The sequence below is a fragment of the Triticum urartu genome, chromosome 2A (genome assembly GCF_056163025.1).
Source record: "Triticum urartu cultivar PI428250 chromosome 2A, HENAU_Tu73, whole genome shotgun sequence".
NCBI classification, from domain to species: Eukaryota; Viridiplantae; Streptophyta; class Magnoliopsida; order Poales; family Poaceae; genus Triticum; species Triticum urartu.
The window spans coordinates 509,205,128-509,277,216 of NC_141874.1; the positions used below are offsets into that span (position 1 = coordinate 509,205,128).

The 72,089-nt window shown below is 43.4% G+C and overlaps 1 protein-coding gene and 1 non-coding gene across 3 annotated transcripts; both read left to right on the forward strand.

Annotated features, from left to right (window-relative positions):
• Positions 1-42,620: 42,620 nt before the first annotated feature.
• Positions 42,621-47,775, forward strand: LOC125538304 (DNA-directed RNA polymerases II, IV and V subunit 12). Of its 2 annotated transcripts, XR_007296287.2 has the most exons (4): positions 42,621-42,814; positions 44,562-44,654; positions 47,367-47,481; positions 47,620-47,775. XR_007296287.2 is itself a non-coding variant. In XM_048701566.2 (3 exons), the coding sequence occupies exons 1-3, from the start codon at positions 42,772-42,774 to the stop codon at positions 47,387-47,389; spliced, it is 159 nt and encodes a 52-aa protein (XP_048557523.1). In that variant the 5' UTR covers positions 42,621-42,771; the 3' UTR covers positions 47,390-47,775. The 2 variants fall into 2 exon arrangements, 1 of the variants encoding a protein (XP_048557523.1); XM_048701566.2 differs by having other exon boundaries at positions 47,367-47,775.
• A 1,461-nt stretch (positions 47,776-49,236) lies between these two features.
• Positions 49,237-49,309, forward strand: TRNAR-ACG (transfer RNA arginine (anticodon ACG)). Its single transcript has one exon. It is a non-coding gene; the product is annotated as a tRNA-Arg (tRNA).
• Positions 49,310-72,089: the final 22,780 nt, after the last annotated feature.

Consider the following 72,089-nt stretch of genomic DNA (forward strand, 5'->3'; position numbering starts at 1 on the left):
TTCATAATTTTTCATACATGTCACTCTTGATTCATTGCCCTTCCCGGTACACCGCCGGAGGCATTCATATAGAGTCATACTTTGTTCTAGTATCGAATTGTAATCATTGAGTTGTAAATAAATAGAAGTGTGATGATCATCATTAATAGAGCATTTTCCCAAATAAAAAAATAAAAAGGAAGAAAGGCAAAAAAAGAAGGCCCCAAAAAAGAAATAAAAAGGGGCAATGCTACGATCTTTTTTTTCACACTTGTGCTTCAAAGTAGCACCATGATCTTTATGATAGAGAGTGTCTTGTTTTGTCACTTTCATATACTAGTGGGAATTTTTCATTATAGAACTTGGCTTGTATATTCCAACAATGGGCTTCCTCAAATGCCCTAGGTCTTTGTGAGCAAGCAAGTGGGATGCACACCCACTTAGTTTCTTTTGTTGAGCTTTCATACATTTATAGCTCTAGCGCATCCGTTGCATGGCAATCCCTACTCCTTGCATTGACATCAATTGATGGGCATCTCCCTAGCCCATTGATTAGCCGCGTCGATGTGAGACTTTCTCCTTTTTTGTCTTCTCCACATAACCCCCATCATCATATTCTATTCCACCCATAGTGATATATCCATGTCTCACGCTCATGTATTGTGTGAAAGTTGAAAAAAGTTTGAGATTACTAAAGTGTGAAACAATTGCTTGGCTTGTCATCGGGGTTGTGCATGATGAGAGCATTCTTGTGTGACGAAAATGGAGCATGACCAAACTATATGATTTTGTAGGGATGAACATTCTTTTGCCATGTTATTTTGAGAAGACATAATTGCTTAGTTAGTATGCTTGAAGTATTATTATTTTTATGTCAATATTAGACTTTTGTCTTGAATCTTTCGGATCTGAATATTCATGCCACAATAAAAATAATTACATTGAAAATTATGTTAGGTAGCATTCCACATAAAAAATCTGTTTTTATCATTTACCTACTTGAGGACGAGCAGTAATTAAGCTTGGGGATGCTTGATACGTCTCCAACGTATCTATAATTTTTGATTGTTCCATGCTATTATATTATCTGTTTTGGATGTTAATGGGCTTTATTTTACACTTTTATATTATTTTTGGGACTAACCTACTAACCCAAGGCCTAGTGCAAATTGCTGTTTTTTTGCATATTTCACTATTTCGCAGAAAAGGAATATCAAATGGAATCCAAATGGAATAAAACCTCTCGGAGAGTTATTTTTGGAACAAACGTGATCCAGGGGACTTGGAGTGGAGGCCACGAGGCAGGGGGCGCACTTACCCCCCCTGGGCGCGCCCTCCCCTTGTGGGCCCCTCATGGCTCCACCGACCTACTTCTTCCTCCTATATATATATTCATATAACCCGAAAACATCCAGGAGCACCACGAAACCCTATTTCCACCGTCGCAACCTTCTGTACCCAAGAGATCCCATCTTGGGGCCTTTTCCGGCGCTCCGCCGGAGGGGGCATCGATCACGGAGGGCCTCTACATCAACTCCATGGCCCCTCTGATGATGTGTGAGTAATTTCCTTTAGACCTTCAGGTCAATAGCTATTAGCTAGATGGCTTCTTCTCTCTCTTTGAATCTCAATACAAAGTTCTCGATTGTGACGCCCCGAGACCGATGCGCTAGGTGTCTCCCAGTTATTCGCCGTCGTTGCCATGTCATTCGCTTGCGTGTGCATCTTGTCATTGCATCATGTGTATTGCATCATCATGTTTTTGAAACATGCATCTGTCCCGGTTTCTCAGTTCTTTCCGTTACCCGTTCTGAGCCCAGACACACTTGCACACGCCCGCGGCACGTCCGAAATATTATTTTATAGGTGGCCAGAAAATGTTCTCAGAATGGGATGGAAGTTGGTGTGTGGTCTTATTATAGTGTAGATAGACCGCCTGTCAAGTTTCATCGCATTTGGAGTCTGTTTGATGCCCCAACGGATAACTATAGCGGCAGTATAGCCGGTCTTTTCGTCGGACGTTTCCGGTATCCGGAAACATGTGCCGGGCTTTCCTATTTTTCCTCCCTAGACCATCTACACAGTCCGCTACCAACCGCCAGGCCCCGAAACCCCTCCTTGAACAGTGCATCGAACCCCTCGAGTGCGCGTCCGAAAGCTATCCCGGACTCGACCTGGGCAGTCGTCACCGTTGGATTCGGATCATCTCCAAACATCTATAAAATGTCTCTGTTTTCTTATTTGAACTTCCCAAGCCTATTTTATCTCGACCGTCTGATTTCGATCGGATGATCCAAACTCCACTTTTTCCTATATATACAAACCTTCTTGTCTATTTTTTTAGACCAATCCCTAGCACTAGCCCCTACCCAATCCCTATCTGTGATATATAAAGCAGATGAAACCCTAGACCACTAGGTTGTCCCGTCCATTCCATCCATCCCGCCGCCACCTCCTAGTTCCATCGGGATCTCACCCAGTTGACCTCCTCTTTTTCACCAACCGGACAACCACCTTCTTCCTCAGATCCAATCCAGCAATCTCCCAATTCATCTCCACCGACCTGTCCCGATACAAGCATCGAGCCCCACCTGTGTAGCGCGCGCCCGAGCGAGGAACCTGAACCCCTGGAGCTCCTGCGCCGCCCTCTGCCTTCCTCTCATGCTCGCGCCCAAGTGGGAGGGCTCTGTCCATGAGCTCCCGCTGCTCCAGCATCGGCCCGAGCGACCTCTCTCCCCTACCGTCTCTGGCACCGCGCCGGCAAGCGCCACCGCCGGAGCTTCTCCGTCCGCTGCCCGCACCTGCAAGGACCCCACCGCCTGCGACCAAGACCAGCACCCAGGCCGTCCTTCTCCTTCCTCTAGCGCATCTTCGCTTCCTTGATGCTCTTTCTCATCTCTCTCTCCCTGTACTTGCCGTAGCAGGGGACCGCCGTCGCCTTCCTCCGCCGCCATTGCCCGTCCTCGGCCGGATCCCGCCGTCAGGGCCCCGTCCCCGCCGCCGGCACCCCCAAGTCCCGCTGTCGCTGTCGTTCCCCTACCATGGCGCCTCGGCCTCCTCTGCTTCCCGCTCACCCGCTCGTTGACCGCAGCCGTGTGCTCGTGCAGCGCGTCACTTGACCGCTGCCAAGGCCCATCCTACTTCCCCATGATCCGGCCTCCTCCAGTCCTACATCGACTGGGCCTCAGCCCACTAGGTGAGGCCACACCCCAGCGCCCCTTTTGTTTTCCTCCTGTTGGGACAGATATCAGTTGCGGCCCGATTCATGTTTTTTTGCGTGGAACGAATTTAGTTATTATTCCAGGGTTTTACCGTTTTACAGTGTGGTCCCTAAACTTCTTACATATCTTAACTCACAAACTAAGCATCACATGTAAAAACTTAATATATAAAAAGTGCTTCGAATTTTGTGTAGTTTAATAATATGCAACTTTCAACAATTTTTAAAATTTTTAAATTGCTGTTTGTTTAAATTTGCTCAAATAATATGCTAAAATGCTTTAATTCATAACTAAATAACCATAGCTCCAAACTTAGCAAACTTTATATGTAAATGGGGTAGAAAAATGCCTTGTTTAACATGGTGCACTCATCTTGCATGTTTAATAACTCTAAAATTGTGTTTAGGGCAGAAAAGTACCATAACCAAAAATATGCACATGAGGATTTTCTGGACGTGTTGCTTGTTGTTCCAGCCACATTTAAACTTGCCTAGATAGGTAGTTTTGTTGTGCTTCACCCCTTGCCATGTTAATCAACATTTAATATTGTTGAGTACATAAACGAGAGAGAACTAAATAAGTCACGTGGTGTTTCATCAATATGCAACGGAGTTGCATATTGAGCTCCACTTAATTTGTAGTGTTGTTTGTGCACTTTGCCATGCCATGCCTCATTAAACCGGACATGCATCATACTTGGTTGTGCATCATGCCATGCTTATGTGATGGTTGCTTACTATGTTGTGTGCTTCTTTCTGGTGTTGCTTCTTCGGGTTGGTTCCGATAACATCGCATTTGTGAGGATTCGTTCAACTACGTCCATTTGCCTTCTTCATGGACTCGTTCTTCTTCCTTGCGGGATCTCAGGCAAGATGACCATACCCTCGAAATCACTTCTATATTTGCTTGCTAGTTGCTCGCTCTATTTGCTATGCTGCGATACCTAACACTTGCTATATTATGCCTCCCGTATTGCCATGTCAAGCCTCTAGCCCACCTTTCCTAGCAAACTGTTGTTTGGCTATGTTACCGCTTTGCTCAGCCCCTCTTATAGCGTTGCTAGTTGCAGGTGAAGATGGAGTTTGTTCCTTGTTGGAACATGATTATTGTTGGGATATCACAATATCTCTTCTTTAATTAATGCACCTATATACTTGGTAAAGGGTGGAAGGCTTGGCCTTATGCCTGGTGTTTTGTTCCACTCCTGCCGCCCTAGTTTCCGTCATACCGGTGTTATGTTCCTTGATTTTGCGTTCCTTACGCGGTTGGGTTATAATGGGAACCCCTTGACAGTTCGCCTTGAATAAAACACCTCCAGCAAGGCCCAACATTGGTTTTACCATTTGCCACCTAAGCCTTTTTCCCTTGGGTTCTGCAGACTCAAGGGTCATCTTTATTTTAAACCCCCGGGCCAGTGCTCCTCTGAGTGTTGGTCCAAAACAGAGCCACTTGCAGCGCCACCTCGGGGAAACTTGAGGGTTGGTTTTAGTTGTACATAGTGTTCATCCGGTGTGCCCTGAGAATGAGATATGTGCAGCTCCTATCGGGATTTGTCGGCACATCGGGCGGCTTTGTTGGTCTTGTTTTACCATTATCGAAATGTCTTGTAACCGGGATTCCGAGTCGGATCGGGTCTTCCTGGGAGAAGGAATATCCTTCGTTGACCGTGAGAGCTTGTGATGGGCTAAGTTGGGACACCCCTGCAGGGTTTTGAACTTTTGAAAGCCGTGCCCGCGGTTATGGGCAGATGGGAATTTGTTAATGTCCGGTTGTAGAGAACTTGACACTTAACTTAACTAAAATGCATCAACCGCGTGTGTAGCCGTGATGGTCCCTTCTCGGCGGAGTCCGGGAAGTGAACACGGTTCTTGTGTTATGCTTGAATGTAAGTAGTTTCAGGATCACTTCTTGATCACTTCTAGTTCTCGACCGTGCTTTGCTTCTCTTCTCGCTCTCATTTGCGTATGTTAGCCACCATATATGCTAGTGCTTGCTGCAGCTCCACCTCATTACCCCTTTCCTACCCATAAGCTTAAATAGTCTTGATCTCGCGGGTGTGAGATTGCTGAGTCCCCATGACTCACAGATTACTTCCAAAACCAGTTGCAGGTGCCGATGATACCAGTGCAGATGATGCAACCAAGCTCAAGTGGGGGCTCTATGAAGATCGTGTTCGTTGTGTTGTTTCGTTTCCAGTTGATCAGTAGTGGAGCCCAGTCGGGGCGATCGGGGATCTATTGCATCAGGGGTTGTCTTTCTTTATTTGGTTCCGTAGTCAGACCTTGATTGTATTATGGATGATGTAATGCTATATTTATGTATTGTGTGAAGTGGCGATTGTAAGCCAACTCTTTATCCCTTTCTTATTCAGTACATGGGATGTGTAAAGATTACCCCTCATGTGACATGCCTACAATGAGGTTATGCCTCTAAGTCGTGCTCCGACACGTGGGAGATATAGCCGCATCATGGGTGTTACATCGATCTTCTTGGAGATCTATTAGATGTAACTCTTGTTGTGGTGTGTTTGTCGAGATCCGATGAATTGTGGGTTTATGATCAAGTCTATCTATGAACAATATTTGATTCTTCTTTGAAATCTTTTATGTATGATTGGTTATCTTTGCAAGTCTCTTCGAATTATCAGTTTGGTTTGGCCTACTAGATTGATCTTTCTTGCAATGGGAGAAGTGCTTAGCTTTGGGTTCAATCTTGCGGTGCTCGATCCGAGTGACAAAAAGGGAAACGACATGTATTGTATTGTTGCCATCGAGGATAAACAGATGGGGTTTATATCATATTGCTTGAGTTTATCCCTCTACATCATGTCATCTTACCTAATGCATTACTCTGTTCTTATGAACTTAATACTCTAGATGCATGCTGGATAGCGGTCGATGTGTGGAGTAATAGTAGTAGATGCAGGCAGGAGTCGGTCTACTTGTCACGGACGTGATGCCTATATACAGGATCATGCATAGATATTCTCATAATTATTCGCTTTTCTATCAATTGCTTGACAGTAATTCGTTCACCCTCCGTAATACTTATGTTATCTTGAGAGAAGCCACTAGTGAAACCTATGGCCCCTGGGTCTATTCTCTATTATATTAATCTTCCGCCAACAAGTTATTTCTGGCACCGTTTATTTTGCAATCTTTACTTTCAATCTATGTCATAAAAATACCAAAAATATTTATCTTATCATTATTATCTCTATCAGATCTCACTCTCGTAAGTGACCGTGAAGGGATTGACAACCCCTTTATCGCGTTGGTTGCGAGGTTCTTATTTGTTTGTGTAGGTACGACGGACTTGCGTGTAGTCTCCTACTAGATTGATACCTTGGTTCTCAAAAACTGAGGGAAATACTTACGCTACTTTGCCGCATCACCCTTTCCTCTTCAAGGGAAAACCAATGCAGTGCTCAAGAGGTAGCAGATACCTCTCCAATACACGGAGTGACAAACCCTAATCTCGATCTATGCCAACTCAACAAACACCATCGGAGACACCTGTAGAGCATCTTTATAATCACCCAGTTACGTTGCGACGTCTGATAGCACACAAGGTGTTCTTCCGGTATTGGGGAGTTGCATAATCTCATAGTCTGAGGAACATGTATAAGTCATGAAGAAAGCAATAGCCGAAAAACTAAACGATCATTATGCTAAGCTAACGGATGGGTCTTGTCCATCACATCATTGTCTAATGATGTGATCCCGTTCATCAAATGACAACACATGTCTATGGCTAGAAAACTTAACCATCTTTGATTAACGAGCTAGTCAAGTAGAGGCATACTAGGGACACTCTGTTTGTCTATGTATCCACACATGTACTAAGTTTCCGGTTAATACAATTCTAGCATGAATAATAAACATTTATCATGATATAAGGAAATATAAATAACTACTTTATTGTTGCCTCTAGGGCATATTTCCTTCACTGACACCTTTGGAACACCCTATATATGTTGCATCTATTTTAGCTTTTTATATGATGTGTTCCAAATTGAGGAAAACCGAGGACGACTTTGTTTTCAAGAATGGGAGGATGATGTGAACATAGCTACCATGAATACATCTACAAATATTACACAAGACATCGTTGACACAGTTACACCTGGACATATGACTAGAATGTATACGAGATAAATAAATGGCCAGGTACTTTCGTTCATTTAACTGATGAGAATACGATGTTACACTCATGTTTTGGTTTATTTATACTCATGAATAAAGAAATCAAGTAATTAATTAAAGAGGAGCAACCCTCTTTGCTTGCATGCCCTCCATCGTCGTTGCATGCATGGCCTCCACCAGTGAACCATCTATCCTATCTAACATGCACAAGTCAAGAAGCCAACACCACAAGAGTCAAACAATTTTTGTTTTGCCTACATGGACCAGGAGTAACGTGTTGGGTTCGAAGACTTACACCACTACGGGCCAGCCGAAGCAAACTCCATCATCGTATAGTGTCCGGCCTTCGTACGGCCCGGCCACAACGGACTGACTCGGCCACATCGCTCTAATAAATAGCTAGTCTAGATTAGGTTTTATACTCGGGTTTTGTTTAGAGAAGTGTGACGCCCCGAGACCGTTGTGCCAGGTGTCGTCCAGTTATTCGCTGTTGTTGCCTTTTCATTGCTTGCGTGTCTTGCATTGCATATCATGTCATCATGTGCATTTCATTTGCATACATGTTCGTCTCATGCATCCGAGCTTTTTCCCCGTTGTCCGTTTTGCAATCCGGCGCTCCTATGTCACCCGGTGTCCCTTTCTACCTTCTTTTCATGTGTGGGCATTAAACATTTCCCGATTGGACCGAGACTTGTCATGCGGCCTTGGTTTACTACCGGTAGACCGCCTGTCAAGTTTCGTACCATTTGGACTTCGTTTGATACTCCAACGGTTAACCGAGGGACCAAGAAGGCCTCGTGTGTGTTGCAGCCCAACACCCTTCCAAAGTGGCCCAAAACCCACCTAAACCTGCTCCATCATCTCGGTCGTTCGATCACGATCGCGTGGTCGAAAACCGCACCTCATTTGGACTCTCCTAGCTCCCTCTACCTATAAATATGTGGCTCTCCCTGATTTTTCGCGCAGTCCAAAACCCTAGCGTCTTCCCACTCCGCCGCCGGACATGTCCGCGCTCGCCGGACACGTCCAGCCTCCACCTTACTCCGACCAACCAGAGGCCGCCACGTCGCCCTCCCCGCCGCCGCAGCCAACCGGCCGTCGCCACCTCAGCGCCCCACCCTCTCTCTCCTCTCCCTTCATCGCGCCGGCCCTGCAGGCCCATCGCAGGCCCGCGGGGCCCAACCGCCGCCGCCGCCACCCACGGAGGACCCCGCGTGCACCACCAGCCGTCTTCTCGGCTTCTGGCCGCCGGAGCTGCGCCGGCCACCGCAGCGCACCGCCACCGCGCCGAACTTCGCTCGCCGCGCCGCCGCGCCATCCCACCAGCGCCCGCACCTTTCCTCGCCGCCATTGCCCCGCCGCCATGTTCCCTCGTCGCCGGCGCCGCCCATCGCCGTCGCCGGTCCGCTCCTCCGCCGTCCGGTGTCCCGTCGCCTCTCCTCGTCGCGGCGCGCCTCGGCAGCCGCGCCGGCGTGCCTCGCCGGCGAGCTCCGTCATCTCCGGCCGCCGCCCCGTCCCAGATCCGGTCGGGTGGGACAAGATCCACCCGGTCCCGAACCAAACACGCCCCGCGTCCCGATCCGCTCCATCCCGGATCCCTCCGTCCCGCGTTGACTTTCGCGGAGGTAAAATTTCACTAAGTCCCTGAGATTTCCATGTTTCAAATGCCCTTGTTCATCATGTCGTAACTCCACATCCGTAGCTCCGTTTTGAGCGTATAGCATATCGAAACGTTCGTCTCAGGGAGTACATCATTTCATCTCACTGCATCATTTTCATTTGAGTTCATCTTGATGCCCGAAATGCTGTTGGAAGAGTGCTATTTGAGATAGTTGCCAGATCTGCTGCTCCAATTAGCTATTTGTCATTTTTGCCAAGATTATTGTGTGCATGATATGCCCGTGAGCTCTACATATGTTTTGTTATATGCCTTGTCATCTTTCCAGAGCTGCAATCCGTGTATTTTTGTGATGTGTGTGGTGACTAGCACAAGCTTGCAAAGTGGTGCATTCGTTAATGTTGATTTCAGGGACTTAGAATTTCTCCAAGCCCTTGATTTGTTTTTATCAATATGCCATATGTTCATGTTGTTTCCTAGTGATCCGTGCCTCTTTTGAGGATGATCGGTAAGGATGATTTGTTAATCTTGTGGTGATATATCCATCCATGTCTTTGTTTGCAATTATGGAGCACCCTAGCTTGAGTCAATCGAGCTCTACTTTTGTCATTTCGTGAATCTGGGCAGATTGTCTACTTGTTAGCGATTTTGCCGAGGATGTTGTAGTTGATCCGTGCATGCTATGTTATTGTCTTGCCATGTCTAGCTTGTATAATGTGTATTCTTGATGGGTGTATGCTTAGATTGTCATGCCTTGCTCTGTAGTGAGTGCATCGAGCTCGTAAACATGCCTACTCGCTATCTGATTTGCATGCTCCAGTTTTTCGCTAAGTCGGTAACCTGATTATGTTTTTGCCATGTTCACATGCTTGAAATTGTATTTTCTGATCCCTTTTGGCTCAAGGTCACTAAGGGACTTTTGTTAAGCTCCTTGAGTAGCTCCATGCCCTGCTTTACTTTGCCATGTTCAGGCCCTGTAGCTTATAGTTTTCATCCTCCAAAGTGTGCTACCTGATATGATATTCCAGACAAGTGTTAATTTCACAAAGTCTGAGATCTGTTTACCAATTGCATTTTTGCCATGCTTGTTTGAATCTGTTAATGGATGATTTGGCCGTAGCTTAGTGTTCCTATTTTGTTAAGCATCATGAATGGATCCCTGTCATGCATTTTGTTGCCATGTTTGAGTGATGTAGCATGTTTAACTTGTTGCATTTAGAGGGCTACTTGCTGTTTATCACAGACCGGTGCCATATTTGTTTTGCTTGCCATTTCCAAACCGTGTCTCCGATTCCGGTGTTCTTCATATAGATTTCAACCGAAATCACCTCACCTTTCCAGTGGCACACTTGGATTTCCAAGTTGAGGCCAGGTTCATTCATTCCCTTGCAAATCATGCATATGCATCGCATACCGCATCCCGCATATCATACCATGTTCATGTGTGGTTTGTTTACTATGTTGTTTGCTTCTTTCCGGTGTTGCTTCTTCGGGTTGGTTCCGGTAACGTCGTGTTGTGAGGATTCGTTCAACTATGTCCGTTTGCCTTCTTCATGGACTCATTCTTCTTCCTTGCGGGATTTCAATCAAGATGATCATACCCTCGAAATCACTTCTATCTTTGCTTGCTTAGTTGCTCGCCCTTTTGCTATGCCTATGCTGCGATACCTACCACTTGCTTATCATGCCTCCCATATTGTTGAACCAAGCCTCTAACCCACCTTGTCCTAGCAAACCGTTGTTTGGCTATGTTACCGCTTTGCTCAGCCCCTCTTATAGCATTGTTAGTTGCAGGTGAAGATTGAAGTTTGTTCCTTCTTGGAACATGGAGATGTTGTTCCTTGTTGGAACATGTTTACTTGTTGGGATATCACCATATCTCTTATTTAATTAATGCATCTATATACTTGGTAAAGGGTGGAAGGCTCGGCCTTATGGCTGGTGTTTTGTTCCACTCTTGCCACCCTAGTTTCCGTCATATCGGTGTTATGTTCCCGGATTTTGCGTTCCTTACGCGGTTGGGTATAATGGGAACCCCTTGACAGTTCGCCTTGAATAAAACTCCTCCAGCAAGGCCCAACATTGGTTTTACCATTCGCCACCTAGCCTTTTCTTTCCCTTGAGTCGGCCGGCTCAAGGGTCATATTTATTTAAACCCCCGGGCCAGTGCTCCTCTGAGTGTTGGTCCACCTTGTCAGCCGCCGGTGGCCACCAAGGGCAACTCTGGGCTGGCCTACCGGAAGTTTGGACAATCCAGTGTGCCCTGAGAACGAGATATGTGCAGCTCCTATCGGGATTTGTCGGCGCATTCGGGTGGCTTTGTTGGTCTTGTTTTACCATTGTCGAAATGTCTTGTAACCGGGATTCCGAGTCTGATCGGGTCTTCCTGCTAGAAGGAATATCCTTCGTTGACCGTGAGAGCTTGTGATGGGCTAAGTTGGGACACCCCTGCAGGGATTTGAACTTTCGAAAGTCGTGCCCGCGGTTATGGGCAGATGGGAATTTGTTAATGTCCGGTTGTGGAAAACCTGAAGTTGACCTTAATTAAAATACATCAACCGCGTGTGTAACCGTGATGGTCTCTTTCCGGCGGAGTCCGGGAAGTGAACACGGTGTTGGAGTAATGCTTGACGTTAGGTTGTTCTAGGATCACTTTTTGATCATAGTTTCTCGACCGTGCTTTGCCTTCTCTTCTCGCTCTCATTTGCGTATGTTAGCCACCATATATGCTAGTCGCTCGCTGCAGCTCCACCTCATACCTTTACCTTACCCTTAAGCTTAAATAGTCTTGATCGCGAGGGTGCGAGATTGCTGAGTCCCCATGGCTCACAGATTACTTCAAAAACCAGTTTGCAGGTGCCGATGAGTCCGTGCAGATGACGCAACCAAGCTCAAGGAGGAGCTCGATGGAGATCTTGTCCTTTGTGTTGTTTCGTGTTAGTTGATCAGTAGTGGAGCCCAGTCGGGACGATCGGGGATCTGTGTAGCATTTGGGGTAGTCTTCTTTTATTTTGGTTCCGTAGTCGGACCATGATTGTATCTGGATGATGTAATGCTTTATTCATGTAATTGTGTGAAGTGGCGATTGTAAGCCAACTATGTATCTCTTTCCCTTATATATTACATGGGTTGTGTGAAGATTACCTCACTTGCGACATTGCTTTCAATGCGGTTATGCCTCTAAGTCGTGCTTCGACACGTGGGAGATATAGCCACATCGAGGGCGTTACAAGAAGTTTAGCCATTGCTACTTTTATTTGTCTTCGCTCGTAGCGGCTAGTGCGACCGTTAAGACATCCTATCGTAACCCGACTTGTGATATTTATTCATCTAGCATATCCACAATTTCGAGATTGCTTTCCTATTATTTTCTTGCATGTTCTTTGATTTTCTTGCATGAAAAATCCTTCATGGATAGGTCGATCACGTCGTTTGCTCGGTCGATAACGTCGTGGAGTTGGTTCAGTGATTGTCATGGATATCAGTCGTGTATGGTCCTCCCTGTACGGTTGGTAGCAAGATCGTGAGGGTCAAGTCCCACCCAAAATCATAGTTATATCTCTCTCATCGAAAGATCGGGTCCCCAGTTCACATCCATACGTCCCCCATGTGGGCCGGCCAAGGTGGAGAAGGAAAGGGGAAGGAGGAAAGGAAAGAAAGGGAATAGGATTCCCCCTTCCTTCCTGAAGGAAATATGCCCTAGAGGCGATAATAAAGTTATTATTTATTTCCTTATATCATGATAAATGTTTATTATTCATGCTAGAATTGTATTAACCGGAAACATGATACATGTGTGAATACATAGACAAACAGAGTGTCACTAGTATGCCTCTACTTGACTAGCTCGTTGATCAAAGATGGTTATGTTTCCTAGCCATAGACAAAGAGTTGTCATTTGATTAATGGGATCACATCATTAGGAGACTGATGTGTTGACTTGAACCATTCCGTTAGCTTAGCACTTGATCGTTTAGTTTGTTGCTATTGCTTTCTTCATGACTTATACATGTTCCTATGACTATGAGATTATGCAACTCCCATATACCGGAGGAACACTTTGTGTGCTACCAAACGTCACAACGTAACTGGGTGATTATAAAGGTGCTCTACAGATGTCTCCGAAGGTACTTGTTGGGTTGGCGTATTTCGAGATTAGGGTTTGTCACTCTGATTGTCGGAGAGGTATCTCTGGGGCCACTCGGTAATGCACATCACTATAAGCCTTGCAAGCAATGCAACTAATGAGTTAGTTGCGGGATGATGTATTAAGAAATGAGTAAAGAGACTTGCCGGTAATGAGATTGAACTAGGTATTGAGATACCGACGATCGAATCTCGGGCAAGTAACATACCGATGACAAAGGGAACAACGTATGTTGTTATGCGGTTTGACCGGTAAAGATCTTCGTAGAATATGTAGGAGCCAATATGAGCATCCAGGTTCCGCTATTGGTTATTGACCGGAGACGTGTCTCGGTCATGTCTACATAGTTCTCGAACCTGTAGGGTCCGCACACTTAAAGTTAGATGACGGTTATATTATGAGTTATATGTTTTGATGTACTGAAGATAGTTCGGAGTCCCGGATGTGATCATGGACATGACGAGGAGTCTCAAAATGGTCGAGACGTAAAGATCGATATATTGGACGACTATGTTTGGACACCGGAAAGGTTTCGGACAATTATCGGAGTATCGGGGGTTACCGGACCCCCCCCCCGGAACTAATGGGCCTTGTTGGGCCTTAGTGGAGAGAGAGAGGGGCCGGCCAGGGCAAGAGGCCCGCCCCTCCCCTTGAGTCCTAATAGGACAAGGAAAGGGGGGCGGCGCCCCACTTGCCTTTCCCCTCTCCCACTCCTTCCTTCCCCCTCCTTCTTGGACTAGGAAAGGGAGGGGCAAACCTACTTGGAGTAGGTTTCCCCCTCCTAGGGCGCGCCACCCCTTGGCCGGCCCTCTCCTCCTTCCCCCTTTATATACGGAGGAGGGGGCACCCCATAGACTAAACAATTGATCTCTTGATCTCTTAGTCGTGTGCGGTGCCCCCCTCCACCATAATCCACCTCGATCATATCGTAGCGGTGCTTAGGCGAAGCCCTGCGTCGGTAGAACATCATCATCGTCACCACGCCGTCATGCTGACGAAACTCTCCCTCAACACTTTTCTGGATCGGAGTTCGAGGGACGTTATCGAGTTGAACGTGTGCAGAACTCGGAGGTGTCGTGCGTTCGGTACTTGATTGGTCGGATCGTGAAGACGTACGACTACATCAACCACGTTGTGCTAACGCTTCCGCTTCCGATCTACGAGGGTACGTGGACACACTCTCCCCTCTCGTTGCTATGCATCACCATGATCTTGCGTGTGCGTAGGAAATTTTTTGAAATTACTATGTTCCCCAACAGTGGCATCCGAGCCAGGTTTATGTGTAGATGTTATATGCACGAGTAGAACACAAGTGAGTTGTGGGCGATACAAGTCATACTGCTTACCAGCATGTCATACTTTGGTTCGGCGGTATTGTTGGATGAAGCGGCCCAGACCGACATTACGCGTACGCTTACGCGAGACTGGTTCTACCGACGTGCTTTGCACATAGGTGGCTAGCGGGTGTCAGTTTTTCCAACTTTAGTTGAACCGAGTGTGGCTACGCCCGGTCCTTGAGAAGGTTAAAACATCACCAACTTGACGAACTATCGTTGTGGTTTTGATGCGTAGGTAAGAACGGTTCTTTCTCAGCCCATAGCAACCACGTAAAACTTTCAACAACAAAGTAGAGGACGTCTAACTTGTTTTTGCAGGACATGTTGTGATGTGATATGGTCAAGGCATGATGCTATATTTTATTGTATGAGATGATCATGTTTTGTAACCGAGTTATCGGCAACTGGCAGGAGCCATATGGTTGTCGCTTTATTGTATGCAATGCAATCGCCCTGTAATGCTTTACTTTATCACTAAGCGGTAGCGATAGTCGTAGAAGCATAAGTTGGCGAAACGACAACGATGCTACGATGGAGATCAAAGTGTCGTGCCGGTGACAATGGTGATCATGACAGTGCTTCGGAGATGAAGATCACAAGCACAAGATGATGGCCATATCATATCACTTATATTGATTGCATGTGATGTTTATCTTTTATGCATCTTATCTTGCTTTGATTGACGGTAGCATTATAAGATGATCTCTCACTAAATTATCAAGATATAAGTGTTCTCCCTGATTATGCACCGTTGCGAAAGTTCTTCGTGTTGAGACACCACGTGATGATCGGGTGTGATAGGCTCTACGTTCAAATACAACGGGTGCAAAACAGTTGCACACGCGGAATACTCGGGTTAAACTTGACGAGCCTAGCATATAACAGATATGGCCTCGGAACACTAAGACCGAAAGGTCGAGCGTGAATCATATAGTAGATATGATCAGCATAGTGATGTTCACCATTGAAAACTACTCCATCTCACATGATGATCAGACATGGTTTAGTTGATTTGGATCACGTGATCACTTAGATGATTAGAGGGATGTCTATCTAAGTGGGAGTTCTTAAGTAATATGATTAATTGAACTTTAATTTATCATGAACTTAGTCCTGGTAGTATTAGCATATCTATGTTGTAGATCAATAGCTCGCATTTAGCTCCTCTGTTTTATTTTTGATATGTTCCTAGAGAAAATAAGTTGAAAAATGTTAGTAGCAATGATGCGGATTGGATCCGTGATCTAAGGATTATCCTCATTGCTGCACAGAAGAATTATGTCCTTGATGCACCGCTAGGTGACAAACCTATTGCAGGAGCAGATGCAGACGTCATGAACGTTTGGCTAGCTCAATATGATGACTAGTTGATAGTTTAGTGCACCATGCTTAACAGCTTAGAATCGGGACTTCAAAGATGTTTTGTACGTCATGGATCATATGAGATGTTCCAGGAGTTGAAGTTAATATTTCAAGCAAATACCCGAGTTGAGAGATATGAAGTCTCCAACAAGTTCTATAGCTAAAAGATGGAGGAGAATAGCTCAAGCAGTGAGCATGTGTTCAGATTGTCTGGGTACTACAATCGCTTGAATCAAGTGGGAGTTAATCTTCCAGATAAAATAGTGATTGACAGAATTCTCTAGTCACCATCACCAAGTTAGTAGAACTTTGTGATGAACTATAGTATGCAAGGGATGACGAAAATGTTTCCCGAGCTTTTCATGATGATGAAATCGATGAAGGTAGAAATCAAGAAAGAGCATCAAGTGTTGATGATTAACAAGACCACTAGTTTCAAGAAAAGGATAAAGGGAAAGAAAGGGAACTTCAAGAAGAACGGCAAGCAAGTTGCTGCTCAAGTGAAGAAGCCCAAGTCTGGACCTAAGCCTGAGACTAAGTGCTTCTACTGCAAAGGGACTGGTCACTGGAAGCGGAACTGCCCCAAGTATTTGGCGGATAAGAAGGATGGTAAAGTGAACAATGCTATATTTGATATACATGTTATTGATGTGTACTTTACTAGTTTTTATAGCAACCCCTCGGTATTTGATACTGGTTCAGTTGCTAAGAGTAGTAACTCGAAACAGGAGTTGCAGAATGAACAGAGACTAGTTAAGGGTGAAGTGACGATGTGTGTTGGAAGTGGTTACAAGATTGATATGATCATCATCGCACACTCCCTATACTTTCGGGATTAGTGTTAAACCTAAATAAATGTTATTTGGTGTTTGTGTTGAGCATGAATATGATTTGATCATGTTTATTGCAAAACGGTTATTCATTTAAGTTAGAGAATAATTGTTGTTCTGTTTACATGAATAAAACCTTCTATGGTCATACACCCAATGAAAATGGTTCATTGGATCTCGATCGTACTGATACACATATTCATAATATTGAAGCCAAAAGATGCAAAGTTAATAATGATAGTGCAACTTATTTGTGGCGCCGTTTAGGTCATATTGGTGTAAAGCGCGTGAAGAAACTCCATGCTGATGGGCTTTTGGAATCACTTGATTATGAATCATTTTGATGCTTGCGAACCATGCCTCATGGGCAAGATGACTAAAACTCCGTTCTCCGGAACAATGGAGCGAGCAACTGACTTATTGGAAATAATACATACTGATGTATGCAGTCCGATGAGTGTTGAGGCTCACGGCGGGTATCGTTATTTTCTGACCTTCACAGATGATTTGAGCAGATGTGGGTATATCTACTTGCTGAAACATAAATCTGAAACATTTGAAAAGTTCAAAGAACTTCAGAGTGAAGTGGAAAATCATCATGACAAGAAAATAAAGTTTCTATGATCTGATCGCAGAGACAAATATTTGAGTTACGAGTTTGGTCTTCAATTAAAACAATGTGGAATAGTTTCACAAAATCATGCCACCTGGAACACCACAACATAATGGTGCGTCCGAACGTCATAACCGTACTATTATTGGATATAGTGCAATCTATGATGTTTCTTACCGATTAAACACTATAGTTTTGGGGTTATGCATTAGAGACAGTTGCATTCACGTTAAAAAGGGCACCATCTAAATCCGTTGAGACGACACCATATGAACTGTGGTTTGGCAAGAAACCAAAGTTGTCATTTCTTAAAGTTTGGGGTTGCGATGCTTATAAGAAAAAGTTTCATCCTGATAAGTTCAAACCCAAATCGGAGAAATGTGTCTTCATAGGATACCCAAAGGAGACAGTTGGGTACACCTTCTATCACAGATCCAAAGGCAAGACATTCGTTGCTGAGAATGGATCCTTTCTAGAGAAGGAGTTTCTCTCGAAAGAAGTGAGTGGGAGGAAAGTAGAACTTGATGAGGTAACTATACCTGCTCCCTTATTTGAAAGTAGATCATCACAGCAATCTGTTTCTGTGACTCCTACACCAATTAGTGAGGAAGCTAATGATGATGATCATGTAACTTCAGATCAAGTTACTACCAAACTTCATAGGTCAACCAGAGTGAGATCCGCACCAGAGTGGTACGGTAATCCTGTTCTGGAGGTCATGTTAATTGAACATGACGAACCTATGAACTATGAGGAAGCGATGATGAGCCCAGATTCCGCGAAATGGCGTGAGGCCATGAAATCTGAGATTGGATCCATGTATGAGAACAAAGTATGGACTTTGATTGACTTGCCCGTTGATCGATGAGTCATTAAGAATAAATGGATCTTCAAGAGGAAGACGGACGCTGATAGTAGTGTTACTATCTACAAAGCTCGAATTGTCGCAAAGTGTTTTTCGACAAGTTCAAGGTGTTGACTATGATGAGATTTTCTCACTCGTATCGATGCTTAAAAGTCTATTCGAATCATATTAGCAGTTGCCGCATTTTATGAAATCTGGCAAATGGATGTCAAAACTGTATTCCTTCATGTATTTCTTAAAAAGAAGAGTTGTATATGATGCAACCAGAAGGTTTTGTCGACCCTAAAGGTGCTAACAAAGTGAGCAAGCTCCAGCGATCCATCTATGGACTGGTGCAAGCATCTCGGAGTTGGAATATATGCTTTGATAAAGTGATCAAAGTATATGGTTTTATACAGACTTGCGGTGAAGCATGTATTTACAAGAAAGTGAGTGGGAGCACTACAACATTTTTGATAAGTATATGTGAATGACATATTGTTGATCGGAAAGAATGTAGAATTTTCTGGAAAGCATAAAGGAGTATTTGAAAGGAGTTTTTTAAAGAAATACCTCGATGAAGCTTCTTACACATTGAGCATCAAGATCTATAGAGATAGATCAAGACGCTTGATAAGTTATTTCAATGAGTACATACCTTGACAAGATTTTGAAGTAGTTCAAAATGGAACAGTCAAAGAAGGAGTTCTTGCATGTGTTGCAAAGGTGTGAAGTTGAGTAAACACTCAAAACCCGACCACAACAGAAAATAGAAAGAGAATGATAAGTCATTCCCTATGCCTCAGTGATAGGTTCTATAAAGTATGCTATGTTGTTTACCAGTCCTATTGTATACCTTAGCATCTTTCTGACAAGGGAGTACAATAGTGATCTAGGAGTAGATCACTGGACAGCGGTCAAAATTATCCTTAGAGGACTAAGGAAATATTTCTCGATTATGGAGGTGATAAAAGAGTTCGTCATAAAGAGTTAAGTCGATGCAAGCTTTTTACATCGATCTAGATGACTCTAAGTCTCAATCTGGATACATATTGAAAGTGGGAGCAATTAGCTAGAGTAGCTTCGTGCAGAGCATTGTAGACATAGAAATTTGCGAAATACATACGGGTCTGAATGTTGCAGACCCGTAGACTAAACTTCTCTCACAAGCAAAACATGATCACTCTTTGGGTGTTAATCACATAGCGATGTGAACTATATTATAGACTCTAGTAAACCCTTTGGGTATTAGTCACATGGAGATGTGAACTAATCACATAAAGATGTGAACTAGATTATTGACTCTAGTGCAAGTGTGAGACTGAAGGAAATATGTCCTAGAGGCAATAATAAAGTTATTATTTATTTCCTTATATCATGATAAATGTTTATTATTCATGCTAGAATTGTATTAACCGGAAACATGATACATGTGTGAATACATAGACAAACAGAGGTCACTAGTATGCCTCTACTTGACTAGCTCGTTGATCAAAGATGGTTATGTTTCCTAGCCATAGACAAAGAGTTGTCATTTTATTAACGGGATCACATCATTAGGAGAATGATGTGATTGACTTGACCCTCCTCCACCATAATCCACCTCGATCATATCGTAGCGGTGCTTAGGCGAAGCCCTGCGTCGGTAGAACATCATCATCGTCACCACGCTATCGTGCTGACGAAACTCTCCCTCAACACTCGGCTGGATCGGAGTTCGAGGGACGTCATCGAGTTGAAAGTGTGCAGAACTCGGAGGTGACGTGCATTCGGTACTTGATCGGTCGGATCGTGAAGACGTACTACTACATCAACCGCGTTGTGCTAACGCTTCCGCTTCCGGTCTACGAGGGTACGTGGACACACTCTCCCCTCTCGTTGCTATGCATCACCATGATATTGCATGTGCGTAGGAAATTTTTTGAAATTACTACGTTCCCCAACACTTCCCCCTTCCCCCTCTTTCCTTCGCCCTCCGATATATATGGCGGGGCGGGGGGCTTGGGTGGAGCCCAAGTAGGATTCGGTCCTACTTGGGGCACCTCCTGGCCTCTCCCCTCCCCTCCCACCTATATATATGTGGGGGGGGGGGGGCTAGCACACCCCACACAATTGTTTAGCCGTGTGTGGTGCCCCCCTCCATCGTTTATAGCTCGGTCATGTTTTCGTAGTGCTTAGGCGAAGCCCTGCGAGGATCACTTCAGCATCACCGTCACCACACCGTCATGCCGACGGAACTCATCTACTACCTCGACGTCTTTCTAGATCAAGAAGGCGAGGGACGTCACTGAGCTGAACGTGTGCAGAATGCGGGGGTGCCGTGCATTCGGTACTTGATCGGTTGAAGCGCGAAGAAGTTCGACTACATCAACCGCGTTGAGAAACGCTTCCGCTTTCGGTCTACGAGGGTACGTAGATACACTCTCCCCCTCGTTTCTATGCATCTCCATGGATAGATCATTGCATGTGCGTAGAATTTTTTTGTTTTCCATGCAACGATTCCCAACAGTGGCATCATGAGCCAGGTCTATGCATAGATGATATGCACGAGTAGAACACAAAGAGTTGTGGGCAGTGATAGTCATACTGCTTACCACCAACGTCTTATTTTGATTCGGCGGTATTATGGGATGAAGCGGCCCAGACCAACCTTACATGTGCACGCACGTGAGACCGGTTCCACCGACAGACATGCAACTAGTTTTGCATAAAGGTGGCTGACACCTGATAGGTGTCTGTTTCTCCTACTTTAGTTGAATCAAATTTGACTATGGCCAGTCCTTAAAGAAGGTTAAAACAACAAACTTGAAGAATCAACGTTGTGGTTTTTGCTGTAGGTAAGAACGATTATTACTGGAAGCCCATAGCAGCCACGTAAAACTTGCAACAACAAAGTAGAGGGCGTCTAACTTGTTTTTGCAGGGTATGTTTGAAGGAAATATGCCCTAGAGGCAATAATAAAGTTGTTATTTATATTTCCTTATATCATGATAAATGTTTATTATTCATGCTAGAATTGTATTAACCGGAAACTTAGTACATGTGTGAATACATAGACAAACAGAGTGTCACTAATATGCCTCTACTTAACTAGCTCGTTGATCAAAGATGGTTAAGTTGCCTAGCCATGGACAAAGAGTTTTAATTTGATGAACGAGATCACATCATTAGAGAATGATGTGATTGACTTGACCCATCCGTTAGCTTAGCACGATGATCGTTTAGTTTACTGCTATTGTTTTCTCCATAACATATACATGTTCCTATGAGATTATGCAACTCCCGAATACCGGACAAACACTTAGTGTGCTATCAAACGTCACAACGTAACTGGGTGACTATAAAGATGCTCTATAGGTGTATCCGATGGTGTTTGTTGAGTTGGCATAGATCAAGATTAGGATTTGTCACTCCGTGTATCGGAGAGGTATCGCTGGGCCCTCTCGGTAATGCACATCACTATAAGCCTTGCAAGCAATGTGACTGATGAGTTAGTTATGGGATGTTACATTACGTAAGGAGTAAAGAGACTTGCCGGTAATGAGATTGAACTAGGCATTGAGATAGCGACGATCGAATCTCGGGCAAGTAACATACCATGACAAAGAGAACAACGTATGTTGTTATGCGGTTTGACCGATAAAGATCTTCGTAGAATATGTAGGAACCAATATGAGCATCCAGGTTCCGCTATTGGTTATTGACCGAAGATGAGTCTCGGTCATGTCTACATAGTTCTCGAACCCGTAGGGTCCGCACGCTTAACATTCGATGACGATCGGTATTATGAGTTTATGTGTTTTGATGTACCGAAGGTTGTTCGGAGTCCTGGATGTGATCATGGGCATGACGAGGAGTCTCGAAATGGTCGAGATGTAAAGATCAATATATTGGATGACTATGTTTGGACATCGGAATGGTTCCGGGTGAGTTTGGGCATTTACCGGAGTACCGGGAGGTTACCGGAACCCCTCGGGAAATATATGGGCCATATTGGGCCATAGTGGGAGAAAGGAGAAGGAAGCCTAGGAGGGGGCGCCCCCCCAAGCCCAATCTGAATTGTGTGGGGGGCCGGCCTCCCTTTCCTTCCTCCTTCCTCCCCCTTCCTTCCTCTCCTAGTCCAACTAGGGAAGGGGGGAATCCTACTCCCGGTGGGAGTAGGACTCCTCCAGGGCGCGCCATAGAGGGCCGGCTCTCCCCCTCCTCCACTCCTTTATATACGGGGGAGGGGGCACCCCCAAAGACACACAAGTTGACATTGTCTTAGCCGTGTGCGGTGCCCCCTCCACCATAATCCACCTCGGTCATATCATTACAGTGCTTAGGCGAAGCCCTGTGCCGGTAGCTTCATCATCACCATCATCACACCGTCGTGCTGACGAAGCTCTCCCTCGACACTCAGCTGGATCAAAAATTCATGGGACGTCACCGAGATGAACGTGTGCAGATCGTGGAGGTGTCGTACTTTCGGTACTAGGATCGGTCAGATCGTGAAGACGTATGACTGCATCAACCGTGTTGTCGTAACGCTTTCGCTTTCGGTCTACAAGGGTATGTAGACAACACTCTCCCCTCTCGTTACTATGCATCACCTAGATGGATCTTGCATGTGCGTAGGAATTTTTTTGAAATTACTGCGTACCCCAACAGTGGTACCAGAGCCAGGTCTAGGCGTAGATGTTCTATGCACGAGTATAACACAAAGGAGTTGTGGGCGTGGGTATATACATATTGCCTGCCGTCAATAGTTGATTCTTGATTCAGCGGTATTGTTGGATGAAGCGGCTCAGACCGACATTACGCGTACACTTACACGAGACTGGTTCTACCGACGTGCTTCGCACACAGGTGGCTGGTGGGTGTCAGTTTCTCCAACTTTAGTTGAATCAGATTCAATGAACAAGGTTCTTTCTGAAGATCAAAAAGCAATCACTATACCGCGTTGTGGTTTTTGATGCGTAGGTAAGAACGGTTCTTGCTCAGCCCGTAGCAGCCATGTAAAACTTGCAACAACAAAGTAGAGGACGTCTAACTTGTTTTTGCAGGGGCATATTGTGATGTGATATGGCCAAGACATGATGCTAAATTTTATTGTATGAGATGGTCATGTTTTGTAACAGAATTATCGGCAAATGGCAGGAGCCATATGGTTGTCGATTCATTGTATGAAATGCAATCGCCATGTAATTGCTTTACTTTATCACTAAGCGGTAGCGATAGTCATAGAAGCAATAGTTGGCGAGACGACGACGATGCTTCGATGGAGATCAAGGTGTCAAGCCAGTGACGTTGGTGATCATGAAGGTGATTTGGATATGGAGAACAGAGGCACAAGATGATGATGGCCATATCATATCACTTATATTGATTGCATGTGATGTTTATCTTTTATGCATCTTATTTTGCTTAGTTCGGTGGTAGCATTATAAGATGATCTCTCACTAAATTTCAAGGTATAAGTGTTCTCCCTAAGTATGCACCGTTGCTACAGTTCGTCATGCCGAGACACCACGTGATGATCGGGTGTGATAAGCTCTACGTTCACATACAATGGGTGCAAGCCAGTTTTGCACACGCGGAATACTCGGGTTAAACTTGACGAGCCTAGCACATGCAGATATGGCCTCGGAACACTAAGACCGAAAGGTCGAGCGTGAATCATATAGTAGATATGATCAACATAGTGATGTTCACCATTGAAAACTACTCCATCTCACGTGATGATCGGACATGGTTTAGTTGATATGGATCATGTGATCACTTAGATGATTAGAGAGATGTCTATCTAAGTGGGAGTTCTCAAGTAATTTGATTAATTAAACTTTAATTTATCATGAACTTAGTACCTGATAGTATTTTGCATGTCTATGTTGTTGTAGTCTTGTAGATAGATGGCCCGTGTTGTTGTTCCATTGAATTTTAATGTGTTCCTAGAGAAAGCTAAGTTGAAAGATGATGGTAGCAACTACACGGACTGGGTCCGTAACTTGAGAATTATCCTCATTGCTACATAGAAGAATTACATCGAAGCAGCGCTAGGTGACAAACCCGCTGCAGGAGCAACGCCAGATGTTATGAACACCTGGCAGAGCAAAGCTGATGACTACTGGATAGTTCAGTGTGCCATGCTTTATGGCTTAGAACCGGGACTTCAACGACGTTTTGAACGTCATGGAGCATATGAGATGTTCCAGGAGTTGAAGTTTGAAGGAAATATGCCCTGGAGGCAATAATAAAGTTATTATTTATTTCCTTATATCATGATAAATGTTTATTATTCATGCTAGAATTGTATTAACCGGAAACGTAATACATGTGTGAATACATAGACAAACAGAGTGTCACTAGTATGCCTCTACTTGACTAGCTCGTTAATCAAAGATGGTTATGTTTCCTAACCATGGACAAAGAGTTGTTATTTGATTAACGGGATCACATCATTAGATGAATGATCTGATTGACATGACCCATTCCATTAGCTTAGCACCCGATCGTTTAGTATGTTGCTATTGCTTTCTTCATGACTTATACATGTTCCTATGACTATGAGATTATGCAACTCCCGTTTGCCGGAGGAACACTTTGTGTGCTACCAAACGTCACAACGTAACTGGGTGATTATAAAGGTGCTCTACAGGTGTCTCCAAAGGTACATGTTGGGTTGGCGTATTTTGAGATTAGGATTTGTCACTCCGATTGTCGGAGAGGTATCTCTGGGCCCTCTCGGTAATGCACATCACATAAGCCTTGCAAGCATTGCAACTAATGAGTTAGTTGTGAGATGATGTATTACGGAACGAGTAAAGAGACTTGCCGGTAACGAGATTGAACTAGGTATTGAGATACCGACGATCGAATCTTGGGCAAGTAACATACCGATGACAAAGGGAACAACGTATGTTGTTATGCGGTCTGATTGATAAAAGATCTTCGTAGAATATGTAGGAGCCAATATGAGCATCCAGGTTCCGCTATTGGTTATTGACCGGAGACATGTCTCGGCCATGTCTACATTGTTCTCGAACCCGTAGGGTCCGCACGCTTAAGGTTTCGATGACAGTTATATTATGAGTTTATGCATTTTGATGTGCCGAAGTTTGTCCAGAGTCCCGGATGTGATCACGGACATGACGAGGAGTCTCAAAATGGTCGATACATAAAGATTGATATACTGGAAGCCTATATTTGGATATCAGAAGTGTTCCGGGTGAAATCGGGATTTTACCGGAGTACCGGGAGGTTACCGGAACCCCCCGGGAGGTATATGGGCCTTAGTGGGCTTTAGTGGAAGAGAGGAGAGGTGGCCAGGGCTGGGCCGCGCGCCCCTCCCCCCCTAGTCCGAATAGGACAAGGAGAGGGGGTCGGCGCCCCCCTTCCTTCTCTCTCTCCTCTTTTCCCCTCCCGAATCCTATTCCAACTAGGAAAGGGGGGAATCCTACTCCCGAAGGGAGTAGGACTCCTCCTGGCGCGCCCTCTCCTGGCCGGCCGCACCCCCCCCTTTGATCCTTTATATACGGGGGTAGGGGGCACCCCTAGACACACAAGTTGATCGAGGTGATCATATTCTTAGCCGTGTGCGGTGCCCCCTTCCACCATAGACCTCGATAATATTGTAGCGGTGCTTAGGCGAAGCCCTGCAACGGTAGTACATCAAGTTCGTCACCACACCGTCGTGCTGACGGAACTCTTCCTTGACACTTTGCTGGATCGGAGTCCGGGGATCGTCATCGAGCTGAACGTGTGCTAGAACTCGGAAGTGTCATAGTTTTGGTGCTTGATCAGTCGGCCCGTGAAGACGTACGACTACATCAACCGCGTTGTGCTAACGCTTCCGCTGTCGGTCTACAAGGGTACGTAGATCACACTCTCCCCTCTCGTTGCTATGCATCACCATGATCTTGCGTGTGCGTAGGAATTTTTTTGAAATTACTACGTTCCCCAACAGTGGTATCAGAGCCTAGGTTTTTTGTGTTGATGTTATATGCACGAGTAGAACACAAGTGAGTTGTGGGCGATATAAGTCATACTGCTTACCAGCATGTCATACTTTGGTTCGGCGGTATTGTTGGATGAAGCGGCCCGGACCGACATTACGCGTACGCTTACGCGAGACCGGTTCTCCCGACGTGCTTTGCACAAAGGTGGCTAGCGGGTGACAGTTTTTCCAACTTTAGTTGAACCGAGTGTGGCTACGCCCGGTCCTTGCGAAGGTTAAAACAGCACCAACTTGACAAACTATCGTTGTGGTTTTGATGCGTAGGTAAGATTGGTTCTTGCTTAAGCCCGTAGCAGCCACGTAAAACTTGCAACAACAAAGTAGAGGACGTCTAACTTGTTTTTGCAGGGCATGTTGTGATGTGATATGGTCAAGACATGATGCTAAATTTTATTGTATGAGATGATCATGTTTTGTAACCGAGTTATCGGCAACTGGCAGGAGCCATATGGTTGTCGCTTTATTGTATGCAATGCAATCGCGCTATAATGCTTTACTTTATCACTAAGCGGTAGCGATAGTCGTGGAAGCATAAGATTGGCGAGACGACAACGATGCTACGATGGAGATCAAGGTGTCGCACCGGTGACGATGGTGATCACAACGGTGCTTCGAAGATGGAGCTCACAAGCACAAGATGATGATGGCCATATCATATCACTTATATTGATTGCATGAGATGTTTATCATTTATGCATCTTATCTTGCTTTGATTGACGGTAGCATTATAAGATGATCTCTCACTAATTATCAAGAAGTGTTCTCCCTGAGTATGCACCGTTGCGAAAGTTCTTCGTGCTGAGACACCACGTGATGATCGGGTGTGATAGGCTCTACGTTCAAATACAACGGGTGCAAAACAGTTGCACATGCGGAATACTCAGGTTATACTTGACGAGCCAAGCATATACAGATATGGCCTCGGAACACGGAGACCGAAAGGTCGAGCGTGAATCATATAGTAGATATGATCAACATAATGATGTTCACCAATGAAACTACTCCATCTCACGTGATGATCGGACATGGTTTAGTTGATTTGGATCATGTAATCACTTATAGGATTAGAGGGATGTCTATCTAAGTGGGAGTTCTTTAAGTAATATGATTAATTGAACCTAAATTTATCATGAACTTAGTACCTGATAGTATCTTGCTTATTTATGTTTGATTGTAGATAGATGGCCCGTGCTGTTGTTCCGTTGAATTTTAATGCGTTCCTTGAGAAAGCTAAGTTGAAAGATGATGGTAGCAATTACACGGACTGGGTCCGTAACTTGAGGATTATCCTCATTGCTGCACAGAAGAATTACATCCTGGAAGCACCGCTGGGTGCCAGGCCTGCTGTTGGAGCAACACCAGATGTTATGAACGTCTGGCAGAGCAAAGCTGATGACTACTCGATAGTTCAGTGTGCCATGCTTTACGGCTTAGAATCGGGACTTCAACGACGTTTTGAACGTCATGGAGCATATGAGATGTTCCAGGAGTTGAAGTTAATATTTCAAGCAAATGCCCGGATTGAGAGATATGAAGTCTCCAATAAATTCTATAGCTGCAAGATGGAGGAGAACAGTTCTGTCAGTGAGCATATACTCAAAATGTTTGGGTATAATAATCACTTGATTCAATTGGGAGTTAATCTTCCAGATGATTGCGTCATTGACAGAATTCTCCAATCACTGCCACCAAGCTACAAGAGCTTCGTGATGAACTATAATATGCAAGGGATGAATAAGACTATTCCCGAGCTCTTCGCAATGCTGAAAGCTGCGGAGGTAGAAATCAAGAAGGAGCATCAAGTGTTGATGGTCAACAAGACCACTAGTTTCAAGAAAAAAGGCAAAGGGAAGAAGAAGGGGAACTTCAAAAGGAACAGCAAGCAAGTTGCTACTCAAGAGAAGAAACCCAAACCTGGACCTAAGTCTGAAACTGAGTGCTTCTACTGCAAGCAGACTGGTCACTGGAAGCGGAACTGCCCCAAGTATTTGGCGGATAAGAAGGATGGCAAGGTGAACAAAGGTATATGTGATATACATTTTATTGATGTGTACCTTACTAATGCTCGCAGTAGCACCTGGGTATTTGATACTGGTTCTGTTGCTAATATTTGCAACTCGAAACAGGGACTATGGATTAAGCGAAGATTGGCTAAGGACGAGGTGATGATGCGCGTGGGAAACGGTTCCAAAGTCGATGTGATCGCAGTCGGCACGCTACCTCTACATCTACCTTCGGGATTAGTATTAGACCTAAATAATTGTTATTTGGTGCCAGCGTTAAGCATGAACATTATATCTGGATCTTGTTTGATGCGAGATGGTTATTCATTTAAATCAGAGAATAATGGTTGTTCTATTTACATGAGTAATATCTTTTATGGTCATGCACCCTTAAGGAGTGGTCTATTCTTATTAAATCTCGATAGTAGTGACACACATATTCATAGTGTTGAAACCAAAAGATGCAGAGTTGATAATGATAGTGCAACTTATTTGTGGCACTGTCGTTTGGGTCATATCGGTATAAAGCGCATGAAGAAACTCCATACTGATGGGCTTTTGGAACCACTTGATTATGAATCACTTGGTACTTGCGAACCGTGCCTTATGGGTAAGATGACAAAAACACCATTCTCCGGTTCTATGGAGAGAGCAACAGATTTGTTGGAAATCATACATACAGATGTATGTGGTCCGATGAATATTGAGGCTCGTGGCGGATATCGTTATTTTCTCACCTTCACAGATGACTTAAGCAGATATGGGTATATCTACTTAATGAAACACAAGTCTGAAACGTTTGAAAAGTTCAAAGAATTTCAGAGTGAAGTTGAAAATCATCGTAACAAGAAAATAAAATTCCTACGATCTGATCGTGGAGGAGAATATTTGAGTTACGAGTTTGGTGTACATTTGAAACAATGTGGAATAGTTTCGCAACTCACGCCACCCGGAACACCACAGCGTAATGGTGTGTCCGAACGTCGTAATCATACTTTACTAGATATGGTGCAATCTATGATGTCTCTTACTGATTTACCGCTATCGTTTTGGGGATACGCTCTAGAGACGGCCGCATTCACATTAAATAGGGCACCATCAAAATCCGTTGAGACGACGCCTTATGAACTGTGGTTTGGCAAGAAACCAAAGTTGTCGTTTCTGAAAGTTTGGGGCTGCGATGCTTATGTGAAAAAGCTTCAACCTGATAAGCTCGAACCCAAATCGGAAAAATGTGTCTTCATAGGATATCCAAAGGAAACTATTGGATACACCTTCTATCACAGATCCGAAGGCAAGACTTTTGTTGTTAAATTCGGAAACTTTCTAGAGAAGGAGTTTCTCTTGAAAGAAGTAAGTGGGAGGAAAGTAGAACTTGACGAGATAACTGTACCTACTCCCTTATTGGAAAGTAGTACATCACAGAAACCTGTTTCTGCGACACCTACACCAATTAGTGAAGAAGCTAATGATAATGATCATGAAACTTCAGAACAAGATACTACTGAACCTTGTAGATCAACCAGAATGAGATCCGCGCCAGAGTGGTACGGTAATCCTATTCTGGAAGTCATGCTACTAGATCATGATGAACCTACGAACTATGAAGAAGCGATGGTGAGCCCAGATTCCGCAAAATGGCTTGAAGCCATGAAATCTGAGATGGGATCCATGTATGAGAACAAAGTATGGACTTTGGTTGACTTGCCCAATGATCGACAAGCAATTGAGAATAAATGGATCTTCAAGAAGAAGACTGACGCTGACGGTAATATTACTGTCTACAAAGCTCGACTTGTCGCAAAAGGTTTCCGGCAAGTTCAAGGGATTGACTACGATGAGACCTTCTCACCCGTAGCGATGCTTAAGTCTGTCCAAATCATGTTAGCAATTGCCGCATTTTATGATTATGATATTTGGCAGATGGATGTCAAAACTGCATTCCTGAATGGATTTCTGGAAGAAGAGTTGTATATGATGCAACCAGAAGGTTTTGTCGATCCAAAGGGAGCTAACAAAGTGTGCAAGCTCCAGCGATCCATTTATGGACTGGTGCAAGCCTCTCAGAGTTGGAATAAACGCTTTGATAGTGTGATCAAAGCATTTGGTTTTATACAGACTTTTGGAGAAGCCTGTATTTACAAGAAAGTGAGTGGGAGCTCTGTAGCATTTCTGATATTATATGTGGATGACATATTACTAATTGGAAATGATATAGAATTTCTGGATAGCATAAAGGGATACTTGAATAAGAGTTTTTCAATGAAAGACCTCGGTGAAGCTGCTTACATATTAGGCATTAAGATCTATAGAGATAGATCAAGATGCTTAATTGGACTTTCACAAAGCACATACCTTGACAAAGTTTTGAAGAAGTTCAAAATGGATCAAGCAAAGAAAGGGTTCTTGCCTGTGTTACAAGGTGTGAAGTTGAGTCAGACTCAATGCCCGACCACTGCAGAAGATAGAGAGAAAATGAAAGATGTTCCTTATGCTTCAGCCATAGGCTCTATCATGTATGCAATGCTGTGTACCAGACCTGATGTGTGCCTTGCTATTAGTTTAGCAAGGAGGTACCAAAGTAATCCAGGAGTGGATCACTAGACAGCGGTCAAGAACATCCTGAAATACCTAAAAAGGACTAAGGATATGTTTCTCGTTTATGGAGGTGACAAAGAGCTAATCGTAAATGGTTACGTCGATGCGAGCTTTGACACTGATCCGGACGATTCTAAATCGCAAACTGGATACGTGTTTACATTAAACGGTGGAGCTGTCAGTTGGTGCAGTTCTAAACAAAGCGTCGTGGCGGGATCTACGTGTGAAGCGGAATACATAGCTGCTTCAGAAGCAGCAAATGAAGGAGTCTGGATGAAGGAGTTCATATCCGATCTAGGTGTCATACCTAGTGCATCGGGTCCAATGAAAATCTTTTGTGACAATACTGGTGCAATTGCCTTGGCAAAGGAATCCAGATTTCACAAGAGAACCAAGCACATCAAGAGACGCTTCAATTCCATCTGGGATCTAGTCCAGGTGGGAGACATAGAGATTTGCAAGATACATACGGATCTGAATGTAGAAGACCCGTTGACTAAGCCTCTTCCACGAGCAAAACATGATCAGCACCAAGGCTCCATGGGTGTTAGAATCATTACTGTGTAATCTAGATTATTGACTCTAGTTCAAGTGGGAGACTGAAGGAAATATGCCCTAGAGGCAATAATAAAGTTATTATTTATTTACTTATATCATGATAAATGTTTATTATTCATGCTAGAATTGTATTAACCGGAAACGTAATACATGTGTGAATACATAGACAAACAGAGTGTCACTAGTATGCCTCTACTTGACTAGCTCGTTAATCAAAGATGGTTATGTTTCCTAACCATGGACAAAGAGTTGTTATTTGATTAACGGGATCACATCATTAGATGAATGATCTGATTGACATGACCCATTCCATTAGCTTAGCACCCGATCGTTTAGTATGTTGCTATTGCTTTCTTCATGACTTATACATGTTCCTATGACTATGAGATTATGCAACTCCCATTTGCCGGAGGAACACTTTGTGTGCTACCAAACGTCACAACGTAACTGGGTGATTATAAAGGTGCTCTACAGGTGTCTCCAAAGGTACATGTTGGGTTGGCGTATTTCGAGATTAGGATTTGTCACTCCGATTGTCGGAGAGGTATCTCTAGGCCCTCTCGGTAATGCACATCACATAAGCCTTGCAAGCATTGCAACTAATGAGTTAGTTGTGAGATGATGTATTACGGAACGAGTAAAGAGACTTGCCGGTAACAAGATTGAACTAGGTATTGAGATACCGACGATCGAATCTCGGGCAAGTAACATACCGATGACAAAGGGAACAACGTATGTTGTTATGCGGTCTGACCGATAAAAGATCTTCATAGAATATGTAGGAGCCAATATGAGCATCCAGGTTCCGCTATTGGTTATTGACCGGAGACATGTCTCGGTCATGTCTACATTGTTCTCGAACCCGTAGGGTCCGCACGCTTAAGGTTTCGATGACAGTTATATTATGAGTTTATGCATTTTGATGTACCGAAGTTTGTCCGGAGTCCCGGATGTGATCATGGACATGACGAGGAGTCTCGAAATGGTCGAGACATAAAGATTGATATATTGGAAGCCTATATTTGGATATCGGAAGTGTTCCGGGTGAAATCAGGATTTTACCGGAGTACCGGGAGGTTACCGGAACCCCCGGGAGGTATATGGGCCTTAGTGGGCTTTAGTGGAAGAGAGGAGAGGTGGCCAGGGCTGGGCCGCGCGCCCCTCCCCCCTAGTCCGAATAGGACAAGGAGAGGGGGCCGGCGCCCCCCCCCCTTCCTTCTCTCTCTCCTCTTTCCCCCTCCCGAATCCTATTCCAACTAGGAAAGGGGGGAATCCTACTCCCGGAGGGAGTAGGACTCCTCCTAGCGCGCCCTCTCCTGGCCGGCCGCACCCCCCCTTTGATCCTTTATATACGGGGGCAGGGGGCACCCCTAGACACACAAGTTGATCGAGGTGATCATATTCTTAGCCGTGTGCGGTGCCCCCTTCCACCATAGACCTCGATAATATTGTAGCGGTGCTTAGGGAAGCCCTGCGACGGTAGTACATCAAGACCTGACCACACCGTCGTGCTGACGGAACTCTTCCCCGACACTTTGCTGGATCGGAGTCCGGGGATCATCATCGAGCTGAACGTGTGCTAGAACTCGGAGGTGCCGTAGTTTCGGTGCTTGATCGGTCGGGCCGTGAAGACGTACGACTACATCAACCGCGTTGTGCTAACGCTTCCGCTGTTGGTCTACAAGGGTACGTAGATCACACTCTCCCCTCTCGTTGCTATGCATCACCATGATCTTGCGTGTGCGTAGGAAATTTTTTGAAATTACTACGTTCCCCAACAAAGTTAATATTTCAAGCAAATGCCCGGATTGAGAGATATGAAGTCTCCAATAAGTTCTACAGCTGCAAAATGGAGGAAAATAGTTATGTCAGTGAACATATACTTAGAATGTCTAGGTACCACAACCACTTGACTTAGCTGGGAGTTAATCTTCGTGATGATAGTGTCATTGACAGAGTTCTTCAATCACTGCCACCAAGCTATAAGAGCTTCGTGATGAACTATAATATGCAAGGGATGGATAAGACGATTCCCGAGCTCTTCACAATGCTAAAAGCCGCGGAGGTAGAAATCAAGAAGTTGCATCAAGTGTTGATGGTCAACAAGACCACCAGTTTCAAGAAAAAGGGTAAAGGGAAGAAATGGAACTTCAAGAAGAATGGCAAGCAAGCTGCTGCTCAAGTGAAGAAGCCCAAGTCTGGACCTAAGCCTGAGACTGAGTGCTTCTACTGCAAAGGGACTGGTCACTGGAAGCGGAACTGCCCCAAGTATTTGGCGGATAAGAAGGATGGCAAAGTGAAAGGTATATTTGATATACATGTTATTGATGTGTACCTTACTAAAGCTCATAGTAGCGCCTAGGTATTTGATACTAGTTCAGTTGCTAATATTTGCAACTCGAAACAGGGGCTACAGATTAAGCGAAGATTGGCTAAGGACGAGGTGATGATGCGCGTGGGAAATGGTTCCAAAGTCGATGTGATCACCGTCGGCACGCTACCTCTACATCTACCTTCGGGATTAGTATTAGAGCTAAATAATTGTTATTAGGTGCCAGCGTTGAGCATGAACATTATATCTGGATCTTGTTTGATGCGAGACGGTTATTCATTTAAATCAGAGAATAATGGGTGTTCTATTTATATGAGTAGTATCTTCTATGGTCATGCACCCTTGATGAGTGGTCCATTTTTACTAAATCTTGATAGTAGTCATACACATGTTCATAGTATTGAAGCGAAAAGATATAAGTTTAATAATGACAGTGCAACTTATTTGTGGCACTGTCGTTTAGGTCATATTGGTGTAAAACGCATGAAGAAACTCCATGCTGATGGGCTTTTGGAATCACTTGATTATGAATCACTTGATGCTTGCGAACCATGCCTCATGGGCAAGATGACTAAGACTCCATTCTCTGGAACAACGGAGCGAGCAACAGACTTGTTGGAAATAATACATACTGATGTATGCGGTCCGATGAGTGTTGATGCTCGCGGCGGGTATCGTTATTTTCTTAACTTCACAGATGATTTGAGCAGATATGGATATATCTACTTAATGAAACATAAGTCTGAAACATTTGAAAAGTTCAAAGAATTTCAGAGTGAAGTGGAAAATCATCGTAACAAAAAAATTAAGTTTCTACGATCTGATCGTGGAGGTGAATATTTGAGTTATGAGTTTGGTCTTCATTTGAAACAATGCGGAATAGTTTTGCAACTCACGCCGCCTGGAACACCACAATGTAATGGTGTGTCCGAATGTCGTAACCGCACTTTATTAGATATGGTGCGATCTATGATGTCTCTCACTGATTTACCGCTATCGTTTTGGGGTTATGCTTTAAAGACGACTGCATTCACATTAAATAGGGCACCATCAAAATCCGTTGAGACGACACCTTATGAACTATGGTTTGGCAAGAAACCCAAGTTGTCGTTTCTTAAAATTTGGGGCTGCGATGCTTATGTGAAAAAGCTTCAACCTGATAAGCTCAAATCCAAATCAGAGAAATGTGTATTCATAGGATACCCAAAGGAAATTGTTGGGTACACCTTCTATCACGGATCCGAAGGCAAGATATTCGTTGCTAAGAATGGATCCTTTCTAGAGAAGGAGTTTCTCTCAAAAGAAGTGAGTGGGAGGAAAGTAGAACTTGACAAGGTAATTGTACCTACTCCCTTATTGGAAAGTAGTTCATCACAGAAATTAGTTCCAGTGATTCCTGCACCAGTAAGTGAGGATGCTAATGATGATGATCATGAAACTTCTGATCAAGTTACTACCGAACCTCATAGGTCAACCAGAGTAAGATCCGCACCAAAGTGGTACGGTAATCCTGTTCTGGAGGTCATGTTACTTGACCATGACGAACCTACGAACTATGAGGAAGCGATGATGAGCCCAGATTCCGCAAAATGGCTTAAAGCCATGAAATCTGAGATGGGATCAATGTATGAGAACAAAGTGTGGACTTTGGTTGACTTGCCCGATGATCGGTAGGCCATAGAGAATAAATGGATCTTCAAGAAGAAGACTGATGATGACGGTAATGTTAATGTCTACAAAGCTCGACTTGTTGCAAAAGGTTTTTGACAAGTTCAAGGAGTTGACTACGATGAGACCTTCTCACCCGTAGCGATGCTTAAGTCCGTTTGAATCATGTTAGCAATTGCCGCATTTTATGATTATGAAATTTGGCAAATGGATGTCAAAACTGCATTCCGTAATGGATATCTTAAAGAAGAGTTGTATATGATGCAACCAGAAGGTTTTGTCGATCCAAAAGGTGCTAACAAAGTGTGCAAGCTCCAGCGATCCATTTATGGACTAGTGCAAGCCTCTCGGAGTCGGAATATAATCTTTGATAGTGTGATCAAAGCATATGGTTTTATACAGACTTTTGGAGAAGCCTGTATTTACAAGAAAGTGAGTGGGAGCTCTTTAGCATTTCTGATATTATATGTGGACGACATATTGTTGATCGGAAATGATACTGAATTTCTGAATAGCATAAAAGGATACTTGAATAAGAATTTTTCAATGAAAGACCTTGGTGAAGCTGCTTATATATTGGGCATCAAGATCTATAGAGATAGATAGACGCTTAATTGGACTTTCACAAAGCACATACCTTGATAAAGTTTTGAAGAAGTTCAAAATGGATCAAACAAAGAAAGGGTTCTTACCTATGTTACAAGGTGTGAAGTTGAGTCAGACTCAATGTCCGACCACTGCAGAAGATAGAGAGAAAATGAAAGTCATTCCTTATGCTTCAGCCATAGGTTCTATCATGTATGCAATGCTGTGTACCAGACCTGATGTGTGCCTTGCTATTAGTTTAGCAAGGAGGTACCAAAGTAATCCAGGAGTGGATCACTAGACAGCGGTCAAGAACATCCTGAAATACCTGAAAAGGACTAAGGATATTGTTTCTCATTTATGGAGGTGACAAAGAGCTCGTTGTAAACGGTTACGTCGATGCAAGCTTTGACACTGATCCGGATGACTCTAAGTCACAAACCGGATACATATTTTTATTGAATGGTGGAGCTGTCAGTTGGTGTAGTTCCAAGCAGAGCGTCGTGGCGGGATCTACGTGTGAAGCGGAATACATAGCTGCTTCGGAAGCAGCGAATGAAGGAGTCTGGATGGAGGAGTTCATATCTGATCTAGGTGTCATACCTAGTGCATCGGGTCTAATGAAAATCTTTTGTGACAATACTGGTGCAATTGGCTTGGCAAAGGAATCCAGATTTCACAAGAGAACCAAGCACATCAAGAGACGCTTCAATTCCATCTGCGATCAAGTCAAGGAGGGAGACATAGAGATTTGCAAGATACACACGGATCTGAATGTTGCAGAACCGTTAACTAAGCCTCTCTCACGAGCAAAACATGATCAGCACCAAGACTCCATGGGTGTTAGAATAATCATAATGTAATCTAGATTATTGACTCTAGTGCAAGTGGGAGACTGAAGGAAATATGCCCTAGAGGTAATAATAAAGTTATTATTTCTATTTCCTTATATCATGATAAATGTTTATTATTCATGTTATAATTGTATTAACCGGAAACTTAGTACATGTGTGAATACATAGACAAACAGAGTGTCACTAGTATGCCTCTACCTGACTAGCTCGTTCATCAAAGATGGTTAAGTTTCCTAGCCATGGACAAAGAGTTGTCATTTGATGAACGGGATCACATCATTAGAGAATGATGTGATTGACTTGACCCATCCGTTAGCTTAGCACGATGATCGTTTAGTTTACTGCTATTGCTTTCTCCATAACTTATACATGTCCCTATGACTATGAGATTATGCAACTCCCGAATACCGGAGGAACACTTAGTGTGCTATCAAATGTCACAACGTAACTGGGTGACTATAAAGATGCTCTACAGGTGTATCCGATGGTGTTTGTTGAGTTGGCATAGGTCAAGATTAGGATTTTTCACTCCGTGTATCGGAGAGGTATCTCTGGGCCCTCTCGGTAATGCACATCACTATAAGCCTTGCAAGCAATGTGACTAATGAGTTAGTTACGGGATTTTGCATTACAGAACGAGTAAAGAGACTTGCCGGTAACGAGATTGAACTAGGTATTGAGATACCGACGATCGAATCTCAGGCAAGTAACATACCGATGACAAAGGGAACAACGTATGTTGTTATGCGGTTTGACCGATAAAGATCTTCATAGAATATGTAGGAACCAATATGAGCATCCAGGTTCCGCTATTGGTTATTGACCGAATATGAGTCTCGATCATGTCTACATAGTTCTCGAACCCGTAGGGTCCGCACGCTTAACGTTCGGTGACGATCGGTATTATGAGTTTATGTGTTTTGATGTACTGAAGGTTGTTCGGAGTCCCGGATATGATCACGGGCATGACGAGGAGTCTCAAAATGGTCGAGACGTAAAGATCGATATATTGGATGACTATTTTTGGACATCAGAATGGTTCCGGGTGAGTTCGGGCATTTACCGAAGTACCGGGAGGTTACCGGACCCCCCCCCCCCCCCCGGAAATATATGGGCCTTATTGGGCCATAGTGGGAGAGAGGAGAAGGAAGCCTAGGAGGGGGCGCCCCCCAAGCCCAATCCGAATTGGGTGGGGGATCGGGCCCCCTTTCCTTCCTCCTTCCTCCCCCTTCCTTCCTCTCCTAGTCCAACTAGGGAAGGGGGGAATCTATTCCCGGTGGGAGTAGGAATCCTCCAGGGCGCGCCGTAGAGGGCTGGCCCTCCCTCTTCCTCCACTCCTTTATATACGGGGGAGGGGGCACCCCAAAGACACACAAGTTGACATTGTCTTAGCCGTGTGCGGTGCCCCCCTCCACCATAATCCACCTCGGTCATATCGTTGCGGTACTTAGGCGAAGCCCTACACCGGTAGCTTCATCATCACCGCCATCATGCCGTCGTGCTAACGAAGCTCTCCCTCGACACTCAGCTGGATCAAGAGTTCGTGGGACGTCACCGAGCTGAACATGTGCAGATCGCGGAGGTGCCGTACTTTCGGTACTAGGATCGGTCGGATCATGAAGACGTATGACTACATCAACCGCGTTGTCATAATGCTTCCGCTTTCGGTTTACAAGGGTACGTAGACAGCACTCTCCCCTCTCGTTGCTATGCATCACCTAGATGGATCTTGCATGTGCGTAGGAATTTTTTTGAAATTATTGCATACCCCAACAATGTTGTGATGTGATATGGTCAAGACATGATGTGATATACGTTATTGTATGAGATGATCATGTTTTGTAAGTTATCGGCAACCGGCAGGAGCCTTATGGTTGTCTCTTTATTGTATGAAGTGCAAATGCCATGTAATTCCTTTACTTTATCAGTATGCGTTAGCGATAGTTGTAGAAGCAATAGTTGGCGAGACGACTATGACGCAATGATGGAGATCAAGGTGTTGAGTCGGTGACGATGGAGATCATGACGATGCTTTGGAGATGGAGATCAAAAGCACAAGATAATGATGGCCATATCATGTCACATATTTTGATTGCATATGATGTTTATCTTTTATGCATCTTATTTTGCTTAGTACGGCGATAGCATTATAAGATGACCCCTTCACTAAATTTTAAGGTAAAAGTGTTCTCCATGAGTATGCGTCATTGCTACAGTTCGTTGTGTTGAGACACCACATGATGATCGGGTGTGATAGACTCTACCTTCACATACAACGGGCGCAAGACAGTTTTGCACATGCGGAATACTTGGGTTAAACTTGACGAGCCTAGCATGTACAGACATGGCTTCAGAACACTGGAGACCGAAAGGGCGAACGTGAATCATATAGTAGGTATGATCAACATAGAGATGTCCATCATTGATGACTACCCCATCTCACGTGATGATCAGACATGGGTTAGTTGATTTGGATCACGTATCACTTAGATGACTTGAGAGATGTCTATTTAAGTGGGAGTTCTTAAGTAATTTGATTAATTGAACTTAATTTATCATGAACTTAGTCCTGATAGTATTTGCATATCTATGTTGTAGATCAACGGTTGTAGCAAGAAAAGTTGCCGCCGTCATGGGACTCAGCATGCCCGTGCATCAATGTAGCAAAACAAATCACGGGCGCACGAAAAACATATACCAGTTACAACCAAAAAAGAAGCAAAAAAGCATCATGGTCACCGTCAAAGAAGAAGCCTGTTCCAGCAATTCTAGACGCCAGTTCGAGCAATCTATGTGGCCGGTTGTAGCAAAATGATGCGCTTGCGACATCATTCTAGCAAATGTGATTGCCGGTTACAGCAAATCGAGAAACCGGTTCCAGCAAATCTCGACGCCGGTTCCAACATTTATCACAACACACCCGTGGTAGCTTCTGCGTGCTGGTCGTGGCTTTCTGGGGCTGTTTGGTTTGTGCCCCAACTTGCCCTGCCAAAATTCTGGCATAGCCAAAGCAAGGGCATAACCAAAGCAAGGGCATGACCAAAATTTTAATATGGTAGTGTTGTTTGGATTGTAGCCGTAGCACCTACCAATTATTTGGCAAAATGGTTGGGTCTTAGTTTGGTTTGTTGCCAATTAACATGTTACATACCGGTATCTGAGGTCTTTTTTCTTTTTTAAAGCGAATGAGCATCTGAGGTCCTAACCTGAAATTTTTATGCATACAAGGAGCCAATAAATCATGATGATCAAACATTCAGAAAAAACAGTAAAAATGGTTCACTGAAGCAGCATGTATACACTTTTGGTAAGTGAAACACAGGTACTAGTTGGCTGGATCGATACGATCCATGGAGGCATAAGTAGGCGAGCTAGCTAATTAATTTTTCGGCTCACGTGACACCCGGCATAATACGCGGGGATGCTAGCAGGTTGGCAACCTGCTAGCATCCCCGCGTATTGGCGAGAAATTGCATGGGCAAATGAGGGTGTGTTGGGCTACCAAATATTTCGTGTCCAACCAAACATCAGTCAAAACTCATGGGCACGCCAATATTTTGGCAAGGCCAACTTTGGCTCAAAACCAAACACACCCTTTCACCGTCTGGTTGCAGCTTTTCCATGGTCCGTTTGCAACACAGGTTGTCGCCATCATTGCAGCATGCACGACTGGTAATCCTGCCAGTTGGTGCTTCCACTCCAGCCAACGGTACCGACGGCGCGTCACGACTTGCAGCTTTATTACTCCATTCACCGCAATGACGGCCACTGTCGAGCCGGTGGCCGCACGGTGCGTGGAAGAAGGGCAGGAAGGAGTAGAGGTGTTGTAGCGCAAGGCGAGGGAGAGGATTGGGAGCTGCGGTGGGTGGCGAGATATATGTGTGTGTGTGTGTGTGTGTGGAAGAAGATGCAGAAGGGAGAAGGGATAAGGCTGGCTGTGATAAGCGGTGCGTGGGCCCAATAGACAGTGCACAAGAGAGAGTCGACCGACGCAGTTTTCAGCCGGCGTGTCGTCGCAAAACGTTTTCCTATACGGCAAGGAGGTATACCCTTCGTTTTCAAGCGGGCTTCTGTAGGAAGCACCCCTCCCCAACCTTTTCTCACTGTGAAAGAAAAGGAGGTGGAAATAAGTTAAGCTCGAAGCCTAAAACGAGTTCTTTTGTGTTTTTGTCTTATTTTCACAATAGGTTTTTTTGTGGGGGTATTTTCACAATGAGCTGCCAGACGCCTCAAAAGAACTGACCTAACAATTTGAGCCACACTCAGTTCGCCACGATGATTGAGGTCAGCTAAGCCAGAAGACAAAAATTCCCCTTGGGAATAGGGGGGGAGGGGAAGCCCGCCGTCAGCAACCCTCCCTTCCCGCTCACTCCTCCTCGCCGTCGCCGGAGGGTACCGGCGGCGAAGCCTGCTCGACCCCCAAGGACGGCGGCGGCGGGGCGAGCCTGCTAGGCTTCCTACTCTCCCTCATCACTCCTCGACGCGAACTTCGTCACCGGCCACTTCTTCCGCCGCCGGCCACCTCTGCTCAGCCTTCGACCGCCCCTGCTTTGGCCCTCACCCGCGGATCTGGCGGGCCATGCGCCGGATCCGGTCGCCTCCCCTGCCGGCATCCGCGGCTAGGTCCGCCCAGATGCGATCTGGGGGCTTCCCCGTCCGGCTGCGATGCTCTCTCTCCGGCTGGGCATGCCCTCCGTGCGACGGCTCCCCTCACCTTCCTGCCCCCACCCCTCCCTGTTTGAGCTCTGGGCTGGTCTCCTCGGGAGACGACCATGGAGGCTCTTGGTTGTGCCCGACAACTGCGGCTGCTGCTTGCAGCGCATCGGCCGGGAGGTTTGGCTGTGTGCGCATTCTTCTTCACCACATCCCCCACCCCAGCAGGGGTGGTTCAGCCCGACGGTCATGGACCTGCACCCCCTTCCCGCGTCCATGGCCGACCGACACGGCTACGGTTCCAGCGAGCCCTAGGAGGTGCGCTCTTTTCGGCCCCTTTGGTTCACTGGCCCTTGGCGTCTCCGCATCCCATCACCCTGCTGGTGCCCTTGTTGGCCGTCCATCCCGGCGCATCGTCGATTCCAGCACGCTCCGAGACCTGCGTTCTCTTCCAGCTCTTTAGGACTCGCTGGCATCCTTGCTGCCCCCGTCCTGGTGTCGTGGGATCTGCGCTCCCTTCCAGATCCTGGCTCATCCAGGTCTCCGGCCATCATCACACCCCCCACCGCCTCTCATTACGCTCAGTCACCCAACCTTGCCCTCCTTCGGAGCTCACACGTCCGGCGGCGCCCAGTGCCTTCTTTGACGGCGGGCGTGGCTCCTCGTCCTGTGGTTGTAGTTTTGGCCTATGCCTGACCTCCTCTCTCCTGTTCGTGCTCCGACGGCTTGGGATTGCTCGGACTCTGGCCAGGGCGAAATCCCTGCATCTTATGCTGGCAGTGGCGACACCCGCGGATGTAGTTCCCTTCTTGAAGGCGCTGCCATGGCCGTTATCTGTGCCCCTCTTCGAGCATCGGGGGAAACCCTAGGTTCTGGTTATCCGGATCGGACGACGACGGCGTCTCGGCATCGTTCTCCTTATGAAGGCGTTGTCTTGTATGCTCGCGGCGTCCTCGGTTCTAGATTTGAAGAAGTTGGTTGTCTAGTTGTTGGTCTGAGCTGCTTCTCAGGGCGGCGAGTGTAGCTGTGTTTTTCTTTGTTTGGGTCGTGTTTCCTTTGTCTCTCTCCTTCGGACACCATGTTCACGTCCTTGCGTCCGTGTCATGTGTTGTATCATCTGTTGTACTCATTCTAACTTCTTCTATCAATGAAATGATACGCAAACTTTGCGTATTCTTGAAAAAAAATTCCCCTTGGGCGAGATAAAATTGCATGGTGCCACCGCTGCGATCCTAACCGTCAAAAAAATACAATCCTACGGTAGTCTGGCCTGGATAGCCTCGGTATCCCGCAGACCGCAGTCATGCCATACAGACTTGCCGGCGAATCACGAATCTCGTCCCAAGTTCAGTACTCGCATAGCCTTCTTCCCACCGAGCAGCCCCTCACGAACCCTAGCTTGCTAAACCCTACTCCTTCCCTTCCCCGATGGATCCGCAGCAACCGGAGCCTGTCAGCTATCTGTGCGGAGGTGATCTCCCTCTCTCGTTCGTTTTTGCTTTTCTGGAATTTGTCGACCACGAATCGCTTTCCTCCCCGCCAGAAAAAAAGGGGGACGAGTCGGCGACGGTTTCTCGCTTGGGAACGCCAGCGAGGCTGCTGTTTTCGCCCTCCTCTGCTCGCTTCTCCGGCAGCGGGTCCCCCGTTCTCTCTTGGGCTGTTTCTATAGGCGGGGTTAGTTTTTTGGAGTCGAGTGTCAAACCCGGGACGGTCTGAAGATCAATATTCAGACAAGAACACTTACAGCAGTGAAACTTGGTGGAATTATTGGTGTTTACTCATGAAACTGTGAAGAACACAATATTTCACATGGTATTACTTTAAGCGATGTGCTATTATGTTCGATTAGCTATGTGGAACCGTCCGTGTCTAAACAATTGTGTCCCAAACAAAACTCTACCCCAATATTCTATAAATAGAAAGAAATATAGTGCAGTCTAGGATTTTTTTTGGTCAAAACTATCCTTGGCTTATTTATTCTCTTCTGCCAAGATGTTTTCTTCATTCAGGGTTGTCATCTATGGCAGATGCTCATGTATCTTCTCATCTTTCTTATTTGTGGGTGTAAGCTATGGTTTTACAAACAGTGAGCTTATTACTCTCATTATTATTTACCAATGTTTGTTGCATTCTGTGTTAGCTAAAAAAAATCTAGCCATGTTAATCTGCACATCGCCTTAGTTTTTTAACTCAAGGTGTTACATATAAAGGAGAACTTCCTGGAGTTGCTGCTGTTAGAGAATGGTGGGAATAATCTGTTGTCTCATCTGCTGAAATCTTAGTTTATCCAGATGAGTTGAGAGTATCTATATGAGTTAAGAGCCTTTCACTTGCTTTACAAGTTCTCATGACCACGATTTATTTCCAGACGCTGAATTTAAAGAGTAAACCTTGAATCTGAATCCTTTCACTTCAGAGTATTCACATTTTCCCACTCTAATGCGACAAGTTCATGACCATGATTTATTTTTCGACCATGAATTTGTGTTTTGATAATTTTTCTGTTTTACTGTTAGTGAATAAATTAGCAAGCTATAGAGCAGCCTAACAGTATCAAGATGAAGTTTGGTTACTGCAAATTCAAAATTTCATCACTTTCTGATGTGATGCAGCTATTAATACAAAATGTTACTATTCCCCACTGTAATGTCGAACAAAAAGTAGTGTTCACTTTGGTGTCTCTTATCTTCCATTTTAAAATTAGAGTTTACATTTTCTTATATACAGTTCAATAACTCTGAACTAAATAAGAGTATAAGACGATCTAGACAATTATTTGATACATAATCTGGATTCATGGGATAGTTTGGTAATGGCTTTGCAATTAGTAATTTGACTAATATTAAATTTGTAATCTCTGTGGACATACATTCTAGTTATGCCATTTCTTTTCAATGCAAGTACTACATCCATTAGATTTGTGCCCCTTTTCATTCTCTTTGTCCTCCCCGTGTTGATGATATTCTTCCAAGGAAAAATAAAGTATACTTTTGATGTTTTATTAGGAATGTTTCCTATCTATAATCCCCCCCAAAAACTTATATTTCGAACTCCCATAAGCTTTCACATTTACATGGTAAATGTTATAAATATTATGGTGTTTAAGTGCCACCTTAGACAACTAGCCCATGCGGATTAATAAATTCCTCGTTGTGTATACATTATAAATAATTTGATTTCCCCTTCATATTCTGACAAGTATGTGTATGTGTCTCTAGATTGCGGAGCTGAGAACACACTCAAGACAGGGGATGTGATCCAGTGCCGTGAATGTGGTTACCGCATCCTGTACAAGAAGCGCACCCGTCGGAGTATGGGCACTTCAATTTATCCTCTTGATCTGTTTTTAACCTCTTAATTTATCATCTTGCGGTTTGGCGCGATTGCTTTGTTTGCACTTATCTGATAGGTTATGAATTCCTTGTGCATTGTGCTGTTGATATGTTCATCTTGATCTAGTCGAGCCAGTGAACATAGTTCCCTAACTACCATCTCATACAAAAAAAATTACTATGCAATTACATGTAGAAAAACAAGCTATCATATGCATCTAAAACATTGAAATTCAGTTTCATAGAATAGTATTAGATAGGATATCGCGGCGTGATTATTCTGTTAAAAACATTGAAATTGAGTTTCACCCAAAGAGATGGTTACATGCTCGAGTGTGGTTGCCTTTGGGAGGAGAGGTTGCCACCTTGCCGGGTTGGGAAACTGCTCGACCAGGCGGTGACGGTGGCGCATTAGCTGGAGCCTTGAGCAGGTTTGAGGTCGAGCCCCTTTGTGGCGTTCGTGGTCAAGTAGCCTGAAAAATTAGGGTTCGTATCGGCGTCGAGCCCGTTATTGGGCCTCCCGAGTCCCCAGCGTGTCCCCTAAGTATCCGAGCTGTATCCTTAGTGGCGCCACCTTAGGCTTTTCTTGGGTGTCGATCCTATCGGCGCCCTTGCCGTTTTTGGCTTTGCCCTTCTTGAAACTGGTGGTCTTATTCATGACAAATACCATATTTATGTGGCACTTGCGTCTTGGCAATATCTGAAAGAAGCACATGTAGAAGCTTCATAATGCTGGAGTTTTACAGTCTTTTGATTTCGAATCATTTGACACATGCGAGGCTTGTCTCATGGGGAAAATGACCAAGACGTCGTTCATTGGTCATGTTGAACGGCCGAGTGACTTGTTCGAGATAATTCACATTGATGTATGTGGTCCAGTATACCAGCGCACGGTGGACACCTTTACGACTTTTACTGACAACTTAAGTAGGTATGCTTATGTCCCAGTTCTTTTGGTGGCTGCCAAAAAAGCTGCCCCATCCCAAGCCGACCCAAAAAATATCTACTTGATGAAGCAGAAGTCTGAGACCCTTGAGAAGTTCAAAGAATTTCAGAACAAAGTGGAGCATCATCGTGACAGGAGGATTAAATTTCTTTGATCAGATCACAGAGGAGAATATCTTAGTCACGAATTTAGCAAATATCTTAATGAGCCTGGAGTAGTTTCACAACTTACGCCACCCGGAACTCCGCATAAATTTCTATGATCAGATCACAGAGGAGAATATCTTAGTCATGAGTTTAGCAAACATCTTAGTGAGCGTAGAATAGTTTCACAACTTACGCCACTCGGAACTCGGTGCTCCACTTCGTTCTGAAATTCCTTGAACTTCTCAAGGGTTTCAGACTTTTGCTTCATCAAGTAGAACCATATCTGCTTTTGCCAGTAAAAGTTACGAAGTAAAGGTATCCACCACACTCCAGTATACTCATTGGACCACATACATTAGTATGTATTATATCCAACAAGTCAATCGCTCGTTCAACTGACCAGTGAACGGCGTCTTGGTCATTTTGCCCATCAGACAAGCTTCGCATGTGTCAAATGATTCGAAATTGAAGACTTTAAAACTCCCAACATTTTCTTTCTGATATGGCCAAGAGCCCAAGACGGCAGTGCCACATAAATGTGGTATTTGTCTCAGTCTTCTTAATTCGAAAATGAGGGGATACGTGTATCCCAGCCGTGTCCCGCCATTCTAGAACGCTAATTCAACAGTTTCAGCTGTGTCCTTGCTTTTTAGGATTATGCATACAGGCCTTTCAACCCAGTTTAGTAGAGGGGTGGGTTTGTTTCCAGGTTCTTTTGTTCTTGGTTGGCTCTCTCAATTGTTGATTGTAGATCGTGCGTCCTGCTCTTTGATCGGGCAGCGAGACCCGCCCTGGTTGTAAAGCAAAGCAAGGATGTTTGTAAATTTATCGTTTAGGAACCACTAGAATCATCGACCAACATATCTGACTTTGTCAGCAGTTCTTATTACTTTATTAGCACCATTGTTCCTATCAGATTGTAAATTTCGACATTTGTACTCATTTCTTTCATATGTTATGCTTTTAGCTCAACTGCCACATTCTAGGAAATACACAGGATCATGTATATTTAATTTCTATCTTGATTTAACACATCAGTTCATGTTGTTTCTTTTTCATTGGTTTTTGTATTATATATTTTTTAAACAAAGGTGAGGCAGGCACTGACTAGAGTTTATGTTGTAGTAAAATATTTTTGTTTGTTTGTAGAGGTACACTTGTTTCTTTAACTTTCTTTTGTGTCTTCAAAATCAATCATGTTGCAGTCAGTGACTTGTGTTAAATGACAATAACCTGGTACATGTCACATACCTATGTTGCAAGAATGCACTTTACCTTCCTCGTCCTCAAGACGCAGCCACCTGGCGCACCTACCTATATTGAGGGATATAGCCAATCTTGCTACTTTAGTGAGGCCGTGATGTTTGATTGCAAAGTGGTTGTTACAAATTGGTTGGTTTTAGGTTCAAAGCTGGTACCTGATCTTATACTGCACTTTTTGTTTTGATGATCTTTTGCTCTTGTGGTTGCTTGACGATGCCACTGGATATTAGATTTTCAATTCAGCTCAAACTCATTATTTTTTTTGGCAACATATGATCTTTGCTTTGCATGCTGTGTCTGTGCAATTTCTCATGAACTGTCTCCTTACTTGGGCAGTTGTTCAATATGAAGCTCGCTGAAGACAAGGAACAAATATCATTCACTGTTAAGTGTGTGCCCTGAGACAAAGCTACTACAATGGAGAAATGTATTAGGCAGTACTCGCTCCTAGGTAGTAATCTTTCCATTGGACTTTGGCTTGAAGTGGTAAAAACTTGTCAAACGTGTATTGAGATTTTAGACATTTGAGGATTGAGATTATGCATCTTTTAGCTGGATTTTAAAACATGGTTATTATTGCTGTCGCCAGGAATGAAGTGCCCTGTTGGTTGCACGCAGGCTCTGGCTGTTATTTGCTGCCCTTGTCGTTATTACTACCTGTGTAACTATTTTAAGACGTTTTTGTAGTTCAAATTGAAATGTAAAAATGTCTTATATTTAGTTACGAAGGTAGTACCTTAAATTCTCCTGCCATGTTCTTTAATTGTGCTAAACTGAGCTTTGTAATGTGCAATTAAGGAACCTCTTTCCATTACGTCATTGTCATGTTTGGGGGTATGCCTGCCGCACAGTACTACCTTTACAAGAACATCCCTATAAACTTACAACTGTTCAGGCCTCCTTTGGTTCATAGGATAGGAAAATCATAGGAATAGAGTCATAAGAAATGAGATACATGCATCTCAAATCCTATAAGTAGGAATAGGAAAGGAGATGTCCTTTGATTCATTTCATAGAATTTTTTTCATTGAATCTAGACTAATGTTTATTTTCCTATGAAATGTGAAGGATAGGAAGAATTCCTTCATAGGAATAGGATTCCATTCCTCCAAACCAAAGGCTCTAAAGAAATTTTTTCTACAAAAATCCAATCATATGAAATTCCTACAAAAATCCTTCAAACCAAAGGAGGCCTCAACCTTTACAAGAACATCCTTATAAAGTTAGAAAATAACTCTGAGATCTTTGGGCATATTGACGTTGTCGTTCTCTTGGTACACTGAGCAAGTCTCGATGCTGCCTCTTGATCTCTGGAGCACCATCAGAGCAAGGATAACATTGTCGACACAATGGCCGTTAACCCAGCAATAACGGACAGAGGACTAGATTGCTGTCCCGGAAAAGAAGCAACGAGTAGGGTTGGACCGCAAAGCGTCGTGCAAATTTCTACTACTAAATGAGAGTTGGTGTTTGCACGTCACCAAATGTGGTTTCATCACTCCCTGGGTCAATGATTTCCCCTTTTTTCCGTCTTGCAAGCCATGTTCTGCATGTAACTCAATCAAATATATCAAAATCATGTCCTGCATTAACTTAATCAAATTAAATAAAATCTTATCAAAATTTCACTTAGTCAAAACCTTCTTTGTCTTTCCTTATCATACTTAAGTTAAATTAAATCTTATCAAAATCTAGAATATGATGGGTGTAACGTATACGTCGGACATGATTGGTGTTGAACCTCTAGAATATGTATGCCTCTGTTGCAACGCAGAGACAATTAGTCAGTACTCTCTTTGTAAACTAATATAAGAGCGTTTAGATCACTATAAACTAGTTTACGGAGGGAGTAATTAGGTTTTGAGGGGATTTCTTGCCGTCAAGTATTCTCTTATGTGTTGAGTACATTGAATGTACAAAAATGGCTATAATAGAGTTTCCTTTGTTGAATCTTTTTCATGGCTTGATAGAGAATTTGATAAGCCGAAGATCCCATTGTATTCCAGAAGCTCGAGAAGCATTTTTCGTTCAAAATGCTAGAACTAGATAAGGAAGTTTTCTATCCTTGATAAAAAATTGACTCCATGGTCCAATGGATAAGGTGCTGGTCTACCGATCTAGTGACTCTGGGTTAGATTATATTCAGTTTTTTGCCCTTCTTCGATCTAACAAATATATAACTTAAAGTCAGATGTTGCCATCAAGTGACTCCGTGGCCCAATGGATAAGGCGCTGGTCTACGAAACCAGAGATTCTGGGTTCGATCCCCAGCGGAGTCGGATTTTACCTTTTCGCTTTTTCTGCCGTTGTCTTGGGCCAAAATATGGGTACACCTCTCGTGAAGGAAGGCCCAATAGGCCGTATAGCTTTTTCTAGGCATTTCCTATTTGGCGCTGCAGGCGCCGGTCTGTTGTTTGTGCAAACCGGCGCCTGCAGGCGTGTCAACTGGGCCGGCCCATCTAGAATTTTCTTCTGTGTTTAAAATGAAAAACCCAAAGCGGACTGCGCTGGTCTTGATTCGAACCCGCGACCTTCCCGAGCAAATTACATGCGCAACCAACACGCATGTCTATTGTTTGTGCAAACCTATTTGGCGCTGCAGGCGCCGGTTTGTTGTTTGTGCAAACCGGCGCCTGCAGGCGCGTCAACTGGGCCGGCCCATCTAGAATTTTTTCTGTGTTTAAAATGAAAAACCCAAAGCGGACTACGCTGGTCTTGATTCGAACCCGCGGATTTTACCTTTTCGCTTTTTCTGCCGTTGTCTTGGGCCAAAATATGGGTACACCTCTCGTGAAGGAAGGCCCAATAGGCCGTATAGCTTTTTCTGGGCATTTCCTATTTGGCGCTGCAGGCGCCGGTCTGTTGTTTGTGCAAACCGGCGCCTGCAGGGGTGTCAACTGGGCCGGCCCATCTAGAATTTTCTTCTGTGTTTAAAATGAAAAACCCAAAGCGGACTGCGCTGGTCTTGATTCGAACCCGCGACCTTCCCGAGCAAATTACATGCGCAACCAACACGCATGTCTATTGTTTGTGCAAACCCAAAGCGGACTGCGCTGGTCTTGATTCGAACCCGCGACCTCCCCGAGCAAATTACATGCGCAACCAACACGCCACCCGACTGGGTTCTGTTAGAAATGAACTTTCTACCTTTCTTATTCTTTCTTTTCCCTTTTCCCTTTTCCCTTTTTCTTTTTTCTATTTTTCTGTTTTAAATGCGTGATTGTAAATCGGTGAACTTTTTCTTCAAAATACGGACGTTTTTCAAAAAATCATGGCCTATTTTCAATTTTGGTGAACTTTTCTAAAAAAAAATCATGAACTTGTTTTTCAAATTCAATGAACTTTTTTTGGAATTCATGAACTTTTTTCAATTTCGATGAACTTTTTTCAAATTTGATGAACTTTTTTAAAAATTTTGTGAACTTTTTTCAAATTCGATGATTTTTTTTTTGAAAATCCATGAACTTTTTTAATTTCGATGAACTTTATTCAAATTTGATAAACTTTTTCAAAACCGATGAACTTTTTGTTTGAAAATTGATGAACTTTTTTCAAGTTTGTGAACTTTTCTTGAAAATTGATGAACTACTTTTGAAAATCCATGAACTTTTTTCAATTTCGATGAACTTTTTGTTAGAAAAGTGATGAAAGTTTTTTCAAGTTTGTGAACTTTTTTTAAAAATTGATGAACTTTGTTCGAAATCTATGAACCTTTTCAAATTCATGTTTTTTCGTCAAATAATTCAGAAGATATTAATTGGTACAATTTTGTGCAATAAAATAGCGAGGAAGCTTTGTTATTATATAATTCTGCGCTGTTACTAACGCTAGTGGCAAGTAATTCGAGTGGCTAGCTGATCTCGTACGCTACTGAAACTACATTTGTTCAAAACCTGTCCAGAGCATTTATTTTTGCGATTTTTTGAACCCACGCTATGATTTTTCGGTGTTGTACACGTTAGTTGGGCCGGCCCAACTCGACGGTGTAGTAGGCGCCGGGGACGACTTCTGGCGCCTGTGGCGCCCAATAGGAGCTCCCCTTTTTCTGCCGTTCTCTTGGGCCAAAATATGGGTGCACCTCTCGTGAAGGAAGGCCCAATAGGCCGTATAAGAAAGAAATAGGCTCAGTTGCGCGTTTTCGCTCATACAGGCATATATGTCTCGCCTTCAGCGAGTCTTGCCCACGAGAGAGCTGGGCCGGCCCTCGAGCGCGGGAGGCCACAGGCTCTTTTTTTGGGAGCCCCTATACGGCGCTGCAGGCGCCCGTTGGTGCTACCGGCGCTCGCTAGCGACGCCTAGCGGGCCGGCCCACCAATAGACTCGTTAAGAAAACGCGAAGAAAAAACAAAAACATGCTGTTGATGTGGTTCGAACCCTGCACCTCAGCATTCACAGCTTAACCCCATAACCACTTGACAATCCTAGCTCTTCTGCCTACTACAAAGAAAACCGTCCTAGTTAATGTTTCCTTTAGTAAAACAGTACCTTATAACAAATATAATTTTTTTAAATTCTTTTTAACAAAACAAGATCATCGATTTTTACCCAAAAAAATCATTGTTTTTTGGGGGAAAAAGTTATTTTGAAATAAGTTCATCAATTTTATAAAAGGTTCACCTATTTGGAAAAGAGTTTATTGATTCTGAAAAAGGTTCATCGATTTCGAAAAACAGTTCACCGATTTTGAAAAAGAGTTCATCGATTTTGAAAAAAAGTTCATGGATTGTGAAAAGAGTTCATCGGTTTTGAAAAAAGTTCATTGATTTCGAAAAACAGTTCACCGATTTTGAAAAAGAGTTCATCGATCGTGAAAAGAGTACATCGGTTTTGAAAAAGAGTTCATCAATTTAGAAATAAAGTTCATCGATTTTGAAAAAAGTTCATCGATTCTGAAAAGAAAATCATGGATTGTGAAAAGAGTTCATCGGTTTTGAAAAAAGTTCATCGAACTAGAAAAAAGTTCATCGGCTGTGAAAGATAGTTCACTGATTGTGAAAAAAAGTTCACTGATTTTGAAAAAGAGTTCAACGATTTTTAAAAAAACGTTCTTTCAAATTAGCAAAAGAAAAAAGAAAAAACGTTCCGAAAAGAAAGAAAAAGAAAAAGAACAAAAAACATAACAAAACTGTTCCAAATAAAAAGGAAAAAGAAATAGGAAAAAGGAATTGTTGCAAGAATAAAATGGAGAAGAAGCAGTAGATAAGCAACTAATATGAGGCAGTGGGGTGGTTAGTGCTTGAGGCAAAAGACAGCGAGGTCGCGGAATCGATTCCTGTCGAAATTGCTCGTTTTTTTGTCCTCCTTCCAGCTATAACCGCCGCCTGCAGCGCTAAATAGGGAATGCCTCTTTTTTCTGTCTTCTTTTTTTACTTTTGTTTATATACTTTAAAATATTTCATATATAAAAAATGGGCTACGCTACAGTGGGCTGGCCCGATGCTGTAGTGCTCGACGTGAGACCTCCCTCTCGTCTCGCGTAATGCGAGATATAGACGTTGCACCCCATTGGGCGCTTCCGGCCCCAATTGTGCAGTTCAACCTGCAAACCAGCGCACACTACGTCTCAGTTCTAGGCAGGCCCATTCTACATTTTTCTTTTCTGTTTAAAACTCAAAAAAGGGTGCCAAAGTGCGGGAGGTCCTATTGGACACATTCTGCATCAATTAGCGACCCCGACGCACAGGCGCGTGCCCCTACTGGGCCGGCCCATTGTAGCCAGCGGCGCACGCAGCGAATGGCGTATTGCAGCTAACTGCACACTATAGTGATCAACCTGTGGTTGAGATGGTTAGGTGGACAGTGGTATCCCTAACCCACCAGGATTCAAATCCTGGTGCTCGCATTATTTCTGGATTTATTTCAGGATTTTCGGCGATGCGTTTTCAGTGGGAGGAGATATTTCCATCGACGACGAGGTGCCTACGGTGACTTCGTAAATCTTAAGATGATGTGCCGGCTCAGTCTTTCGGAGATGCTCATAGGGGTAGGGTGTGCGTGTGTGCGTTCATAGGGGTGAGTGTATGCGCGTGTATATGAGCGCTTGTGTCTGTACTTATGCTCAAAAAAAAAACTGCACACTATAGTGACTATGTACTGTAGTGATCCAGTTTAATGTAGTGAATCGGTTTTTTGGCCCGTGTTTTTAATTCAAACATTTTCCAAATAAATAAATATATTTCCGAAAACGTGAACATTTTATGAAATTCCGAACTTTTCAAAATTGGGAACATTTTTTGAAAATTTCCGAACATTTTTTGAATTTGTAAAGAAATTTGGAAAAAGGGACATTTTCTGAAATTCCAAACATTTTTTGAAACGTGAATTTTGTTTTTAAATTCTAAAATGTGAACATTTTTGAATTTGTGATTTTTTTTGAAAAAAGGAACATTTTTTAAATTCCGAACAAAATTTTAAAACCTTGAATATTTTTTCAATTTGTGAACAAAATTTGAAGAACAGGAACATTTTTTGAAAATTCGGAACAAAAATTTTGAAACCGGAAACATTTTTTGAATTTGTGAAAAAATTTTGAAAACGGGATTTTTTTTGAATTTTTGAAAAAAATCTGAAAACAGGAACATTTTTTAAATTCGGAAACAAAATTTCAAAAAAGCTTGAAAAGAAAAAAGGAAAAAAAGAAAAAAGAAAGAAGCAGAAAAAATAAAAGAAAAAACAAAAAAGAAGAGAAATAAAAAAAGAAAAAAAATAAGCTGAAAAAGAAAAAGCCGGTTCTGGAACCTTCTACAACGTTTCCAAAACCGAAAAAAAACCGACTGGAAATATCATAGAAGGTTCCCAAAAACCGGTGTCTGCTGAAACGCTAAAATGGGCCGGCCCACTTGGTCGCTCGCTCGCACCTCCTCCTGTGTTTTTGGGAAACAAGCTCATCTATAGAAAATTCATGATCTTTTTCAGATTTATGTAAATTGATGAGCTTTCTTTTTCAAAGTCAATGATTTTTTTTTTCAAATTCGGGAACTTTTTTTAAAAATCCTTGAGCTTTTTTGAATTCACAGACTTTTCGTTTTTGGGAAATTATTTCGGTTTTTTTTTCTGAAACTCGCCAACTTTTTCTCAAAATTTTAAAAAATATATCAAATATATGATTTATTTTTTATTCCAAAAGTCAAAGCAAAGGGAAAACTGGTGTAACATCCAAATGCATGCGAGCCCCGACTCAAAAAAAGAAAAGATAGTACGTTCGAGCAAGCAGATGGACGAGCGACAGAGAGAGCGCTGATTTCGCGTTTATCTGGGCCGACCCGCTATATCTCTCCTTTCGAGCGCCAGGATGGCTAACCGGCGCTGAGAGCGCCAATTAGCACCCGCTCAAAAACTAAACAGGACAGAAACGTTCGCTAGGTGATCCTTCTGGTAGCGATGCAATTAGGATGGTGCCAACATACCCTATCCCGTGCCAAAAATTCAGCCCGTGTATTTCGGGATAAAAAATGCCATGAACAAAAAAGTGTCATGTGAACACAAAAGGAAAGGACAGAAAAATGCCATAATAAAAAAATTGCCATCTCTTAATAAAAAAAACGCAATCTAAAAAACCAAAAAATGCCACCTCTTAAAAATAAAAAGGGGTGTGCTATACGTCCGTCGGCTGATCTTTCGTGAGCCATTATATCTGCCGCATCAAGCTGCCGAGCGCGCCTCCAACGTTGCAACACAGGTCTTGTTGCAGTTTTTTTGCATTACCTATTTTGTTGCAACTGAGGTTTTGTTGCAAATTTTTTTTGCAACTAAGCTCTTGTTGTAGAAAATTTCCGCAATAGAGGTTTTGCTGCAAAACATAGATTCATCGTAGACCATAGCAACACCGCATATGTTTTAAAAACACAGCCCTTGTTGTAGAAGCGTTGCTGCCATCTCTTAAATAAAAATGCCATCTCCTAAATAAAAATGCCAGCTCTAAATACAAAATTGCCATCTCCTAAAAAATGCCATCACTTAATAAACAAAAAAAATACCAACTCTAAATATAAAAATTGCATCTCTTAGAAAACAAAAATGCCATCTCTTAAAATGTCATTTCTTAATAATAAAAATGTCATCTCTTAAAAAGCAAAGAATACCATCTCTTAGTATAAAAATGCCATCATGGTTAAACAGTCATGTTAATTTTTTGTACAAAAATGTCATCATGGTTAAACTGTCATGTAACATGTTTCACAAAAAATGTGAGAAACCACCGTAGCAAATTTTCTAGAAAAAAATGCCATGTAGCAAAAAAACCCAATGGTCTGGGATAGATCTACCACGTGCAAACTTGCACTACTACCAGTGCGACACCACGGGTTGATTACAAAAGTAAAGTGTCCATTGGGCTTTATGTTAAAACGAACTAGTTCGAAATCTGACATGGCAACAACCCTGCTCTCAGAACCATGCGACCATATCAGACTGTAGGAAGGGGAGGGGGCGCATCAACCTCATGGCTGACGGTCGCCCGCTATGATTTCTGTTGGTTTAAAGAGGAGAAGGTTCAAATTGATTTTCTATTTTTATTCTTGCCTCGTCAGGAAAATATTAGAGATGCAATTAGGATGGCCAAACCGCGTGATTACATATCCTTATGTACGACAGGATGGGGTCCACCGGGCTACACAGAAGATATGGCTCACACAGTGATGACCCATAAGTATAGGGGGTCAATCGTAGTCCTTTCGATAAGTAAGGGCGTCGAACCTAATGAGGAGCAAAAGGAATTGATAAGCAATTTTGATTAAAATGCTTTTGAAGACACACGGGAATTTCATCTAGTTACTTTGACCATGATTCATTGACTTATGTTCATTGCCTTCATAAGTTGTTATGTGGGTGGACCGGAGGCAAGGTATTGTTCTTTCTTGAACAAACAACCTACTTATAATTATCTCCTCCATGCAAGCATCTGCAAATACAAGATAATGAATTAAGATAAATGTAACCATAGCATGAAACATATGGATCCAAAATAACACCTTATGGAACAACTCGTAAACTGGGGTTTAGATTTCAGTCACTCCCGCAACCCATCATCTACAAACTAATTCCAAAGTACCTCCCCCTAGGCTCAAACATGGTGAAGTGGCATGTAGTCAACGTTCACACGACACCACTAGAGGACGGACAACATAACGCATCATCCAAACATTGAATGGTGATCAGCTTCACATGATTACTTATAATAAGGCTTCTCCCATGTCCTCAATAACAAATAGAACTACTTACAAATCATAATTGTGTTCATGGTTAGAGTATAAATATGTATTTAATAATCTGGACATAATCTTTCACCAAGTAAACCAACTAGCATCAACTACAAAATGTAATCAACACTACTAGCACCCCCAGGTACCAATCTGAGGTTTGGTACAAAGATTGAAAGCAAGGGAAGAACTAGCGTTTATAGATGAGATGGTGCTAGTGAAGATGTTGATGGAGATGGAGTTTCCCACGATCGAAGGAGCATTGGTGATGATGATGCGAGGTACTTCTTTCTTCCAGTTATATATTCCAAAATAATTCTTTATAAATTTTCACGTCATTCGGAGCTCTAGAGAATTGCTATCTCTGTAGTAGCATTTTTTGGTCAGAATTCCAGCTGCCGCAATCTCTCTCTCTTTTGATGTACCTTGCATTTTAAGAGAGAAAAGGTATTAGAATTGCATCATAACATGGAATATAACTTCAGAACAGTATAACTAACAGTAGGAAAACATGATGCAAAATGGATGTATCAACCATCCCAAGCTTCGACTCCGCTTGCCCTTGAGTGAATGTTGAACTCAATAAACATGACCATAAGTTTATAGATAGATAGATAGAGAGAGAGAGGTGTCAATAAAAGTGTTGGGGAACGTAGTAATTTAAAAAATTTCCTACGCACATGCAAGATCATGGTGATCCATAGCAATGAGAGGGGAGAGTGTTGTCCACTTACCCTCGTAGACCGTTAAGTGGAAGCGTTATGACAACGCGGTTGATGTAGTCGTACGTCTTCACGATCGACCGATCCTCAAAACCGAACGTACGGCACCTCCGCGTTCAGCACACGTTCAGCTCGGTGACGTCCCGCGAACTCACGATCCAGTAGAGCTCGGGGAAGAGTTTCGTCAGCACGACGACGTGGTGACGATGTTGATGAAGCTACCGTTGCAGGGCTTCGCCTAAGCACCGCTACAGTATGACCGAGGTGGATTATGGTGGAGGGGGGCACCGCACACGGCTGGGAGAGATCAATGATCAACTTATGTGTCTAGAGGTGCCCCCTGCCCCCGTATATAAAGGAGCAAGGGGGGAGGCCGGCCGGCCCTAGAGGGCGTGCCAGGAGGAGGAATCCTCCTCCTAGAAGGAGTAGGATTCCCCTCTTTCCTACTCCTACCAGGAGGGGGAAATGAAGAGGGAGAAGGAGAAGGAAAGGGGGGCGCCGCCCCCCTCTCCTAGTCCAATTCGGAGCAGAGGGGGAGGGAGCGCGTGGCCTGCCCTGGCCGGCCCCTCTCTCTCCACTAGGGTCCAACAAGGCCCATTAACCCCCGGGGGGTTCCGGTAACCCCTCCGGCACTCCGGTAAAATCCCGATTTCACCCGGAACTCTTCCGATGTCCAAATGTAGGCATATATCAATCTTTATGTCTCGACCATTTCGAGAATCCTCGTCATGTCCGTGATCATATCCGGGACTCCGAACTACCTTCGGTACATCAAAACATATAAACTCATAATACCGATCGTCATAGAACTTTAAGCGTGCGGACCCTACGGGTTCGAGAACTATGTAGACATGACCGAGACATGTCTCCGGTCAATAAACAATAGCGGAACTTGGATGCTCATATTGGTTCCTACATATTCTACGAAGATCTTTATCGGTCAAACCGCATAACAATATACGTTGTTCCCTTTGTCATCGGTATGTTACTTGCCCGAGATTCGATCGTTGGTATCCCAATACCTAGCTCAATCTCGTTACTGGAAAGTCTCTTTACTCGTTCCGTAATGCAACATCCCGCAACTAACTCATTAGAACTCATTAGTCACATTGCTTGCAAGGCTTATAGTGATGTGCATTAACGAGAGGGCCCAGAGATATCGCTCCGACAATCGGAGTGACAAATCCTATTCTTGATCTATGCCAACTCCACGAACACCATCAGAGACACCTATAGAGCACCTTGATAATCACCCAGTTACGTTGTGACGTTTGGTAGCACACAAAGTGTTCCTTCGGTATTCGGAAGTTGCATAATCTCATAGTCATAGGAACATATATAAGTCATGAAGAAAGCAATAGTAGTAAACTTAAACGATCAAGTGCTAAGCTAACAAAATGGGTCAAGTCAATCACATCATTCTCCTAATGATGTGGTCCCGTTGATCAAATAACAACTCATGTCTATGGCTAGGAAACTTAACCATCTTTGATCAATGAGCTAGTCAAGTAGAGGCATACTAGTGACACAATGTTTGTCTATGTATTCACACATGTATTATGTTTCCGGTTAATACAATTCTAGCATGAATAATAAACATTTATCATGAAATAAGGAAATAAATAATAACTTTATTATTGCATGTAGGGCATATTTCCTTCAGTCTCCCATTTTCACTAGAGTCAATAATCTAGATTACACAGTAATGATTCTAACACCCATGGAGTCTTGGTGTTGATCATGTTTTGCTCGTGGAAGAGGCTTAGTCAGCGGGTCTGCAACATTCAGATCCGTATGTATCTTGCATATCTCTATGTCTCCCACCTGGACTTGATCCCGGATGGAATTGAATCGTCTCTTGATGTGCTTGGTTCTCTTGTGAAATCTGGATTCCTTTGCCAAGGCAATTGCACCAGTATTGTCACAAAAGATTTTCATTAGACCCGATGCACTAGGTATGACACCTAGATCGGATATGAACTCCTTCATCCAGACTCCTTCATTTGCTGCTTCCGAAGCAGCTATGTACTCCACTTCACACGTAGATCCCGCCACGACGTTTTGTTTAGAACTGCTCCAACTGACAGCTCCACCGTTCAATATAAACACGTATCCGTTTTGCGATTTAGAATCATCCGGATCAGTGTCAAAGATTGCATCGACGTAACCATTTACGACGAGCTCTTTGTCACCTCCATAAATGAGAAACATATCCTTAGTCCTTTTCAGGTATTTCAGGATGTTCTTGACCACTGTCCAGTGATCCACTCCTGGATTACTTTGGTACCTCCCTGCTAAACTAATAGCAAGACACACATCAGGTCTGGTACACATCATTGCATACATGATAGAGCCTATGGCTGAAGCATAGGGAACACTTTTCATTTTCTCTCTATCTTCTGCAGTGGTCGGGCATTGAGTCTTACTCAACTTCACACCTTGTAACACAGGCAAGAACCCTTTCTTAGCTTGATCCATTTTGAACTTCTTCAAAACTTTATCAAGGTATGTGCTTTGTGAAAGTCCAATTAAGCGTCTTCATCTATCTCTATAAATCTTGATGCCTAATATATAAGCAGCTTCACCGAGGTCTTTCATTGAAAAACTCTTATTCAAGTATCCTTTTATGCTATCCAGAAATTCTATATCATTTCCAATCAATAATAGTCATCCACATATAATATTAGAAATGCTACAAAGTTCCCACTCACTTTCTTGTAAATATAAGCTTCTCCAAAAGTCTATATAAAACCATATGCTTTGACCACACTATCAAAACGTTTATTCCAACTTTGAGAGGCTTGCACCAGTCCATAAATGGATCGCTGGAGCTTGCACACTTTGTTAGTACCCTTTGGATCGATAAAACCTTCAGGTTGCATCATATACAACTCTTCTTCCAGAAATCCATTCAGGAATTTAGTCTTTACATCCATTTGCCAAATTTCATAATCATAAAATGCGGCAATTGCTAACATGATTCGGACGGACTTAAGCATCGCTACGGGTGAGAAGGTCTCATCGTAGTCAACTCCTTGAACTTGTCAAAATCCTTCTGCAACAAGTCGAGCTTTGTAGACAGTAACATTACCGTCATCGTTAGTCTTCTTCTTGAAGATCCATTTATTCTCGATGGCTTGCCGATCATCGGGCAAGTCAACCAAAGTCCACACTTTGTTCTCATACATGGATCCCATCTCAGATTTCATGGCTTCAAGCCATTTTGCGGAATTTGGGCTCATCATCGCTTCCTCATAGTTCGTAGGTTCGTCATGGTCAAGTAACATGACTTCCAGAATAGGATTACCGTACCACTCTGGTGCGGATCTTACTCTGGTTGATCTACGAGGTTTAGTAGTAACTTGATCTGAAGTTTCATGATCATCATCATTATCTTCCTCACTAATTGGTGTAGGTGTCACAGGAACCGGTTTCTGTGATGAACTACTCTCCAATAAGGGAGCAGGTATAGTTACCTCATCAAGTTCTACTTTCCTCCCGCTCACTTCTTTCGAGAGAAACTTCTTCTCTGGAAAGGATCCATTCTTAGCAACAAATGTCTTGCCTTCGGATCTATGATAGAAGGTGTACCCAACAGTCTCCTTTGGGTATCCTATGAAGACACATTTCTTCGATTTGGGTTCGAGCTTATCAGGTTGAAACTTTTTCACATAAGCATCATAGCCCCAAACTTTAAGAAACGACAACTTTGGTTTCATGCCAAACCACAGTTCATAATGCGTCGTCTCAACGGATTTTGATGGTGCCCTATTTAACGTGAATGCAGCTGTCTCTAAAGCATAACCCCAAAACGATGGCGGTAAATCAGTAAGAGACATCATAGATCGCACCATATCTAGTAAAGTACGATTACGATGTTCGGACACACCATTACGTTGTGGTGTTCCGGGTGGCGTGAGTTGCGAAACTATTCCAAATGTAGACCAAACTCATAACTCAAATATTCTCCTCCACGATCAGATCGTAGAAATTTTATTTTCTTGTTACGATGATTTTCCACTTCACTCTGAAATTCTTTGAACTTTTCAAATGTTTCAGACTTATGTTTCATTAAGTAGATATACCCATATCTGCTCAAATCATCTATGAAGGTGAGAAAATAACGATACCTGCGGCGAGCTTCAATATTCATCGGACCACATACATCAGTATGTATGATTTCCAATAAATCTGTTGCTCGCTCCATTCTTCCGGAGAACGGCGTTTTAGTCATCTTGCCCATGAGGCATGGTTCACAAGTACCAAGTGATTCATAATCAAGTGATTCCAGAAGTCCATCAGTATGGAGTTTCTTCATGCGCTTTACACCAATATGACCCAAACGGCAGTGCCACAAATAAGTTACACTATCATTATCGACTCTGCATATTTTGGCTTCAACATTATGAATGTGTGTATCACTACTATCAAGATTTAACACAAATAGACCACTCTTCAAGGGTGCATGACCATAGAAGATATTACTCATATAAATAGAACAACCATTATTCTCAGATTTAAATGAATAACCGTCTCGCATCAAAAAAGATCCAGATATAATGTTCATGCTTAACGCTGGCACCAAATAACAATTATTTAGGTCTAAAACTAATCCCAAAGGTAGATGTAGAGGTAGCGTGCCGACTGCGATCACATCGACTTTGGAACCATTTCCCACGCGCATCGTCACCTCGTCCTTAGCCAGTCTTCGCTTAATCCGTAGTCCTTGTTTCGAGTTGCAAATATTAGCAACAGAACCAGTATCAAATACCGAGGTGCTACTGCGAGCTTTATTAAGGTACACATCAATAACATGTATATCACATATACCTTTGTTCACCTTGCCATCCTTCTTATCTGCCAAATACTTGGGGCAGTTCCGCTACCAGTGACCAGTCCCTTTGTAGTAGAAGAACTCAGTCTCAGGCTTAGGTCCAGACTTGGATTTCTTCTCTTGAGCAACAACTTGTTTGCCGTTCTTCTTGAAGTTCCCTTTCTTCTTCCCTTTACCCTTTTCTTGAAACTGGTGGTCTTGTTGACCATCAACACTTGATGCTCCTTCTTGATTTCTACCTCCGCAGCCTTTAGTATTGCGAAGAGCTCGGGAATCGTCTTATCCATCCCTTTCATATTATAGTTCATCACAAAGATCTTGTAGCTTGGTGGTAGTGATTGAAGAACTCTGTCAATGACACTATCAACCAAAAGATTAACTCCTAGCCGAGTCAAGTGATTATGGTACCTAGACATTCTGAGTATATGTTCACTGACAGAACTATTCTCCTCCATCTTGCAGCTGTAGAACTTATTGGAGACTTCATATCTCTCAATCCGGGCATTTGCTTGAAATATTAAATTCAACTCCTGGAACATCTCATATGCTCCATGACGTTCAAAACGTCGTTGAAGTCCCGGTTCTAAGCCGTAAAGCATGGCACACTGAACTATTGAGTAGTCATTAGCGTTGCTTTGCCAGACGTTCATAACATTTGGCGTTGCTCCTGCAACGGGTTTGGCACCCAGCGGTGCTTCCAGGACGTAATTCTTCTATGCAGCAATGAGGATAATCCTCAAGTTATGGACCCAGTACGTGTAATTGCTACCATCATCTTTCAACTTTGCTTTCTCAAGGAACGCATTAAAATTCAACGGAACAACATCACGGGCCATCTATCTACAATAACATAGACAAGAAAAATACTATCAGGTACTAAGTTCATGATAAATTTAAGTTCAATTAATCATATTACTTAAGAACTCCCACTTAGATAGACATCCCTCTAATCATCTAAGTGATCACGTGATCCATATCAACTAAACCTTAACCGATCATCACGTGAATTGGAGTAGTTTTCAATGGTGAACATCACTATGTTGATCATATCTACTATATGATTCACGCTTGACCTTTCGATCTCAGTGTTCCGAGGCCATATCTGCATTGCTAGGCTCGTCAAGTTTAACCCGAGTATTCTGCGTGTGTAAAACTATCTTACACCCCTTGTAGACGAATGTTGAGCTTATCACACCTGATCATCACGTGGTGTCTCGGCACGACGAACTTTAGCAACGGTGCATACTCAGGGAGAACATTTTTACCTTGAAATTTAGTGAGAGATCATCTTATAATGCTACCGGCAAACAAAGCAGAATAAGATGCATAAAGGATAAACATCACATGCAATAATTATGAGTGATATGATATGGCCATCATCATCTTGTGCCTTTGATCTCCATCTCCAAAGCACCGTCATGATCACCATCGTCACCGGCGCGACACCTTGATCTCCATCATAGCATCATTGTCGTCTCGCCAACTATTGCTTCTACGACTATCGCTACCGCTTAGTGATAAAGTAAAGCAATTACAGGGCGATTGCATTGCATACAATAAAGCGACAACCATATGGCTCCTGCCAGTTGCCGATAACTCTGTTACAAAACATGATCATCTCATACAATAAATATAGCATCATGTCTTGACCATATCACATCACAACATGCCCTGCAAAAACAAGTTAGACGTCCTCTACTTTGTTGTTGCAAGTTTTACGTGGCTGCTACGGGCTGAGCAAGAACCGTTCTTACCTACGCATCAAAACCACAACGATAGTTTGTCAAGTTAGTGTTGTTTTAACCTTCTCAAGGACTGGGCGTAGCCACACTCGGTTCAACTAAAGTTGGAGAAACTGACACCCGCCAGCCACTTGTGTGCAAAGCACGTCGGTAGAACCAGTCTCGCGTAAGTGTACGCGTAATGTCGGTCCGGGCCGCTTCATCCAACAATGCCGCCGAACCAAAGTATGACATGCTGGTAAGCAGTATGACTTGTATCGCCCACAACTCACTTGTGTTCTACTCGTGCATATAACATCTACGCAATAACCTGGCTCGGATGCCACTGTTGGGGAATGTAGTAATTTCAAAATTTTCCTACGCACACGCAAGATCATGGTGATGCATAGCAGCGAGAGGGGAGAGTGTCGTCCACATACCCTCATAGACCGTTAAGCAGAAGCATTATGACAACACGGTTGATGTAGTCGTACGTCTTCACGATCGATCGATCCTTAGTACTGTACGCACGGCACCTCCGCGTTCAACACACGTTCAGCTCGGTGACGTCCCGCGAACTCATGATCCAGTAGAGCTCGGGGAAGAGTTTTGTCAGCACGACGGCGTGGTGACGATGTTGATGAAGCTACTATTGCAGGGCTTCGCCTAAGCACCGCTACAGTATGACCGAGGTGGATTATGGTGGAGGGGGCAGCGCACACGGCTGGGAGAGGTCAATGATCAACTTGTGTGTATAGAGGTGCCCCTGCCCCCGTATATAAAGGAGCAAGGGGGGAGGCCGGCCTGCCCTAGAGGGCGCGCCAGGAGGAGGAATCCTCCTCCCAGTAGGAGTAGGATTCCCCTCTTTCGCACTCCTACTAGGAGGGGGAAAGGAAGGGGGGAAGGAGAAGGAAAGGGGGGCACCGCCCGCCCTCTCCTAGTCCAATTCGGACCAGAGGGGGAGGGGGCGCGCGGCCTGCCCTGGCCGCCCCCCTCTCTCTCCACTAGGGCCCAACAAGGCCCATTAACCCCCGGGGGGTTCCGGTAACCCCTCCGGCACTCCGGTAAAAATCCCGATTTCACCCGGAACTCTTCCAATGTCTAAATGTAGGCTTCCAATATATCAATCTTCATGTCTCAACCATTTAGAGACTCCTCGTCATGTCCGTGATCATATCCGGGACTCTGAACTACCTTCGGTACATCAAAACATATAAACTCATAATACCGATCATCACAGAACTTTAAGCGTGCGGACCCTATGGGTTTGAGAACTATGTAGACATGACCGAGACATGTCTCCGGTCAATAACCAATAGCAGAACCTGGATGCTCATATTGGTTCCTACATATTCTACGAAGATCTTTATCGGTCAAACCGCATAACAATATACGTTGTTCCCTTTGTCATCGGTATGTTACTTGCCCGAGATTCGATCGTCGGTATCCCAATACCTAGCTCAATCTCGTTAGTGGCAAGTCTCTTTACTCGTTCCGTAACGCAACATCCCACAACTAACTCACTAGTCACATTGCTTGCAAGGCTTATAGTGATGTGCATTACCGAGAGGGCCCAGAGATACCTCTCCGACAATCGGAGTGACAAATCCTATTCTTGATCTATGCTAACTCCATGAACACCATCGGAGACACCTGTAGAGCACCTTTATAATCACCCAGTTACTTTGTGACGTTTGGTAGCACACGAAGTGTTCCTCCGGTATTCGGGAGTTGCATAATCTCATAGTCATAGGAACATATATGAGTCATGAAGAAAGCAATAGCAGTAAACTTAAACGATCAAGTGCTAAGCTAACGAAATGGGTCAAGTCAATCACATCATTCTCCTAATGATGTGATCCCATTGATCAAATAACAACTCATGTCTATGGCTAGGAAACTTAACCATCTTTGATCAATGAGCTAGTCAAGTAGAGGCATACTAGTGACACTATGTTTGTCTATGTATTCACACACGTATTATGTTTCCGGTTAATACAATTCTAGCATGAATAATAAACATTTATCATGAAATAAGGAAATAAATAATAACTTTATTATTTCCTCTAGGGCATATTTCCTTGAAAAAGAACATACATATATGGCAACATCATGCTTAAGATCATCATTAATCACTAATTTATTTTCGTAGAACTTCTCATGATCAAGTAATCCATAAGTCATGGTATAAACAATAAACTCTCTTGAAAACTAACAAACTATGTGCTCATTCATTCAAGCAATTAAAATTGAGCATACTTCCAGAAGAGTCTATGTACTCCCTTCGTTCCAGAATATAAGGTGTATTGCTTTCCGTGCAAGTCAAACTTGTGTATATTTGACCAAGATTATAGAACAAAATATCGACACCCACAATACAAAATAAATAACATATGGAAACACTTTTCATGATGTATCTAATGTTACAAATTTGGTACGGCAGATATTGCTATTTTTTCTAGAAACTTGGTCAAACATGAACATCTTTGACTTCTGAAAAAACTAATACACCTTATATTTTGGAATGGAGGGAGTAAGAGCTTTGATTTAGCAAACTTCATATGCTCAACTATTATATAATCTTCTAATGCTTTGATTTTCCATCGAACACAAAGGAATACGAGGGTTTAATTTGTCACCACCCAACTTATTTACCACATGGATAATTGTCAACAATAATAACTCATGATCATATATATTCAAGTGGATATATGTGCATGGATCTTTCCCCACCACATGTTTCTTACCAAGTGAATAATAATTAAGATTGGAATAGTAGGAAATCTTTTGACTCTTGCATAAAAGTAAACCTTGAATAATAAAAGATAGGCCCTTCGTAGAGTGAAGCAGAGGTTGTCATGCACTTTTGATGTTTTTAGATATGCAAACTCTTAATGCAAAGGAACGTAACTTTATATTGCTCCCTATGATAGTGACCTTTATTGAGCAGTCTGTCGCTTTTATTACTTCACCATCATAAGATCGTACACAGCTTATTTTCCCTTCGAGTAAAAGATCATACATATTTAGGAGTAATTTTTATAGCTTGCACCAATGGAAACTTACTTGATGGATCTTATTCAATCCATAGGTAGATATGGTGGACTCTTATGACAAGAAACTGGGATTAAGGGTATTTGGATGCACAAATAGTATCTCTAATTAGTACGGAAATTTTGGCTAGCAAAGATTACAAACAAGCACCACATGTTGGAGGATCCATGACAATATAATTTCTACACAAAATATACACAAACATAACTTATTACGTTGTCTTCCTTGTACAATATCAACCATTTGATCGAGTTTGGAAATAATTAATGAGTGTTCGCAATCATAAAAGGTGTCCAAGATAGTGTATTTGCATGTGAAATCTCTATTCCTTCATTATTCTTTCATAAATTGTTTGGATGACCAATGCTATGTTTGTTAACCTTAAATAAATGTTATCATCTATACCCTTCATGTGAAGTCATTACTTCCCATGGGATAAACATACTAAATTTATTATTGCAAAGATTGAGATGCAAAGCAACAAAAATTAAAGGATACTCATACTAATCTTTATTATAAGAACGCTCACGCATATTGATAGCACATGTATGGAACAAACACTAAAAAACCTACTTCATAGTAATACTAAAGATCAAACTAAGATAGATAATAATGGTAAAAGTGATGGTGATACGATATGGGGGTACCTCCCCAAGCTTGGAACAAGCCAAGGGTAGTGCCCATACCCGAGTACTCAAGTTTCTTCTTTGATGATGGTGGTGATGAAGTGGTGGGTGAAGGAAATATGCCCTAGAGGCAATAATAAAGTTATTATTTATATTTCCTTATATCATGATAAATGTTTATTATTCATGCTAGAATTGTATTAACCGGAAACTTAGTACATGTGTGGATACATAGACAAACAGAGTGTCCCTAGTATGCCTCTACTTAACTAGCTCGTTAATCAAAGATGGTTAAGTTTCCTAGCCATAGACATGTGTTTTCATTTGATGAACGGGGTCACATCATTAAAGAATGATGTGATGGACAAGACCCATCCGTTAGCTTAGCACTATGATCATTTAGTTTATTGCTATTGCTTTCTTCATGACTTATACATGTTCCTATGACTATGAGATTATGCAACTCCGAATACCGGAGGAACACTTAGTGTGCTATCAAACTTCACCACACAACTGGGTGATTATAAAGATCTACAGGTGTCTCCGATGGTGTTTGTTGAGTTGGCATAGATCGAGATTAGGATTTGTCACTTCGTGTTTCGGAGAGGTATCTCTGGGCCCTCTCGGTAATGCACATCACTATAAGCCTTGCAAGCAATGTGATAACCCACAAGTATAGGGGATCAATTGTAGCCTCTTTTGATAAGTAAGAGTGTCGAACCCAACGAGGAGCTAAAGGTAGAACAAATATCCCCTCAAGTTTTATCAACCACCGATACAACTCTACGCACGCTTGACGTTCGCTTTACCTAGAACAAGTATAAAACTAGAAGTACTTTGTAGGTGTAACAGGATAGGTTTGCAAGAATATAAAGAGCACGTAAATAAAAAGTAGGGGCTGTTTATATAAAGAAGAAATACATTTAGTATAGTGAGTGTGGAAAAGTGGTGGTAGGAGTTGCAAAATTGCCCCTAAGCAATTGACTATGTTACTAGACCGATAGCAAGTTTTATGTGGGAGAGGCCACTACTAGCATGTCATCCCTGACTTGTAATTCTATGCACTTATGATTGGAACTATTAGCAAGCATCCGCAACTACTAACGTTCATTAAGGTAAAACCCAACCATATCATTAAGATATATTGGTCCTCCTTAAATCCCGTATGCATCAATTTCTATGCTAGGTTGAAGCTTCTGTCACTCTTGCCCTCCAATACATAGTTGATGTCTACTACACAACCTTCTTCTTGTAGACGTTGTTGGGCCTCCAAGTGCAGAGGTTTGTAGGATAGTAGCAAATTTCCCTCAAGTGGATGACCTAAGGTTTATCAATCCGTGGGAAGCGTAGGATGAAGATGGTCTCTCTCAAGCAACCCTGCAACCAAATAACAAAGAGTCTCTTGTGTCCCCAACACACCCAATACAATGGTAAATTGTATAGGTGCACTAATTCGGCGAAAAGATGGTGATACAAGTGCAATATGGATAGTAGATAATAGTTTTTGTAATCTGAAAATATAAAAACAGCAAGGTAACGAATGATAAAAGTGAGCGTAAACGGTATTGCAATGCTAGAAAACAAGGCCTAGGGTTCATACTTTCACTAGTGCAAGTCCTCTCAACAATAATAACATAATTGGATCACATAACTATCCCTCAACATGCAACAAAGAGTCACTCCAAAGTCACTAATAGCGGAGAACGAATGAAGAGATTATGGTAGGGTACAAAACCACCTCAAAGTTATTCTTTCCAATCAATCCGTTGGGCTATTCCTATAAGTGTCACAAATAGCCCTAGAGTTCGTACTAGAATAACACCTTAAGACACAAATCAACCAAAATCCTAATGTCACCTAGATACTCCAATGTCACCTCAAGTATTCGTGGGTATGATTATACGATATGCATCACACAATCTCAGATTCATCTATTCAACCGACACAAAGGACCTCAAAGAGTGCCCCGAAGTTTCTACTAGAGAATCACGACGAAAACATGTGCCAACCCCTATGCATAGGTTCATGGGCGGAACCCACAAGTTGATCACCAAAACATACATCAAGTGAATCACGTGGTATCCCATTGTCACCACAGATATGCACGGCAAGACATACATCAAGTGCTCTCAAATCTTTAAAGACTCAATCCGATAAGATAACTTCAAAGGGAAAACTCAATTCATTACAAGAGAGTAGAGGGGGGAAGAAACATCATAGGATCCAAATATAATAGCAAAGCTCGCGATACATCAAGATCGTATCACCTAAAGAACACGAGAGAGAGAGAGAGATCAAACACATAGCTACTGGTACATACCCTCAGCCCCGAGGGAGAACTACTCCCTCCTCATCATGGAGAACACCGGGATGATGAAGATGGCCACCGGAGAGGGATTCACCCCCTCCGGAAGGGTGCCAGAACTGGTCTATATTGGCTTTCGGTGGCTACGTAGGCTTCTGGCGGCGGAACTCCCTATCTATTGTGCTCCTTGATGTTTTTAGGGTATATGGAGATATATAGGCGGAAGAAGTACGTCAGGGGGGCCACGAGGGGCCCACGAGGGTGGAGGGCGCGCCCAGGGGGGTGGGTGGGCGCGCCCCCCTACCTCGTGGCCTCCTCGAAGCTCCCCTTACGTAGACTCCAAGTCTTCTGGGCTTCTTCTGATCCAAAAATAAGTTCCGTGAAGTTTCAGGTCATTTGGACTCCGTTTGATTTTCCTTTTCTTCGAAACCCTAAAATAGGCAAAAAACAGAAACTGGCACTGGGCTCTGGGTTAATAGGTTAGTCCCAAAAATGATATAAAAGTGTATACTAAAGCCCATAAACATCCAAAACAGTAGATAATATAGCATGGAGCAATAAAAAATTATAGATACGTTGGAGATGTATCAAGCATCCCCAAGCTTAATTCCTGCTCGTCCTCGAGTAGGTAAATGATAAAAACAGAATTTTTGATGTGGAATGCTACTTGGCATAATTTCAATGTAATTCTTCTTAGTTGTGGCATGAATATTCAGATCCGAGAGATTCAAGACAAAAGTGGCAAATTTGACAATTTTGACCTCGGGAACGAAATCAATTCACAGAATGAACTGCCCGTGAAACTATTTCACGGCACTGACCCTTTTGTGTAGTGCCCGCCACGCAGGCGCCACACACTATGGTGCAACGCCCAGCTCTGGGGCGCTGCATGCCAGTCCACCGTGGTAGCCCTTGGGCCCGCACCCAGCAGTGCAGCGCCTCCGAGCTAGGCGCCACACATGTAATGCGCAACGCTAGCTCTCGGGCGCTACACTGTGACTTAGATAGGGGCTGGCCCCCCTCCCCCACCCCACACACCCCAACCCGAGCTTTGCCCCCTCTCCCACTCTCTCCCCCTCTCAAATCCTCTCCCAAATCTTGCAAATTTGAAGAATTTGTCCATGGATTTCGTAGTCAAACCCTCCCTCAAGGTAATCTTCTCCGATCCCCTTGTTTTGATCCAAGTAATGCTAGTTTGGGGAAACCCTAGTTTTGTTTGGATCTAGAGATTTGCATGGAGATGTGAGATCTTTGTTTGCCAATTTCCTATGATTAGGCTTTGTTAGTATGTTAGGGTTATTCTTATGGGTGTTCTTATGTTGGTGCTAGGGTTATGGTTAGGGTTAGGGTTATTGTTAGGGTTATGGTTAGGGTTAGGGTTATTGTTAGGGTTATGGTTATGGTTAGGGTTAGGGTTGTTGTTTGATATATATTTTAGGGTTTGTATTCCGTGTTAATCCTTAAATTAGTACTCAGGGAAGCAATGTTACGTTGTGTTGTTTGAATGCTTATAGGGATGGGAAGAACATGTGTGTTTGTTCATCATGGGGACAAAGACGCCTTCTTGAAAGGCAATATTGAACCGGATCCGGATGAGCTTGATATGGTGTTTGATAGTAGTCCTAGCTATGCGTGAGGAAAGATTTGAATTGGATGGACCCTAGTGATATCGTTGAGTTGGAGGGAAGGCATAATGTAGGTTTTGGAATGCACATCCATTGGAAGACAATGTGTGTCAACTCGGAGCAACGTTGGGTTGCATACAAGGAAACGGTGGCCGATTCACTTGACAAGGCTCTTGAGTTATTTGCAACGAAGAAGGTTGATTCAAGTTTGCATTTGGACTTGAACCGGAAACCCTCCCCTTTGGTTGCTAGCAGCCCCCCACCCTTGAAGCGAGATGAAATTGTTGAATCTCTTTTGACCCAAGAAGTGAGGCCAACATTGAGCCCGTTTACAAACAACCAAGATGAAGCTTTGCAAGAGGACAATGATGAGTATGCGGACGATGACAATGAAGTTGATCTCCATGACAACAATGTGGGTGATCTTGACAAATATCATTTGCAAGAGACAATGGACCATTCCATCCTTTTTTCTCGTGCATATGCATTGGATTCGGACGACGAAGGTCCCGATGAACAAGTTGATGAGGAGGGGTTCACGGTGAAGGAGGCTGAAGCTTTCGAGAAGGTATTCGGTTGGGATCACAAGACACCATTGTTCAAGGATGTTAGTCTCGCGGATGAAGCCGTTGTGGATGGTGGCAAATCTATATCTCTTGGGGTTAGGCCAAGCTCTCACTGTGATTTGGGAGACGACAAGAACCAGATTGCTAAAGGGTCTAAGTTCGAAACCTTCTTGGAAATGAAGATTTGGCTCGACAACTACTCGGTTACGCATTATCGTCCACACAAGGTGGTGCACTCAGACGTCAATGTGCGCTACACGGTTGCATGTGCATGTGAAGATGAAATATGTCCGTGGATTGTGCGTGGAAGACCATGGAAAGGAGGTCCCACTTGGCACGTAGTGAGTTGTGTGCCAACTCACATGTGCCGAGGCAAAAGGGTGGATGTCAAGATTGTGTCCCAAGACCA

Bases quoted from the DNA above. Each gene is read 5' to 3' on its own strand.
- LOC125538304 (XM_048701566.2), top strand. From the start codon at position 42,772: ATGGATCCGCAGCAACCGGAGCCTGTCAGCTATCTGTGCGGAG. The intron at 42,815-44,561 runs GTGATCTCCCTC...ATGTGTCTCTAG, and splicing joins TGTCAGCTATCTGTGCGGAG to ATTGCGGAGCTGAGAACACA. The intron at 44,655-47,366 runs GTATGGGCACTT...TTACTTGGGCAG, and splicing joins CAAGAAGCGCACCCGTCGGA to TTGTTCAATATGAAGCTCGC.